The 70,199-nt window shown below is 51.0% G+C and overlaps 3 non-coding genes across 3 annotated transcripts; all 3 read left to right on the top strand.

Moving 5' to 3' along the window:
* The first annotated feature begins 28,078 nt into the window (after positions 1-28,078).
* Positions 28,079-28,160, top strand: TRNAL-UAG (transfer RNA leucine (anticodon UAG)). The gene has a single exon. It is a non-coding gene; the product is annotated as a tRNA-Leu (tRNA).
* Positions 28,161-49,835: 21,675 nt separating this feature from the next.
* Positions 49,836-49,917, top strand: TRNAL-UAG (transfer RNA leucine (anticodon UAG)). Its single transcript has one exon. It is a non-coding gene; the product is annotated as a tRNA-Leu (tRNA).
* A 360-nt stretch (positions 49,918-50,277) lies between these two features.
* On the top strand, positions 50,278-50,359 carry TRNAL-AAG (transfer RNA leucine (anticodon AAG)). Its single transcript has one exon. It is a non-coding gene; the product is annotated as a tRNA-Leu (tRNA).
* The last annotated feature ends 19,840 nt before the right edge of the window (positions 50,360-70,199 follow it).

Genomic DNA, 70,199 nt, shown 5'->3' with positions numbered 1-70,199 from the left:
ACCCCATTACTGCAACCTCTTGTATGGCTACATGCGAGCTATAAAAAAGTGAGTGCACACCTGCATGCAGATATGTACCCTATGTGTGCAGAGGTCGTGGCATTTTTCCAAACGGAACCAGAAGTACCTGGACCAGGATGTAGACCCCACTAACCTAACCCTCAATTTTCTGCATACTCAACCCACTCACAAAACCATTTATATCCCACCAATCCCCACGCACTTTACCACACCGCATCAACAACACATAGAGCGAACCTGCAACACACGAGGCCTCGCCCGATCCGATACTTGCACCAAAGCCCAGCACTCAGTGTATACCGAGCTGAAGCTGCCAACAGCACACCACTTCTCCCACTCTTCTACTCCCCTCCTCGACTAACCCTACCCACCATCATCCTGTTTACAGATCTGCCAGAGCACCTGGGGACCAATTCCGTTGGCAACGGTGCGCTATATATAAGTACCTTTAACATAACATAACATAACATTTCCAATGATATGGACATTTCAATATGTAAAGTACTGTTGTGACATGTTGCCAGAAAAGGTGAAAACAAAGCTCAACCTGTTGGCAAATCTCTAAGTTGAATATTGTTAGAGCTTATAGCCGTCAACAATCATGTCCTTGTATTGTGTCTTCGCAATACTAATTATCAAAATAGTAAAGCAGTGGTGGGGCATATAGAGGTTGCGCAAGCTGCCATCCTTAAAAATGCACTTTGAGGCAGTACGGTGACCCAAAAAGTTTCAATCCACTTGGGTTTGTCATCAAACTGAAAAAAGAGGAATTGTTTCCATAACCTCTTACTCCACTTACCCCACTATCCCGGAACACGGGCAAATGCCTGCTCTCGGTAGGATTTTCTGACGGGAAGGAAAAAATGGTTCCATGTGTTAATATCCACGCAAAAATATTGCGATACAAAAATATCGCCGTATTTTTGCAATGATATTTAGCCATGGACCCTGCGGGGGACACCCCCCGCAACCCCACCATTATTTTTAAATGCAATCCCCGCTCCCACAAATTATCCCCTCCAAAAATATTGCCTATGGCAAGACAAACAACCATATATACAGCGATATTTTTGGTGGGGATAATATGTAGGGATACCGAAAAAATGACGGTCAGGCTGTCAGATTTTCCTACCCCGTCACTTTTTCCTACCCCTGAGTGGGTTGGCCAATGCCTGCTCTTGGTAGGATTTTCTGATGGGTAGGAAAAAATGACAGGTCAGGCTGTCAGATTTTCCTACCCCGTCACTTTTTCCTACCCCTGGGTGGGTTGCCCAATGCCTGCTCTCGGTAGGATTTTCTGATGGGTAGGAAAAAATGACAGGTCAGGCTGTCAGATTTTCCTATCCTGTCACTTTTTCCTACCCGTGGGTGGGTTGCCCAATGCCTACTGTTGGTAGGATTTTCTGACGGGTAGGAGAAAATGACAGGTCAGGCTTAATGATGTTCCAACCCCGTCACTTTTTCCTACCCGTGGGTGGGTTGCCCAATACCTGCTCTCGGTAGGATTTTCTGACGGGTAGGAAAGAATGACAGGTGGGGCTGTCAGATTTTCCTACCCCGTCACTTTTTCCTACCCCTGGGTGGGTTGCCCAAGGCCTGCTCTCGGTAGGATTTTCTGACGGGTAGGAAAAAATGACAGGTCAGGCTGTCAGATTTTCCTACCCTGTCTCTTTTTCCTACCCCTGGGTGGGTTGCCCAATTTCTGCTCTCGGTAGGATTTTCTGATGGGTAGGAAAACATTACAGGTCATGCTGTCAGATGTTCCTACCTTGTCACTTTTTCCTACCCCTGAGTGGGTTGGCCAATGCCTGCTCTCGGTAGGATTTTCTGACTGGGAGGAAAAAATAACAGGTCAGGCTGTCAGATTTTCCTACCCCGTCACTTTTTCCTACCCCTGGGTGGGTTGCCCAATGCCTGCTGTTGGTAGGATTTTCTGATGGGTAGGAGAAAATGACAGGTCAGGCTTAAAGATTTTCCTACCCCGTCACTTTTTCCTACCCCTGGGTGGGTTGCCCAATGCCTGCTCTCGGTAGGATTTTCTGACGAGTAGGAAAAAATGACAGGTGGGGCTGTCAAATTTTCCTACCCCGTCACTTTTTCCTACCCCTTGGTGGGTTGCCCAATGCCTGCTCTCGGTAAGATTTTCTGATGGGTAGGAAAAAATGGCAGGTCAGGCTGTCAGATATTCCTACCCCGTGACTTTTTCCTACCCCTGGGTGGGTTGCCCAATGCCTGCTCTCGGTAGGATTTTCTGACGGGTAGGAAAAAATGACAGGCTAGGCTGTCAGATTTTCCTACCCCGTCACTTTTTCCTACCCCTGGGTGGGTTGCCCAATGCCTGCTCTCGGTAGGATTTTCTGACGGGTAGGAAAAAATAACAGGTCAGGCTGTCAGATTTTCCTACCATGTCACTTTTTCCTTCCCCTGGGTGGGCTGCCCAATGCCTGCTCTCGGTAGGATTTTCTGATGAGTAGGAAAAAATGACAGGTCAGGCTGTCAGATTTTCCTACCCTGTCACTTTTTCCTACCCCTGGGTGGGTTGCCCAATGCCTGCTCTCGGTAGGATTTTCTGACGGGTAGGAAAAAATGACAGGTCAGGCTGTCAGATTTTCCTACCCTGTCATTTTTTCCTACCCCTGGGTGGGTTGCCCAATGCCTGCTCTCGGTAGGATTTTCTGATGGGTAGGAAAAAATGACAGGTGGGGCTGTCAGATTTTCCTACCCCGTCACTTTTTCCTAACCCTGGGTGGGTTGCCCAATGCCTGCTCTCGATAAGATTTTCTGACGGGTAGGAAAAAATGACAGGTCAGGCTGTCAGATTTTCCTACCCTGTCACTTTTTCCTACCCCTGGGTGGGTTGCCCAATTTCTGCTCTCGGTAGGATTTTCTGACGGGTAGGAAAAAATTACAGGTCAGGCTGTCAGATTTTCCTACCCTATCACTTTTTCCTATCCCTGAGTGGGTTGGCCAATGCCTGCTCTCGGTAGGATTTTCTGACGGGTAGGAAAAAATGACAGGTCAGGCTGTCAGATTTTCCTACCCCGTCACTTTTTCCTTCACCTGGGTGGGCTGCCCAATGCCTGCTCTCGGTAGGATTTTCTGATGAGTAGGAAAAAATGACAGGTCAGGCTGTCAGATTTTCCTACCCTGTCACTTTTTCCTACCCCTGGGAGGGTTACCAAATGCCTGCTGTCGGTAGTATTTTCTGACGGGGAGGAAAAAATAACAGGTCAGGCTGTCAGATTTTCCTACCCCGTCACTTTTTCCTACCCCTGGGCGGGTTGCCCAATGCTTTCTGTTGGTAGGATTTTCTGACGGGTAGGAGAAAATGACAGGTCAGGCTTAAAGATTTTCCTACCCTGTCACTTTTTCCTACCTCTGGGTGGGTTGCCCAATGCCTGCTCTCGGTAAGATTTTCTGACGGGTAGGAAAAAATGGCAGGTCAGGCTGTCAGATTTTCCTACCCCGTCACTTTTTCCTACCCCTGGGTGGGTTGCCCAATACCTGCTCTCGGTAAGATTTTCTGACGGGTAGGAAAAAATGACAGGTCAGGCTGTCAGATTTTCCTACCCCGTCACTTTTTCCTATCCCTGGGTGGGTTGCCCAATGCCTGCTCTCGGTAGGATTTTCTGATGGGTAGGAAAAAATGACAGGCTAGGCTGTCAGATTTTCCTACCCCGTCACTTTTTCCTATCGGTAGGATTTTCTGATGGGTAGCAAAAAATGACATTACAATTCCTGTCAGATTTTCCTACCGAAAGGATTTTCTGACAGATAGCAAAAAGTGACGTTACAACTGCCATTTCAACACGGACGCCAGGGCCGAAAAAGCCTGTTGCATCTCGCGGTTAATGCAGAGAATGGTCTGTCAAGCTATATTATCTCCCGCTGTGCTTGCACTGATACCAAAACCCTTCACGCGAGCACAGCGCTGTTTGAACAAAGAACAAAAATGAAATATATACAGAAGTTAAAAGGTACATGACTTAATGCCCGAACGGCAAAGAAAGAGGATTTGGGCAGTGATATTACAGTGTTTATGGGACTCAAAGTGTATGGACTGGTTAATGAAGTCAAAACATGGACTACCAAAGACTCAAAGATCAATGGGATTTGTAGTTTAAAGCTTTGTTATGTATATATTATTGTTCATTTATTTTGCTGCTCGAGAAGTAAAGTTTAGAGAAAGCATAATCCGACCCTCTGGTTTTGACATATAATTCAGAGTTCATTTGATCCGGGGCGCGGTGGTTTGCCTACGCAGGTAATAGCACACCTTTAAAGCCATTCTATGAGCATGGGGTGTCTGAAACAAGGGTGCTGATGTTGTTTGTATTTCTTTGGCGTATTTTTCAGGAAATTGTAGTGTATTTCAGGAACGGCTCTCTTGATCTTGTGCACCAGCACACACTTGCATATTGGAGGACACGTTGATAGGAACTGGGTGAATATTGGCATTGGCCCATTTCAAATATTTTTTTACTGTTCTATGTACCGATAACATGCTATATAGCCAATGCGATATTAGTCCCTTATCATTGGGACCAGAGGAAGAAACACAGTTAATGCTGTAGCACACAATGCATTATGTGCTATTCAATTTGTATCAGGTCTTGCACTTCCCTCTCCGCCTGACTTCCCCCTCCAGTGCAAATGCATGTATCATTCAAAGCGTTTCTCCCGAAAAAAAGCAAAATACGCTTTTTATGCACATTCCGCTTCATAAAAATTATGAGTTCCAAAAATATCGAACAAGGGAAGCCGGGGTTGCTCGGGTGTCCCCCGCTCCTCTTATTTGACATTATGGGGCTGATTCATGGAATTATTTGCGCCGAAAAACGGGTATTTGTGTGCCATTCTGCCCGCAAATCCCTGTTTAACAAATGGGGATTTGCAGGCAGAATGGCGCACAAATCCCTGTTTTTCGGCGCAAATAATTCCATGAATCAGTCCCTATGTTTTTTCTCCTACTCAGAGGATACAGAAGAGGAGGAATGGGACGAGACGTCAGAGGAAAGCTCAGAAGAGCATAGTACATCCTCCCCGAGACCCCCTAAGCATAAGGCTGCCAAGAAAAGGAAAAGACAGAGAGAGGAAGAGGAGATAGGCGAGATATTCGATGCAGATTCTCTCATACATCCCAGGTCGGCAGAGGGGGATCCCCCCGCCAAGATTGCCAATTACATAAAAAAGAGAATCCGTAGCACTCTGTCTAAAGAAGCCAGGAGCACTCTTTGGACAGAATGCCCCAGGCCTCAGGTGCCGGAGTGCATGGCGGAAACGGCAAAAATTGATGAGAAGATGCTATCATTCATGGGTCGCTACGGCAGGGACATCAAGAAAGGGATAAATATATCCTGGATGTTCTGGGCCCTTTAGCAAAAATTTGGCAGATGGCAGAAGAGGCAAGACAGCCTGAACAAAAAGTAGGCCCGGAGATTCTAGCGGGCTGGGCACAGAAAGCGATATGCCTGCTCAGCAATGCTAACAACGCCTTAACAACTGAACGACAAGAGAATCATCCTCGTCAAGATAGACCCCAAGATGAGCTAACTAGCTACTGCAGAATCAACATCCACCAGTAGAGGAAAACTGTTCGGGAGGCATTTATTAAGGAAATGCCGAAGTTTGCAAATACTTGCGCCATGATAGATAAGGCACAGGCATCACTGAAGTGTATTAGGCCATAAGGTTTTCAAAAAGGGCTGGCAGAGGAAGGGGCCGCTCGGCTAGCCAATTCGCCTCGTACAGGCCCAACTTCAATACCAAAAATGACTGGAGAAATCAAGAAGAGCACGATCCACCCCCTTCTTCCTGTCGAGGGGATGGGGTAGAGGCAGAGGCTGGAGAGGCAACAACAGAGGCCAACAGGCAAACACAGGTGAGACTGGGCACAGATTTACACAAACACCAGGTGGTAGCAGGGACCCCAGCGGTAGGGGGAGAACAGCACAGTTATTAGAACGGTGGAGATAGTTATCAGGAGATGCGTGGACCGAAGAAACAGTACAGGGTTTCCACCTGGAATTCTGGCAAGAAACAATGCGAACAGAATGCCAGAGGGCCATAAAGTTCACCCTAGAAGACACAGAGTAATAAGGAAAAGAAATAGTGGAGCTAGAGAAGAAAGGTGGCATTGCTCTGGTGTCTGACTCCTCGAACGGGTTTGTGAGCAATATGTTCTTGGTCAAAGGCAAAAAGAAGCAGAGACCAGTGATAAACTTGAGAAGTTTGAACAAATTCATAGTATACAAGCATTTCAAGATGAAAGGCATCCATCTTCTAAGGAACCTGTTGCAGAGGGAAGACTGGTTAGTCAGGATAGACCTCAAGGAAGCATATCTGACGATCCCAGTAGCGAAGGAAGATCAGAGATTCCTACAGTTTTGGTGGGGAGGCCAGAAGTGGGAATTCACATGCCTCCCATTTGGTCTAGCATCAGCCCATTGGGCCTTTACGCAGATAATGCGGACAGTAGGGGGTCACCTAGGGGAACAAGGCATCAGACTGATAATATATTTAGACGATTTCTGTCTAATTGGACAAAATGGGAAGAGACTAGTAGAACAATCAGGAAAGACAATCCAAGTATTACAAGAGCTGGCCTTCTCAATATATTGGGAGAAATATGTGTTAGAACTGGTACAGACAATAAAGTTCGTAGGCTTTGTAATAGACACGAAGACAGCCACGCTCAGTCTACCGATGGACAAAGTGAATGCAATCAAGAAAGAGATCAGATCAATAATAGTGAAAGAAGAGTTACTGCTCAGGGAGCTAGCCACAATAGTAGGAAGACTAGCATCATCCATTCAGGCGATCTTCCCGCGACCACTGTATTACAGAGCTCTTCGACGCCTGAATATCCAACACCTGAGAAACAGGTTATCATTCAGACAGAGGGTGCCAATCTCCGCCGGGGCCAGGACGGAACTATGGTGGTGGTTCAGATCCATGGAGGCATGGAACGGGAGAGCAATATTTGGCTCTTTCCCGGACCTCATCATAGAATCAGACACCAGCCGCTGGGGCTGGAGGGCCCGTTGCGGAGAGATGACAATGGGAGGCATGTAGTCCGGGAAGGAGCTGTAGCTCCACATCAATTGCCTGGAGCTACTGGAAGGGTTCTTTACGGTGAGATCCTGGACCCAGGAAAAGGTGAACTGTTGTGTACTGCTAAAGATGGACAACGTCTCAGCAGTACGGTACATAAACAGACTATGCGGAACGAGACCAGGATGCTAGCAGAGCTGGCGAAGAATTTCTGGCACTTGTGCCTGGCGAACAAGATTAGCATCTATGGCAGAGTATCTCTCAGGTCTACAGATCTAAGTGACAGTCTGGAATTCAAGACACCTGAGAGATGCCAGCGATTGGCAACTGGACAGGACAGTATTTGCGTCCTTAATGGAAATGAGAGGACCATGCAGGACAGATCTGTTTGCATCCAAGCCGAGCGGTCTAAGGCGCTGGATTTAGGCTCCAGTCTCTCTGGAGGCGTGGGTTCGAATCCCACCGCTGCCAAGGTGTTTTTCTTGAATGCCCGTTTGGATTTTACACTTTCAACCAACGTACACAAGGCTTTTTTAAACCTCTTATTTTCAAATCTCCTCCTCATTTTGTTGCTTCCCTCAACCCAACCTAAAATTATTTCACATTGTTAAGGCATAGATGCCACCCCTCCTGATTTAGAAGGGAGACTCCCGATTGTACTATTAAAAATCTTGATATTTTCCCCTTCTCCCACCTAAAACAATTTTAACCCCAATACAAGCCTGTGGGAAAATTCATTTTTCCCGATTTCCTTGACAAAATCTACCTCCGAGGTGCTTCAAAATGTTGGCTTGTATGTTAAGGCACCACTTGCTTTTACTTTCGTTCTGGTGCTCACGTATATGTAGATGTTTGGCCAAATCAATGATACCTTGTAGGGCCTCAGCAGACGGAGAGACGGAATCAAAAGGTCTATAACTACTAATCAGTTTCTCCCATGGCTTCCCTGGGATATCTGTGAGGTTCATTGGCTTTTGAGCATCCCCACAAACACACGTTGTCACTGTTTTTACAAAGGACACAATTCCCCACTGTTCTTTCTATCTATATATCAACAACAGCCCCCCAGCAGTCGTTCATTATCCTCCTCTTCGTCTTCACTATCCCTTGATAACCTTTGTGTCCCATCTCAATCAAACGTTGTCTTATAACTTCAGGAGGTATGACATTGTCACCTCTTTTCAGTACATTGTTCTAAAAATACACTTTGGGGGTAATTCATAGAATTCGGTGCACAAGTGGCAGACGCGGCTGGCGCACAGAGTGCGCGTGCGGCAGTCTGCGCCAGCCGCATGTGCCAAAACCCATTTAGGCGTACAACGTATTCATAAATTTATACATCGATAAGCAGCCGTGGCACAGAGTGGCGCAGCGACCCTGCAGCAGCGCCAGTTACGCCCCCAACCCCGCCCTGTGCGCTAAAAACTTTGCACAAATTCAGTACATGGCGCTAAGGTCAGTGGACCAGCATAGAGCCCCCAACCACAAAAACGCGTGTAAAACTCCCCGCTCACCCCTCGGAATACACGTACCCCGGTTGTGCCAGCGAAATCGCATGTAAAACTCCCCGCGCACCCCTCCGAATACAATCCAATTTCTTACGCTCTGCTTTCACCTCATCCGTCATGGAAACTGGGATATTGCGCATCTTTTGTGTAACTGCTTTGGATCCCTCCTGCATCCTTATTCGATGTGTGAATCCACTTAAGCAACCTACATCCTCCTTGAACACCTGCTCATGCATTTGTAGTAGATCCGGTGAGCCCATTTCTGTCGTCAATATGGCTTTTTCCGCATTGGAGTCTAGTTTTTTTTCTAATTTCTTTTGGTGAGCCCAACTCTGGAGTGGCAACGATCCTTTCTTCGAAATATATACCTTCACTGTTGCTTCTGTCACACAGTTGAATCAAATAATTGTATTTAATGCAATCAACTGTTAAAAATATAATAGTTAATGTGCAATCCAGTATAAGTTTATGGGCTTTTTTATGTTTGGATACTGCTGGGATCAGTATGATGTCAAAGTAAAAAATAATGGCTGAAACATTATACACGTACCCCGCTTGCGCCAGCGAAAACGTGTGGAAAAGTTCACGTGCATCCCCGGAATACACGTACCGCATCCCACGAAGAGCACGTACAGAGCGATGGAAACACACATGGGACCTTCAACCTGTGGCGAGGGAAAAGCCCGCGCGTGTTACGTCACAGACGCGCTTACACGCTAAGGGCCTTTCCTCGCATTACACGCTGACGTGCTGTTTTTTCACGTGCCAAATCACTCCGTATCAAGCTGGCCACGTGACAACACATGGAAGACCACGCTCCTGCCCAGAAGGCCGAATTACTGCCCCCCAGACCACGAGCAGCCTCCCACGATCCATCTGCTGCTGCCTGCCTGCTGCCACCGTGCCCTGCCATTTGGTGCCTGCACATCTGCCATCAGCAGTGGTCCAGTTGCAGTGACTACCCCTGCTGGAACAGAAGATACCTGACTGAAGTACCCTCACTGCACAGCCCAGCCCCAGGACCCAGTTGCCCACCCACACCTGCCTCAGGGGTTGCCATGTCCGACACAACACCTTCCGGCACCAGTGGCAACCCCCAGCCAGAGAGGCAGAGGGCTACCAGATTCAGTCAAAAGGAAGTTGGTATCCTGGTGGAGAAAGTTCTGGGGCATTATGATGCCCTCTTCGGAAGACCACGCACCGACAATGATGGACGGAAGAGGATCTGGAAGGACATTGTGGCTGCCATCAACGTGGAGGGGGTGGCAGCCCGTGACATATGACACGTCCGGAAGCGCTGGGAGGACTTCAGGTCCAGGACCCTCAGGAAGGCCCGGAGCCTCTTGGAGGCAGCGGATGCAGAGGGGTGCCGGGTCCACCTTACCAACGACCAGCTGAGGGTCCTGGAACATATACGCCCAGCGCTTCACCTCCAGGTCCTTGAGAGGCATACCCGTCCGGAGTCGAACGGTAAGTGTCCATGTGTACTGATTGGACGCAGTGCATGCTGAGGTGTGCCAGGTGTGTGCAGCTTGGACATATGTCTTGAAAGGCCCATGTATGGATGTGTATGTGCAGGGACATGAGCCTGCAGCATGTGAGTCCAGTCATGTGTGAGGCACATCAATGGTGTATGTGTTACAATGCATCATGCGGAGCAGCATGCGGAACGCACACATGTATGCATGCCTGTGTCTGTACTTTGACATGTTTGTGGTGTGAGATATGTGTGCTGCTGTCATGGACATGCATGATGTACATGTCCGTGTGTCTGAGTAGTGTGTGCACCATGGATGCATGACACATGTCCGTGACGATGTGTCCATTCACTGATACAGCCTAGTCATCCTTATATCCACTGTGTCTGGGGGTATACCGTGCCAAATGCATGACCCATGGTGCATGTGAGAATTAGCCCACCATTGGATGCAACTATGGTGCCTTGGACATGGATGGCAATGTATGTTGCATGTGCCATGCCTGTTCCTGCATGTGTGTTGCCTGCACTGACCCATGTGTTCTGGAGGGACATGATGGAAGTGACGTTTGACAGTGCCACTCATGTGCTATTGCTTTGTGTCTAGGGGACTATAGTTCAGTACCCTGATGCTTGTGTTCAATGTCTCCCTTTACACAGCGTCGAGTGAAGAAGAGGGCGGAGACGGCGCTTTGGAGGAAAGCGGCAGGGATGCCTCCACCGGTGACGCAAGGCCCAGTCACCCTGCCAGGAAATACCATCACCCGGGAGCGAGGGGACTGGTGCCGCATCTACCACTACGGCTGCAGCGGAAGGGGTGGATGAGCTCCCACAGGGGCTTGCAATGGCCGAAGACAGTGCAGAACCATCCAGGTTTGTGGTGGGTATAGAGGAGGAGGAGGCCGCTACAGAGCTGCACATGGGGCCCGGTGGGGGTGGTACCACTGGTGCAAGTGGTGCAGTCCAGGGGCAGGGGCAGGAGACAGCACAGGTCGCCGCGGAGGTGCCCATGCGTGTCTCTGTCACTGACACTGTAACTGCATCACCATGCACCAGCAGGAATGCCCCGTCCCAGGCCTGTCCGCAGGTAGGGGGGAGGTCCACGTCATCTGGTACTCCTCTACCTGCGGACGAGGGGACCCGTGAGCGGATGGAGTCCACCCTGATTGGTGTCACGTTGCGCACATGTGACATTCGTGATGACTTGCGTGCTTCCTGGGGGGACCACGCACGTCATCACGAAGTGGTGTATGCCAACATGGCCCAGTTGGGAGGGTCCATGGTCGGGGGTTTCCTCCATGTGTTGGCCAGTCTTGCGGCCCTCTCCTCCTCTGTGCACACTATACGTCAGTCGTTCTCCGTGCCGTATTCCGGGCCAGATGCCACCAGGGCCCCCTGTGGATCTGCCCCAATCAACGCATCCAGCCTGGTGGAGATCCCATCCCTGCTACAGTCTGGAGTCGGAGGTCCAACAGGGGTGGACACCCCACCAACTGGACCCCAGAGGATGGACGATGTGCCGGCATCATCGGGCAGGGCACGTGCACGATGGCGCTGGTGGATTCCATCATCCCGTATGTCGTTGTGGTGGCAGAGGCAGTTGCGTCGGAGGCAGCGGCAGGCTCAGCGTGGGAGGCATTATGGCTCAGGGCCATCTACATCACAGGGGCTGGCATCGGCCAGAGGGCAGGAGGACCCTGGGTTGGGAGTGTCATTTAGTGTGGCTGCGGTTGGGCTAGCGGATAGATGCAGAGCGGCGGCGGGCGGAAGAGACACGGCTTACTATGGTCAGGGCGCAGAACTCCATACTCAGGGCATTGATGCGGACTGAGTGCCTCGAGTCAGGGCGCAGAACTCCATACTCAGGGCATTGATGCGGGCTGAGTGCCTCATGTGTTGCCACTGTGTGGCTCCGTTGTGCATTTATGCAGCCCCGACTCATGTCCCCCGCCCACCCACCAGTGACGGGCATCTGCCAGCAGGCCCCAACGCATGGCCGACCAGACAACATGTCTTGAGTAAACAGACCCATGTCCCTAATGCCAACCAAAATCCCCTCCTGCCCCCCAGTCCAAGCACGCAAACATCCACTGTGCCCACTCCCAAATAACCCATGCCATGACAGTCTCAAAAGAACCACCATGCCCATGCATAAATGCACAACGGAGCCACACAGTGGCAACACATGACTGAGGCAATGTTCATTGAGACATGCACAAAACCAATGATAGAATACCAATCATGAAGTTAGAATTGATTAAAAACATAATGAAGTAACATAGAATAAATCAAACTTAAAAATCAATATACAATGACAGATATAAGCAAAATATGGTAATCCAATGGAAAACAAATAAACGTCATGTTGAATGAAAAAAGTGGTCCATTGCCAATGTCAATAAGAAATAAATAATTTTAATAAAAGTAAACCATTGATCCATGGGAAAATTGAAAAAGAACGTCTGTACAAGTCTACAACCATCTACAATCCAAGTCCTAAGGGTCCATGATCCACAAAGCAAATGAAACCCACAAAAATGTCCTATGAAGAAAAAACTATATACATGAAGTGGAGCAATGTCCATTTATTCCAAAATAAAATATAAAACAAAGGAAACCTAACACTAATGAACTATGTACAATGGCGGCGGGCAAGTCCTATGGCTCACTCTTTGATGTTCCAGGGCATCACCGAACTCCTCTTCAACGTCCTGGAGGCGGGCCTCTTCCCTGGCCTCGAGGTCTCGCAGGGATACAGCCATGGCGTCCTCAAACTTCCTGCGAGTTGCCTCGAGGCACTCAGCCCGCCTCAATGCCCTGCGCATGGAGTTCTCCACCCTGACCATAGTGAGCCGTGCCTCTTCCGCCCGCCGCCGCTGCCCATCTATCCGCTGGCCCAACCTCTTCCACACGGAAGACACTCCCAATCCAGGGTCCTCCTGCCCTCCGGCCGATGCCTGCCCCTGTGAAGTTGATGGCCCCGAGCCATCTTCGCTCCCACCATGAGCCTGCTGCTGCTGTGCATGTGCCCTGCCTGTCGATGCCTGCACGTCCTCCTCCTGCTGGGGCCCAGTTGTTGGGGTGGCCACCCCTGCTGGACCTCCGACTCCCGACTGTGGCAGGGATGTGTCCTCCAACAGCCTGGCTGCTGGGTCAGGGACAGCTCCACAGGGTGCCCAGGTGATACTTGGGCAGGAAGATGGCACGGAGGATGACTGGCGCATAGGGGGTGCAGTTGAGGAGGGGGTCGCTAGAAGTTCCAGCACACGGATGAACCCAGGCTTGCTGACCTGTCCTAGTAGGTCGACGCAGCCAATGAGGTATTCGAAATGACTTGCATTGTCCTCACGAGAACCCTGCACGTCATCCCGAATACCACGTTGACGCAACACCACCCCAGCAAGGACAGGCTCAACACAGTCCCGGATTGCCACGTCCGCAGGGAGAGGAAGGCCAGTAGTTGTGTACGCAACCCCTCCCTGAAAATGGGTCTGGACGAAGGCATCCCTGCTGGTGCCAGGTGATGCAGTCACAGGATCAGGGACAGGATTACACACAGGCACCTCCACGGCGGCCTGTGCTGCCTCCTGTCCCTGCCCCTGGACTGCACCACGAGCACCAGTGGAATCCCCCCTCCAGGCCCCGTGCATGGGCCTTCCATGGCCTCCTCCTCAAACGAAACCCCCCACCAACCTGGATGACTCTGTGCCATCTTCCTCCATAGGCCCCTGTGCGGGCTCAGCTGCCCCTTCTGCTGCTGAGGAGTCCACCTCCAACCTCTGCCTCTTGGACCTTCCTTGGACGCAGCACCAGACTCCTCACTCCCCGAAGAGATGACAACCTGGGAGGGGAGCTGGGCCTTGCCTCCCCGGCTGGCGGTGGGATCCCTGCCTCTGTGCTCCATCAGTCAACGCTGCAGACAGGGAGAGACAGAACACAGGCATCAGGGCACTGTACAATGGTCTGATACACACATGACAGTTGCACATGAGTGGCAGTCTCAAACTTCACGGATGGCATCACACTCCCCAACACATATATCATTTGAACCCACACACATGCGCAAATTAACAGGAATGTTGCAGCAGGCAGCACCATCCATACACATACAACAGCATGAAAATCCGATGGTTAGGCTGACGTCTCATGCAACACGGGTATGCCACCATACATACATGCATCTCTACATCTCCACCACCTGTCATAGTGCAATCATCGGCAACTATGTCACGTCTGCCAATGGGGTTCCTACATGTCTGTGTCACATGCATCCATGGTGTATCACATTTGCACACATGTCAAACACACACACACACACACATGTATGCCATGCACGTACATGAAGGTGGAATAAGCATCCATGTGTCACACTCCAACCATGCCATAGTACATACACATAAATGCTGACATGTGTGCATCCCCACATGCATTCGTGCATCATGCATTTGAACACATACACCATTGATGTGCCTCACACATGACTGGACTCACATGCGGCAGGCTCATGTCCCTGCACATGCACATCCATACATGGGCCTTTCAAGTCATATGTCCAAGCTGCACACACCTGGCACACCTCAACATGCACTGCGTCCAATCAGTACACATGGACACTTACCACTCGACTCCGGACGGGTATGCCTCTCAAGGGCCTGGTGGTGAAGCGCTGGGCGTATACATTCCAGGACCCTCGTCTGGTCATCGGTAAGGCGGACCCGGCACCCCTCTGCATCCGCTGTCTCCAAGAGGCACCGGGACTTCTTGAGGGTCCTGGACATGAAGTCCTCCCAGCGCTTCCGGACGTGTCGTATGTCGCGGGCTGCCACCCCCTCCACGTTGATGGCAGCCATGATGTGCTTCCAGATCCTCTTCCGTCCATCATTTTCGGCACGTGGTCTTCTGAAGAGGGCACCATAATGCACCAGGACTTGCTCCACCAGGATACCAACTTCTGCCGCACTGAAGCTGGTAGCCCTCTGCCTTTCTGGCTGGGGGTTGCCAGTGGTGTCCGATGGTGTTTGCCCTGACATGGCAACCCCCGAGGCAGGTGTGGGGGGGCAACTGGGTCCTGGTGCTGGGCTGTGGAGTGATGGAACTGTAGTCGGGAGTCTGCTGTTCCAGCAGGGGTGCTCACTGCAACTGGACCCCTGCAGATGGCTGACATGCAGGCACCAGATAGCAGGGCACTTGGCCAGCAGGCAGGCAGGCAGCAGCAGATGGCTGGTGGGAGTTGGCTCAGGGCTCTGGGGGGCAGGAAAATGGCCTTCTGGGCAGGAGCGTGGTCTTCCGTGTGTTGTCGTGTGGCCAGCTTGATACGGAGTGATTTGGCACGTGAAAAAACTGCACGTCAGCGTGTAATTCGAGGAAAGGCCCTTAGCGTGTAAGCACATCTGTGACATAACACGTGTGGGCGGTCCCCTCATCACGAGTGCATAGTGATTCAGCACGTGAAAAAACAGCACGTCCGCGTGTTAATGCGTGTAATTCGAGGAAAGGGCCAAAGCGCGTAAGTGACGTGATGCGGTCAGGCTTTTCCCTCAGTACGGGTTAAAGGGGAGTGGGGCCAGCAGTTCGCTGTACGTGCCTTTTGTGGAGACCGACTTGTGTTGGTACTTCTGGTTGTTTCGCGCGCCATCACAACTTCACAGTGGATCGAGGACATATCTCTTCTATTGGCAGGGTTATTGGCTACGCGTGTTTTTCCTTATCACGCTAGTCTGACAGTGAGTCGCGCATGCTATTTTTCCCACTGCGGGTGCCCCTGTGTATCGCGTACCCGTTTTCGAGGTCATAGTAGCCTGCGTTTCCCACGTGTATGGGTTTTTCGTGTCCCTGGGTGCCACCGCGTACTGCGGGAGGTTAATTCCACACAGGTGGGCTACCAGGGGTTGCCTGCACGGTTTTACTACAGTTTTGGGGTGCCTGAGCATTGTGTGACCCGTCACTTTATCACTGGGGTCACATACAGCCTTGCAGGTGCACAAGGGTGCTGTTAACATCTTGTATCCCACCCCCTTCACCCCAATTGCCCAGGACAATTGTCATGTACACCTCCCATTGGCACTACTCGATCTGTGCCGGCACTACTCCATCTGTGCCATGGTTGGGAGGCCACGAAAGGTGAGGAGCGCCTCAGCTGGGCATACTCCATGTGGCGGGCGTGGTCAGGGACATGGCCGGGATGACCAGGGAGTAGGGGGACTCCAGGGTGTCCACGGTGGCTGCAGAGGGGGAAAAGGCAGGGATGAGCCACTTCGGCACGATGTTGTGCCACATGTTGGTGTAGTCATGCCCCCACCCCCTGTGGTTACGGGAGATGCAGCTCTTGCATCTGCCACTGGCGCCCATGTGATCCGACAGTCCGTTTCATCGACTGCCACGGGCCCAAGGGTAGTGGTAGCTGTAGGTGCAGCTGTGGACACCATCACCCAGGCTCAGGGTGGGCCTGCGCATGCTGTGTTGCACCTGAAGAGTCCCTGGATGATTTCCAGGAGTTCAGGAGGCACAGGGTAAGTGCACACAGGGCTGCCCTGACTGAGGCACATGTCCCTGGGGCAGTATTGTCATCTGCTGCCCGAGCAGCCGGGTGTTGGCAAGTGCATGGGCAGATGCAGCCAACACCACCCCAGCTGTGAGTATAGCATCCAGGACAGTCCCGGTCAGTGACCTTAGCACAGCAGATGTTGCTGCGCAGGGTCAAGTCAGGGGCACCCAGCAGCCACCAAGGCAAGTCAGGGCTTCCATCCTTGTTCCACCTGCCACTCCCTTGGTTCAATCCACCAGCGCCACTGCCCATACTGATCAGGGTGGCATTTGCCAGTCAGGGTCCGGACCACTGTCCAAGAGGAGGAAGGTTGCACCTGCAGTAGAGGCTGGGACCCCAGACACAGCTCCGGCCTCCAGCACGTTGAGGAAGAAGCCTTTCTGCATGCAAGAATTGGACTTCCTTGTGGACTACTTGCGGGAACACAACCGTGATATGCTAGTTGGGCCGAATTGTCACACTACGGCTGCCCATCGTATGTCCCACTGGAAGCATGTTACGGATTGTGTGAGTGCATTTGGACATGAGGTGCGCACAGCTCAAGAGTGCAAAAAGCGTTGGGATGACCTCCGACGCTGTGCTAAGGTGAAGCGTGCCTCCAATTATGCCATGACTGGGTTGACTGGCGGTGGGTCACCAGCTCAGGAGGAAGATCTTACTCCGCACGAGTCGATCGTAGCGGAGTTAATACTGGCAGAATTGTACGAGTGGGAGAGATGCTGGACTTTGATGCCCGGTCCAGTGAGTGTTGTCACGTGTTTGTCCAGACCATGGGCCTCATTACGACCCAGGCTGTAAGTTACCGCCTGGGTCGTACCCTTACCACCATGGTGTAAACTATGTTTACACCATGGTGGATGGCGGATTTACCGCCCCATTCCAAGGTGAGTGGGGCGGTAAATCCCCATTTCCCATTTTACCCTTCCCCATTCCCATTTGTGCCCCATAGGGCATAATGGGAGTGGGTAAGGCGCTAATTACGCCATCGTAAATTACGGTGGCGTAATTAGCACCATGGTCCCTTAGCGCCATGGATTTTAACGCCTGCAAAAAGCAGGCGTTAAAATCCCCATGGCGCTAAGGGACCTTGTAATCAGGCGTTAAGGGTCGGCACCGTTTACGGCGCCGTTAACCCCTCAACGCCTGACTTGTAATGAGGCCCCATGTGTGGTTTGCTTGTGTGATGTGTTGTGCTTGACTGCCACTACATGTTATGTGTACATGGTTTTCATGTGCGAGTCATGCAATGCTTCACTGATGTGTGCCGGCTGTGCAGCATGCTGGACATGTAGAGCAGACCGGGACTGTCCTCATCACCACACTTGCAACCTACTCCCATGCTAGTCACCCGGCTGCCCCTCCGGTGCATGTTCCAGCTCATTGGCCCTTCTGCATGTAGCCTGGGGTGTCTTTCCACTCAGCACTGGGACTACGTCATCGCATAACTGACGTACATGTGTGTTCTGCCTGCATGCGGGTACTCCACATAGGCATGCACCCTTGCCCCTCCATCCTCCTGCACCCCAATTTCACCATGACACTGGTGGGTATCATGATGGAGTACTGCAATGGCCTGTTCAATGCTCCTGTGTACATGCACACTTCCCCCTGTCAACCTGCCAGACACATACAGTGGGGTACATTCTTTGTCCTTGATGCAGGGTGTCTCACTCGGACTGTGCAGATGGCAGATGCTCCGCAGGGACATTAGTGCCCATTCATGCTCCATGTGCATTCCATGCATGCCCCTATGTGCCCTTGCCCAGATGATCATTGTAGTACGTGTCCAGGATGACCTACATTTAATGGCATTTGATCATCCATTCCATGCCCACTCTGGCTCAGTCCTGCATCACGCACATGTTTAGGGTGTCACAGTCTGTGTGGGGCACAGGCCTCCCCCTGTTTAAGGCCCCCTGCCTCTGTTCAACTGGTGTAGTGGCTTCTGCACACATGGGTGCACTACTGAGGGTTCATCATGTGTCCTGCTTACTGTCCCATTCTCATCTGCTGTGTTGTCAGTTGACTCAGATGATGCAATTGACGCTAGTCAACACTGTCTGCCAATACACAGGTCTCTGGTCACCATTTCGCTGACATGCAATGCCTCCCTGCATTTTCACTTAGGGGGGGGCTTGCTTGTAGCCATGCAACCCATTGCATGCACATTGCATGTGATACCTGAACTTGCCCTTACACTGCCTTCATGTTTATTGATAGACATCATAATGTGCTTGTTCATGTAGATAGTGGGTAACTTACACATGTTCTGCACTGCATCAACCCACTTCTGAGCCATATTACACAGTTCTACATGCCTACTCACTGCTGCAATGTGAAAGTGACCTGGCATGTATGGTCAGATTTTCATCCCTTCTCTGTCATGAATGCCACGGGCACAGGTGCATCCTGTGACACATGTACTCAGCATTGGAACTCCCTAGGGGTTGTTTAGCAAAGTTGATTGGTCAATCTGCGGTCTATAACAACTGGCATAGGGCGCAGATTGCATGTAGCCTGCCAATCGGGTTGTAATGACTGTGGAGCTGCCTTCACGTGTGTATGTGTACACATTCACATGCATCAAAGCAAGCAGAGTTGTAGCTGCTTGCTTTGCTGTATTGGATGCTGTTCATGTTCACAATACAGGTGTATGGGCAAAGGGGTGTTTTTTAACGCTTTCACATGTACATATGCAAGCAGCTTCAACGTTGGGTAGTGCAACATTGCGGCTACTCACATATGTGTGTGTGAAAGTGTTCATTTACACATGTGTCTGCCGCAGCTTTTTAGTTGACTGACTAACATGTAGTTGATTGATGTTAATGCTGGTGAGATTTCAGCATTGCGCACGTTATGTTCAACTGGCATAATCCTGAAGGTGCACTGTGGTGCAGTATGTGTGCGCCCAGGCCCACTTTGCTAATATGGTGGGGCCTGGCCATGAAGATTTTACACAAGGAATGATGGAATAGGGCACATTCATAGCACAATGTGCTCAATCAGGCCCTGAGGGGTGTTGTGGAGGCTTCATGTCCTGCAGCTCGGACCGTACTGGGCGTTATGGTCCCTAATTCCTGGTTGCAGGCACTTACTTTGCTTGGGACATTCACTATATCTACATGGCCCATGACACCCAGTACGGGCTGAGCTGCAGATGGATGAAGCTATATTGGTGATGATGGTTTAGTGATGCATGTGTACATGCATATTACGTGTGTCATTGTGTGTTTGGATTCACTTGCAGCACTGGTCAATTTGTAGTTCAGACATGCTTATGGTATGTGCCATCTCTTTGTTGCCATCTGTTTTTTCTGCCTGTGACATTGTTACCTGACCGAGGTGGTGTCTGATGGAGGTGATATACTACATTTTGTACTTGTGTAGGCTTTGCTATTTAGACACATCCATTTCTGCTTTTGGGATGTGCTTGCCTACCAATGCCACTGGATGCATGCCAGGTTCTCATTTGTGTGTGACATGTCTGCTTCATGTGTTGGCTGTCGATGTGATGTCTGTGTGTGTGGGTTATGTGCTTCTGACTTGTGTACTCATGTTTGTTTTTTTCCCCTTTTCAGATGATGACGCAATGGAGCCAGAGGATGGTGTTGTCATGCCAGGCACAGGGTTGCTATCACACCAGCAACCCGGCACAAGTGTGGGTCGTGGGGTGGTAGACCACGAGAACCCACTTTTGTTACAGACCATCGTTCTAGGGCTGGCAATGAGTCTAGTCCGGATGATCACTCTGACGATAATGTCGAGTTGGATGTGCGTCATGTCCATTCATCAATGGTATGTGATTCTGATGTAGACGCTCCTCTGTCCGCGACACCTGCACCGAGGGGCCAGACGGTGGTGGGACCTCTGCCTGTGGTGGATCGGGGCGCACGGTCACACTCCACACCAGTTGCTGATGTACCTGGGGTATCACGTCAACGAAGGAATGTAGTCCTGCAGCCGCGGGCGATGCCAACCCAACAAGGACCGCGGCTCCTTGGGCCCCGTGGGTGTCAAGCCCAGCAACGCGGTGGCCGTGCGCCACCGGGGTATACTGAGTGGGAGCAAGCCATGGTTGCCAATTCCGAAGAACAGGGGGCAACAATTGATAATATCACTCAGAGCTTGGAACATGTGGCCCAATCCGTGCTCCCCCTGCTAGGCAGGTGGATCTCCAGCAGCGGGCGGCACAGTCCAGGGCCCGCTCGCTCAGGCTGGGCATGGCGGCCTCAGACAGGGCACGCCGGGCTGAAATGGTGTCTCTGCGTCAAGCAATTGCTGCTCACGCAGAGGCACACAGGGAGGCCCTGAGGGATGACCATCAATCCCTCCGATCTACTCTGGGTGTGCTCTTGATGTCAAGGCACCTTTTGAGTCAGAGGGTGAGGAGGATGACGATTTATTTCCCACACGGGTCGGGCTGTGCAGGCATTGAGCCCATGGAGATTTTTTTTTATCTCAACTTCATCGCATGTGGGTGTTGAGGTGCACCCTGTACCTCCGCCCTCCTGGGTGCCTTCCTCCCCCCCCGGGTCGTATGTGGCCATTTTTGATTGTTATAGTCAGTTTAATTTGTTAATATAGTTTAAAATTGCTTGTCTATTGTCCATTCATGTGACGGTGTGGTGCTTTGTGACTTTTGAAAGCATCCACTGTCTGTTCCAGCTGAGCCATTTAAGCTTGTCTCGTGTATGTGTTTGCAGCTTGGGGTCCTGACTAACATATCCCACTCCTGCTTCCCCTATCCATGGGCTCACAAGGATGGTTCGGTGCTACAACCATTTAACAAGGGCATTGGACTTTCGTCATATCTGTGGCCTATCTGCTGCTGTACTACCTGTGTTAAAACCCCTAGTGGGGAAAATGTCTGCTTTCTCCACGGCATGTCTGCAATCAATTTTGGTGAGTACATCATTGATATGTCCATTTATTGATGTTGATTGTGATGCATGTTCTTTTCTTGCCTGTATATGTGCTTGATGCACTTCATGCTGTAGACAGTAGCCTGCACACTTTGGCTGTCAAAGTCACACTGATGGTGGGAGGAGGTCGGATGTAGGTCTCAGACATGGCCCAGTGACAACCAACATGAAGAAACACACACAGGAAACTTGCCAGCCTTTTATGCCCTTTCTGCAGGAAAATGAGCCTACAGACTACCTTTCCCAGCAGACACGGGGCCAAGAACTACAGAAACCTGGCCACGTTGGGTGGTGCCCACGTGCGCATGAGTGCGCAAGCAGAAGCACAGGGCTTGTGCTCAGATGTCCGACAGAAGCAGATGTGTTTCCAGGAGCTCCAAGCAAGGTGAGCAGCACGAGGGGCCACACCCCAGCCGAACTTCCTCCAGGCCCCTCACACATGCATGCTAAGTAGCGCCAGTGCTGGGGAGCTTGGCCAGGCATTGAGGAAGAAGCGCGCAGTACAGCTAAGCTGCATTGAGGACCAAATGCCAAGTGGCTTTACAAGTTGTCAGGGTACACGCAGGAGGCGGCACCCATATCCTCGACTCCCCCCTGCTCCATAGAGGCTGAGTTATTAGCGCAGTAGCGTTCCTATCCAGAAACTAATACAACTCCCGGGGGCACCCAGCGACGCACAGACTTGAGTGCAGTGCATATCATTTGCATATGCAAATTGCCACATGCGCTACCTATTGAAATCCGCGGCTGGCAGAACACGACTTGTACTGAAGTCGCACCTCGCCACATGCGTCTAGCAGCTCACCCAAGGACCATTCTATCATCTGTGATTCTTAACACATTGTTCTTCCATTTACCGCGGGGCCACGTGCGGCTGCCTTATCGCATTGACAGTGTATGAACCACCACGGGGGCAAGGAAAAGTATACGAACAAAGCAGCAGACAAGAGTGTTTGTTTGGGCAGGAGTCACTTAGTTTGAGGCTCGAATGATGTTGTGTGTGTGGTGAAAACCCACACAGAATAGTAACTCACGCTCTCTTTGCAGCATTGAACTGCTCCTGTTACCGGACCTGAGAGTGCGCAGGCAGAAGGCCAGCACTCACCCCAGAGATAAGTCTCTCTTTGGCTTGCATTTGTCCCATTTTGTACAATGTGCATAAAGAACATGGTTTCTCTGATTGAGTATGTGTTATTGTCAATAGTTGTATTTTGTATTTTGCCTACTTTCCCTTTGCCCATCCACCTCCCCTCTCCTGCCCCTCTTTCTGGTTATCCTGAATAGCGATGCCTATCCAAACAATGCATCCCTGACCCTCTTTCCCCACCGAGGTCTCGGAGGCCTGTGTAAGTTTTACCTTGCAGGCGCCCAGACCGCAGAGGGGGTGGTTGGTTCGTGCCACTCCTGCGCCTGGAGACCAGAGCTGTGACACTACCCATCAGTTGTTGCATTCCTCATTGATTATTGTGTACTGAAAATGCTGTTGAACCATTGTTGAACTGTGGTACCTTGGTTGTTCTCTCATTCTGCTTGGACATGTGCTTGGCCATTTTCAGCAACTTCAAGTCATCTACTGGAGACTCCTCCAGGGTTTTTCGGTGGCTACAGGCTTTTTTCCCTGGTTTGGGGGTTTGGCTCTTTGGAGTTCTCTGCGATTTGGTATTTTTACCAGTCAAGGTGGCCTCTGAGGGGGCCGGACCCTATTTACACCCAAGGTAGAACATGGAAAACAAGGGGCAGGGGGATCCTGAAGCCAGGTAGACTAGAACGAAGAAGGCTACAGACCCCAGACACAGTTCTTCAGAAGGTCATGGTGATGTGTAAATGAGGGAGGGCCTTTTGTTGTTGGACAGTATGCTTGGGCTACAGTGTTTGGGCACTCTCTGACAGTGTCATTGTGGGGTGCTATGTACATGTGTTCTGCTGGTCAATGGCTGTTCCTGTGTTGTTTATTTTTCAGGTGTCAGGGGATTGTTGTGGTTTGACATGCTGGGGAGTACACATGGGCAATGTTCACATGTGATGCGTACAGGACACTGAGGGTCACTTGATTTCACATGCATGTATTGAGTGCATGTCCCTACTGACACACACACTTACACAATGCTTCACCACACATACAATCACCCTTCCATGCCCACATGTGCACACAGATTGCCTTCTCTGTCATGCTGTGGCCCTGCAGCGCATGATCACTTACCATTTGGGGATTGCGTACATGCGTCAATAGGTTATTTTTGTTGCTTGTCCTTTTTATGTGATGCTCAAGGTGTATCCCCAACACAATGGCTGCTCACTGTGCTGTGTGCTGAGCAGTGTGTTGCAGGAGACACACACAGCACACGGGTTAGGGATTAGCGGATTTGGCTTGGCCAATGTGCATGAGAACAGGCATTCAGTCTTTTGTTGATGGTACCACTGGTGGCATGCATTTGTGTATGACTTTGTATGTGTGGGAGGTTGTTGGTCAGTCATTTCATCTGATTCCATGTCAGGTGTGATTGTCTCAGGCCTCTTTTCATTTATCACTTGTCACATCGTATGTAATTGGTCATGTGTTGGCCTTTTGATGTTGCGTGCCATGTCATGGTGTGGCAGACAAGGGTGATGTGGGTTGGGAGGGTTTGGGTGACATACCAGTGATTGTCATGGCCTGGTTTGCAGGGGGGTGGTGTGATACACACCTTGCATGTGTTCCTTTTGGTCACACAGGATTGGTTTTGTTTAAGTAGCTAGGGATGCACACAATGTAGCACTTCCGTGGCAACATTCTCAGGGTGGTATGGTTGTGACAGTTGACTGTCTGTTTGTCATCATCGGTTGTCACCTGGTATCTGCCAGGCCTGCGTGCACTCCGCAGGGGTGGGAGTTTAGGTGAAAAATGTGGACACAAGCTGGGTCCGGGCCGCCTCGCCACGTGCCCATTCCCCTCCCATGGGCAGCGCCTGTGCCTGTGGTTGGGGATGTGGGGGCACCACCATGTCCACCGGTACATCCCGCCGTGTTGCAACATTGTGCAGGACACATGCTGCCACAATGATCCTGCACACTACTGGGGGTGCGCATATAGTAGCTGGCCGCCAGAGCGGTCAAGGGAGCGGAAGCGTGACTTGAGCACTCCGAATGTGTGCTCCACTATGCCCCTGGTTGCAATATGGGCAGCGTTGTATCTTACCTGGGGTGGTGTGGTGGGGTTCCGTATTGGCGTCATCATGTGGTTGCTCAGAGGGTAGGCACTGTCCCCTGGGGAGGTTAGGATGGTTGTCATTAGTTGGGTTTGTGTATTTGTCTGTGTGTGACATGCATGCATGTACGCAGACATTTGTACTCACCAATGAGCCATGTGTCGCTGTGCTTCCCAACTTCCAGGTCCCGGCTCAGGGCAGACATTCTGTAAATGAAACTGTCATGGGTAGACCCAGGATAGTTTGCATAGACAGAGGTGATGATTCCATGGGCATCGCATACAACCTGTACGTTGATGGAATGCCAGTGCTTTCAGTTTTGATAGATGTGCTCAGTGGCCCTACGTGGATTTAGGGCCACATGGGTGCAATCTATGGCACCAAGCACTTTGGGGAAGTGTTCCACCCTGTAAAAGTCCTGGACCACGGCCTGCGTTTCTGCGGGTGTTCTGGGCATGTATATGTGCCTGCAGACTGAGGGGGGCGCAGTCATGTTTGCCAACACCTGGTGTAGGCAGCGTGACTGCGTGGCCTGTGAAACACCCCCGACTATGGCAGTTGTCCGCTGAAATGACCCAGTGGCCAAAAAATGCAGGACATTGAGCACCTTCTCCAAGGGGCTCAATGCTTGGGAGCACAGGGTGGGTAATGTTAGGTCATCTTCCCATTCCCTGACCAGGTCTAGGATGATACGAGGTGGAAACCTATACCTGCCATTGACCTGGTCATCAGGCATCCCAAAAAGGCTGGTCTGGGGCAATAAAATGCGGGGCATGGCTATTCTCCTCCTCCTGCGGTGTCCCACGATCAGTACTGCGATGAATGGGGCATTCATCGTAGCTGTATATACGTGTTTGTTGTTTGCGCATACTTTTATACCGCACGCGGGGACGCTTCCGTATGCCTTCGTGTGGCAGACGTGTTGACGTCTGTGCGCGTCTTTTGGCATGCGCAGGTTTCTTGTATTCGATTCCATGAATACGTGCTGTTCGCGTGCGTGTGGGCGTTCTGTGTATTTCCCTGCTGTACTTCCCCAGTTACGCTTTCTTTTTCACACGTTGTTCCCCATTCCGCATGTTCCGCCCCGTGTTCTGGTGATAGAGAAGTGCCTAGGTAGTCCCAGCACGGCTCTGACGGCGTCATTTTGAGTGATCTGCAAGGCAGCGATATTGCCAGCAGAGGTGCCTGCTAGAAGACTGTTGCAATAGTCTAACCTGGAGTTTACGAGGGCAGATGCGAGAAGAGACATATTGCTAACAGATAAAAATGGACGCATTACGCACAGTTGCCTATTAATCCAGCTGCATGATGCTCGGGTTTTGGCCACATGTGGGCGCATGGAGAGGTCAGCGTCAATAGTAATGCTGAGGGTCTTAACGCTTTGGGCCACTGGAATGGAGACATCGGCAATCATAAATGATGTGACTAGATCCGGCAATGAGGATCTCTGTTTTATCGGCATTCAATGCCATAAAGTTCTGACTCATCCAGGAGTGGGTGATGGAGTAGATGGCAGCAATGGCTTTAGAATCAGTGGAGTAAGAGCCTGAAAGTTCGAGGATGACCTGGGTGTCATCAGCGTAGTTGGTATATAAGACACCCAGGTCATCGAGCAACAGGAGCATAGGGAGAATGTAAATGTTGAAGAGAGTATGGGACAGAGAGCATCCCTGAGGAACACCGCGGGTGAGCAGGGAAGGTATAGAAGATGAATTTTGGATCACCCGGGGACCGAGAAAAGAGGCTAGCCATTGCGTCATCAGGTTTATGCAGCCGACAATTGTTTGTAATCTTGTTGCCAGTAATGCGTGGTCTACTAAGTCAAACGCTGTGAAAAGATCTAGCAACATCAAAAGGGCAGGATGGCCACGGTCAATGATGGATCTGAGATTTGATTTTAAATCTAACATGGCAGTTTCTGTGCCAAGACAGTATTATGTACTCTCTATTCCGTCTGTCTGTGTCAAAATTGCCCCGAGGCTCATGTTGTCCGCATCAGTAGTGATGACTGTGTATTTTCCCTGCTTGTAGTTGTGCAATGCAGGCACATTCATTAGCATTTAATTTATGTATTCAAACTCTTCCTCACAATGTTCATCCCGTACAAATGTTACGTACATTCTTACTAAGTTCTACATTACAGCTGTGTGCTTAGCAAAATCCTTTCAAACTTTGAATAGTATTCACCATTCCCAGAAATGCCTGTACTTGATCTTTGCTCTTGGTGAGGCTTTATTCTTAATTGTCTCACTAAATGTCTCTTGGGCGATATGCCCCTTTCCAATATGACATGTCCCAGGTATTAAAACTCCCCCCTGTTTATCTTGAACTTTTAATTGCTTAAGGTCATGCCTGCCGCATGTTGCTTCTTCAGTACCCCATTGACCCTCCTGTTATGTTCCTCGATAGTCTCTACATATACCAGAAGGTCATCCTGGAAGAGCACAATACCTTCATCGCCATCAAAAATCCTGTACATAATGTTCTGGAAGACTGACGTGGCAGAATTAAGTCAGAAAGGCATTCTCTGTACTGAAATAATCCTTCTGGTATTATAAATGCAGTCAGACCCCTCAATTATCTCTGGAGTGTTACCTGGTGCTAGACAGAGGTTAGATCAAGGATTGAAAACACCCTTGCTGGGCCTATGGTTGATAGTAACTCCTAAATGTTTGGCAAAGGGTTTCTATCTGGGATGATGCATTTATTAAGTTCTCTCATGTCAAGATACATTCTTACGTTTCCTGAAGTTTTCCACACCACCACCAATGATGACACCCATTCTGATGCATCTGTGCTTTCTATCATTCCTTTCTCTTGCAATTTCTTACGCTCTGCTTTCACCTCATCCGTCATGGAAACTGGGATATTGCGCATCTTTTGTGTAACTGCTTTGGATCCCTCCTGCATCCTTATTCGATGTGTGAATCCACTTAAGCAACCTACATCCTCCTTGAACACCTGCTCATGCATTTGCAGTAGATCCGGTGAGCCCATTTCTGTCGTCAATATGGCTTTTTCCGCATTGGAGTCTAGTTTTTTTTCTAATTTCTTTTGGTGAGCCCAACTCTGGAGTGGCAACGATCCTTTCTTCGAAATATATACCTTCACTGTTGCTTCTGTCACACAGTTGAATCAAATAATTGTATTTAATGCAATCAACTGTTACAAATATAATAGTTAAATGTGCAATCCAGTATAAGTTTATGGGCTTTTTTATGTTTGGATACTGCAGGGATCAGTATGATGATGTCAAAGTAAAAAATAATGGCTGTAACATTCTGCTTTGATCAAACTCTAAATCTCCACTCAGTTCCCCTCATGATTGTCAGGTACTACTATAACATGTGATACTAATTTAGACAGCTGGTAGCGTGGCCGAGCGGTCTAAGGCGCTGGATTTAGGCTCCAGTCTCTCTGGAGGCGTGGGTTCGAATCCCACCGCTGCCAAGGTTTTTTTTTTTTTTGAATGCCCGTTTGGATTTTAAACTTTCAACCAACGTACCGTTTCCGAACTTTCAATTTTTTTTCACACTCTTCCACTGACCGATTTCCCTACAGTGACCCCCCCTTACGAATTTCCTATACAATGCCAGCACACCAGCAAAAAAGTGTATTCGACCCAACCGATTCGTTTTTAAAATCCTGACATTTTTTTCTTTGCTAACGGGGCACAACGTCTAGTTGGCTTACTAGAATGTGATAGATTCTGGGTAATTATTTGCATGAAAGAAACACCAAAAGCAACAAGTCGGCAGACGTTTTTTCTATGATTTTCTATAGAGGATTTAGACTGGGGGAGACAGCAGCCGGTAGCGTGGCCGAGCGGTCTAAGGCGCTGGATTAAGGCTCCAGTCTCTTTCCAGTCTCTTCGGAGGCGTGGGTTCGAATCCCACCGCTGCCAAGTAGTTTTTTTTTCTCCAATCTTCTACCCTTATTGTCAATGAACATTTTCATAGCTTTTATCTCAAGGTAGATGAATGGATGTTGGGGGGAGTACTAGGGCATGTTTTTTGAGCGCAGGGCAGGTGTGCCCTGGTCTCTGGTACTTCAATAATATGTTATAAAGACGTCCCCTTGTAATACGTAACCCTATTTATCCAACAGAGTCCCCCCCCACCCAAGCCTTTCCTTTTTATTATTATTTACATTTTATAATAAAGCAACCCCCGCTGCACGTGCAGCAATTAAGGCCTTAAAGTGAGTTGATTTCACAATGTGAACACATCTCGCTCCTGTCCTTGAGCCAGCCATTGTCCAGATTCCCCACATACTTTTTATCGCTGTGCTATCAATCTCGTTTAGTCGGCAAGGTATCTTTTACTGAATCTTAAAATTGTGCCAAGAGATTTTAACAAAATGGTGAGACACTGCCCTCTTGAGGGCGGCTGAAACACACTTCAATCCTCCTTATCGATGAACTAAAGGAGACCAGAACTGCCCCAAATACATTAGAAGAGTGTTAAGGCCTTTTGTCAGAGGTGTTGCTCCCTGTACATCTCTCGGGTTTTGGCCAAAATCTAAAACTGGCAATTATGAGTGGTGACAGTGCATTCAGATTCTGTTCCAAAACACAGTGGACAGTAGGTGTTGCCACGAGAGACCTAATACACTAAAATAAAATGTTATTGTCTTCAGTTCATAATGTATCATTCATATTTTTTAAATCTCTTATTTTCAAATCTCCTCCTCATTTTGTTGCTTCCCCCAACCCAACCTAAAACTATTTCACATTGTTAAGGCATACATGCCACCCCTCCTGATTTAGAAGGGAGACTCCCGATTTTACTATTAAAAATCTTGATATTTTCCCCTTCTCCCACCTAAAACAATTTTAACCCCAATACAAGCCTGTGGGAAAATTCATTTTTCCCGATTTCCTTGACAAAATCTACCTCCGAGGTGCTTCAAAATGTTGGCTTGTATGTTAAGGCACCACTTGCTTTTACTTTCGTTCTGGTGCTCACGTATATGTAGATGTTTGGCCAAATCAATGATACCTTGTAGGGCCTCAGCAGACGGAGAGACGGAATCAAAAGGTCTATAACTACTAATCAGTTTCTCCCATGGCTTCCCTGGGATATCTGTGAGGTTCATTGGCTTTTGAGCATCCCCACAAACACACGTTGTCACTGTTTTTACAAAGGACACAATTCCCCACTGTTCTTTCTATCTATATATCAACAACAGCCCCCCAGCAGTCGTTCATTATCCTCCTCTTCGTCTTCACTATCCCTTGATAACCTTTGTGTCCCATCTCAATCAAACGTTGTCTTATAACTTCAGGAGGTATGACATTGTCACCTCTTTTCAGTACATTGTTCTAAAAATACACTTTGGGGGTAATTCATAGAATTCGGTGCACAAGTGGCAGACGCGGCTGGCGCACAGAGTGCGCGTGCGGCAGTCTGCGCCAGCCGCATGTGCCAAAACCCATTTAGGCGTACAACGTATTCATAAATTTATACATCGATAAGCAGCCGTGGCACAGAGTGGCGCAGCGACCCTGCAGCAGCGCCAGTTACGCCCCCAACCCCGCCCTGTGCGCTAAAAACTTTGCACAAATTCAGTACATGGCGCAAAGGTCAGTGGACCAGCATAGAGCCCCCAACCACAAAAACGCGTGTAAAACTCCCCGCTCACCCCTCGGAATACACGTACCCCGGTTGTGCCAGCGAAATCGCATGTAAAACTCCCCGCGCACCCCTCCGAATACAATCCAATTTCTTACGCTCTGCTTTCACCTCATCCGTCATGGAAACTGGGATATTGCGCATCTTTTGTGTAACTGCTTTGGATCCCTCCTGCATCCTTATTCGATGTGTGAATCCACTTAAGCAACCTACATCCTCCTTGAACACCTGCTCATGCATTTGTAGTAGATCCGGTGAGCCCATTTCTGTCGTCAATATGGCTTTTTCCGCATTGGAGTCTAGTTTTTTTTCTAATTTCTTTTGGTGAGCCCAACTCTGGAGTGGCAACGATCCTTTCTTCGAAATATATACCTTCACTGTTGCTTCTGTCACACAGTTGAATCAAATAAGTGTATTTAATGCAATCAACTGTTAAAAATATAATAGTTAATGTGCAATCCAGTATAAGTTTATGGGCTTTTTTATGTTTGGATACTGCTGGGATCAGTATGATGTCAAAGTAAAAAATAATGGCTGAAACATTATACACGTACCCCGCTTGCGCCAGCGAAAACGTGTGGAAAAGTTCATGTGCATCCCCGGAATACACGTACCGCATCCCACGAAGAGCACGTACAGAGCGATGGAAACACACATGGGACCTTCAACCTGTGGCGAGGGAAAAGCCCGCGCGTGTTACGTCACAGACGCGCTTACACGCTAAGGGCCTTTCCTCGCATTACACGCTGACGTGCTGTTTTTTCACGTGCCAAATCACTCCGTATCAAGCTGGCCACGTGACAACACATGGAAGACCACGCTCCTGCCCAGAAGGCCGAATTACTGCCCCCCAGACCACGAGCAGCCTCCCACGATCCATCTGCTGCTGCCTGCCTGCTGCCACCGTGCCCTGCCATTTGGTGCCTGCACATCTGCCATCAGCAGTGGTCCAGTTGCAGTGACTACCCCTGCTGGAACAGAAGATACCTGACTGAAGTACCCTCACTACACAGCCCAGCCCCAGGACCCAGTTGCCCACCCACACCTGCCTCAGGGGTTGCCATGTCCGACACAACACCTTCCGGCACCAGTGGCAACCCCCAGCCAGAGAGGCAGAGGGCTACCAGATTCAGTCAAAAGGAAGTTGGTATCCTGGTGGAGAAAGTTCTGGGGCATTATGATGCCCTCTTCGGAAGACCACGCACCGACAATGATGGACGGAAGAGGATCTGGAAGGACATTGTGGCTGCCATCAACGTGGAGGGGGTGGCAGCCCGTGACATATGACACGTCCGGAAGCGCTGGGAGGACTTCAGGTCCAGGACCCTCAGGAAGGCCCGGTGCCTCTTGGAGGCAGCGGATGCAGAGGGGTGCCGGGTCCACCTTACCAACGACCAGCTGAGGGTCCTGGAACATATACGCCCAGCGCTTCACCTCCAGGTCCTTGAGAGGCATACCCGTCCGGAGTCGAACGGTAAGTGTCCATGTGTACTGATTGGACGCAGTGCATGCTGAGGTGTGCCAGGTGTGTGCAGCTTGGACATATGTCTTGAAAGGCCCATGTATGGATGTGTATGTGCAGGGACATGAGCCTGCAGCATGTGAGTCCAGTCATGTGTGAGGCACATCAATGGTGTATGTGTTACAATGCATCATGCGGAGCAGCATGCGGAACGCACACATGTATGCATGCCTGTGTCTGTACTTTGACATGTTTGTGGTGTGAGATATGTGTGCTGCTGTCATGGACATGCATGATGTACATGTCCGTGTGTCTGAGTAGTGTGTGCGCCATGGATGCATGACACATGTCCGTGACGATGTGTCCATTCACTGATACAGCCTAGTCATCCTTATATCCACTGTGTCTGGGGGTATACCGTGCCAAATGCATGACCCATGGTGCATGTGAGAATTAGCCCACCATTGGATGCAACTATGGTGCCTTGGACATGGATGGCAATGTATGTTGCATGTGCCATGCCTGTTCCTGCATGTGTGTTGCCTGCACTGACCCATGTGTTCTGGAGGGACATGATGGAAGTGACGTTTGACAGTGCCACTCATGTGCTATTGCTTTGTGTCTAGGGGACTATAGTTCAGTACCCTGATGCTTGTGTTCAATGTCTCCCTTTACACAGCGTCGAGTGAAGAAGAGGGCGGAGACGGCGCTTTGGAGGAAAGCGGCAGGGATGCCTCCACCGGTGACGCAAGGCCCAGTCACCCTGCCAGGAAATACCATCACCCGGGAGCGAGGGGACTGGTGCCGCATCTACCACTACGGCTGCAGCGGAAGGGGTGGATGAGCTCCCACAGGGGCTTGCAATGGCCGAAGACAGTGCAGAACCATCCAGGTTTGTGGTGGGTATAGAGGAGGAGGAGGCCGCTACAGAGCTGCACATGGGGCCCGGTGGGGGTGGTACCACTGGTGCAAGTGGTGCAGTCCAGGGGCAGGGGCAGGAGACAGCACAGGTCGCCGCGGAGGTGCCCATGCGTGTCTCTGTCACTGACACTGTAACTGCATCACCATGCACCAGCAGGAATGCCCCGTCCCAGGCCTGTCCGCAGGTAGGGGGGAGGTCCACGTCATCTGGTACTCCTCTACCTGCGGACGAGGGGACCCGTGAGCGGATGGAGTCCACCCTGATTGGTGTCACGTTGCGCACATGTGACATTCGTGATGACTTGCGTGCTTCCTGGGGGGACCACGCACGTCATCACGAAGTGGTGTATGCCAACATGGCCCAGTTGGGAGGGTCCATGGTCGGGGGTTTCCTCCATGTGTTGGCCAGTCTTGCGGCCCTCTCCTCCTCTGTGCACACTATACGCCAGTCGTTCTCCGTGCCGTATTCCGGGTCAGATGCCACCAGGGCCCCCTGTGGATCTGCCCCAATCAACGCATCCAGCCTGGTGGAGATCCCATCCCTGCTACAGTCTGGAGTCGGAGGTCCAACAGGGGTGGACACCCCACCAACTGGACCCCAGAGGATGGACGATGTGCCGGCATCATCGGGCAGGGCACGTGCACGATGGCGCTGGTGGATTCCATCATCCCGTATGTCGTTGTGGTGGCAGAGGCAGTTGCGTCGGAGGCAGCGGCAGGCTCAGCGTGGGAGGCATTATGGCTCAGGGCCATCTACATCACAGGGGCAGGCATCGGCCAGAGGGCAGGAGGACCCTGGGTTGGGAGTGTCATTTAGTGTGGCTGCGGTTGGGCTAGCGGATAGATGCAGAGCGGCGGCGGGCGGAAGAGACACGGCTTACTATGGTCAGGGCGCAGAACTCCATACTCAGGGCATTGATGCGGGCTGAGTGCCTCGAGTCAGGGCGCAGAACTCCATACTCAGGGCATTGATGCGGGCTGAGTGCCTCATGTGTTGCCACTGTGTGGCTCCGTTGTGCATTGATGCAGCCCCGACTCATGTCCCCCGCCCACCCACCAGTGACGGGCATCTGCCAGCAGGCCCCAACGCATGGCCGACCAGACAACATGTCATGAGTAAACAGACCCATGTCCCTAATGCCAACCAAAATCCCCTCCTGCCCCCCAGTCCAAGCACGCAAACATCCACTGTGCCCACTCCCAAATAACCCATGCCATGACAGTCTCAAAAGAACCACCATGCCCATGCATAAATGCACAACGGAGCCACACAGTGGCAACACATGACTGAGGCAATGTTCATTGAGACATGCACAAAACCAATGATAGAATACCAATCATGAAGTTAGAATTGATTAAAAACATAATGAAGTAACATAGAAGAAATCAAACTTAAAAATCAATATACAATGACAGATATAAGCAAAATATGGTAATCCAATGGAAAACAAATAAACGTCATGTTGAATGAAAAAAGTGGTCCATTGCCAATGTCAATAAGAAATAAATAATTTTAATAAAAGTAAACCATTGATCCATGGGAAAATTGAAAAAGAACGTCTGTACAAGTCTACAACCATCTACAATCCAAGTCCTAAGGGTCCATGATCCACAAAGCAAATGAAACCCACAAAAATGTCCTATGAAGAAAAAACTATATACATGAAGTGGAGCAATGTCCATTTATTCCAAAATAAAATATAAAACAAAGGAAACCTAACACTAATGAACTATGTACAATGGCGGCGGGCAAGTCCTATGGCTCACTCTTTGATGTTCCAGGCCAGGGCATCACCGAACTCCTCTTCAACGTCCTGGAGGCGGGCCTCTTCCCTGGCCTCGAGGTCTCGCAGGGATACAGCCATGGCGTCCTCAAACTTCCTGCGAGTTGCCTCGAGGCACTCAGCCCGCCTCAATGCCCTGCGCATGGAGTTCTCCACCCTGACCATAGTGAGCCGTGCCTCTTCCGCCCGCCGCCGCTGCCCATCTATCCGCTGGCCCAACCTCTTCCACACGGAAGACACTCCCAATCCAGGGTCCTCCTGCCCTCCGGCCGATGCCTGCCCCTGTGAAGTTGATGGCCCCGAGCCATCTTCGCTCCCACCATGAGCCTGCTGCTGCTGTGCATGTGCCCTGCCTGTCGATGCCTGCACGTCCTCCTCCTGCTGGGGCCCAGTTGTTGGGGTGGCCACCCCTGCTGGACCTCCGACTCCCGACTGTGGCAGGGATGTGTCCTCCACCAGCCTGGCTGCTGGGTCAGGGACAGCTCCACAGGGTGCCCAGGTGATACTTGGGCAGGAAGATGGCACGGAGGATGACTGGCGCATAGGGGGTGCAGTTGAGGAGGGGGTCGCTAGAAGTTCCAGCACACGGATGAACCCAGGCTTGCTGACCCGTCCTAGTAGGTCGACGCAGCCAATGAGGTATTCGAAATGACTTGCATTGTCCTCACGAGAACCCTGCACGTCATCCCGAATACCACGTTGACGCAACACCACCCCAGCAAGGACAGGCTCAACACAGTCCCGGATTGCCACGTCCGCAGGGAGAGGAAGGCCAGTAGTTGTGTACGCAACCCCTCCCTGAAAATGGGTCTGGACGAAGGCATCCCTGCTGGTGCCAGGTGATGCAGTCACAGGATCAGGGACAGGATTACACACAGGCACCTCCACGGCGGCCTGTGCTGCCTCCTGTCCCTGCCCCTGGACTGCACCACGAGCACCAGTGGAATCCCCCCTCCAGGCCCCGTGCATGGGCCTTCCATGGCCTCCTCCTCAAACGAAACCCCCCACCAACCTGGATGACTCTGTGCCATCTTCCTCCATAGGCCCCTGTGCGGGCTCAGCTGCCCCTTCTGCTGCTGAGGAGTCCACCTCCAACCTCTGCCTCTTGGACCTTCCTTGGACGCAGCACCAGACTCCTCACTCCCCGAAGAGATGACAACCTGGGAGGGGAGCTGGGCCTTGCCTCCCCGGCTGGCGGTGGGATCCCTGCCTCTGTGCTCCATCAGTCGACGCTGCAGACAGGGAGAGACAGAACACAGGCATCAGGGCACTGTACAATGGTCTGATACACACATGACAGTTGCACATGAGTGGCAGTCTCAAACTTCACGGATGGCATCACACTCCCCAACACACATATCATTTGAACCCACACACATGCGCAAATTAACAGGAATGTTGCAGCAGGCAGCACCATCCATACACATACAACAGCATGAAAATCCGATGGTTAGGCTGACGTCTCATGCAACACGGGTATGCCACCATACATACATGCATCTCTACATCTCCACCACCTGTCATAGTGCAATCATTGGCAACTATGTCACGTCTGCCAATGGGGTTCCTACATGTCTGTGTCACATGCATCCATGGCGTATCACATTTGCACACATGTCAAACACACACACACACACACATGTATGCCATGCACGTACATGAAGGTGGAATAAGCATCCATGTGTCACACTCCAACCATGCCATAGTACATACACATAAATGCTGACATGTGTGCATCCCCACATGCATTCGTGCATCATGCATTTGAACACATACACCATTGATGTGCCTCACACATGACTGGACTCACATGCGGCAGGCTCATGTCCCTGCACATGCACATCCATACATGGGCCTTTCAAGTCATATGTCCAAGCTGCACACACCTGGCACACCTCAACATGCACTGCGTCCAATCAGTACACATGGACACTTACCACTCGACTCCGGACGGGTATGCCTCTCAAGGGCCTGGTGGTGAAGCGCTGGGCGTATACATTCCAGGACCCTCGTCTGGTCATCGGTAAGGCGGACCCGGCACCCCTCTGCATCCGCTGTCTCCAAGAGGCACCGGGACTTCTTGAGGGTCCTGGACATGAAGTCCTCCCAGCGCTTCCGGACGTGTCGTATGTCGCGGGCTGCCACCCCCTCCACGTTGATGGCAGCCATGATGTGCTTCCAGATCCTCTTCCGTCCATCATTTTCGGCACGTGGTCTTCTGAAGAGGGCACCATAATGCACCAGGACTTGCTCCACCAGGATACCAACTTCTGCCGCACTGAAGCTGGTAGCCCTCTGCCTTTCTGGCTGGGGGTTGCCAGTGGTGTCCGATGGTGTTTGCCCTGACATGGCAACCCCCGAGGCAGGTGTGGGGGGGCAACTGGGTCCTGGTGCTGGGCTGTGGAGTGATGGAACTGTAGTCGGGAGTCTGCTGTTCCAGCAGGGGTGCTCACTGCAACTGGACCCCTGCAGATGGCTGACATGCAGGCACCAGATAGCAGGGCACTTGGCCAGCAGGCAGGCAGGCAGCAGCAGATGGCTGGTGGGAGTTGGCTCAGGGCTCTGGGGGGCAGGAAAATGGCCTTCTGGGCAGGAGCGTGGTCTTCCGTGTGTTGTCGTGTGGCCAGCTTGATACGGAGTGATTTGGCACGTGAAAAAACTGCACGTCAGCGTGTAATTCGAGGAAAGGCCCTCAGCGTGTAAGCACATCTGTGACATAACACGTGTGGGCGGTCCCCTCATCACGAGTGCATAGTGATTCAGCACGTGAAAAAACAGCACGTCCGCGTGTTAATGCGTGTAATTCGAGGAAAGGGCCAAAGCGCGTAAGTGACGTGATGCGGTCAGGCTTTTCCCTCAGTACGGGTTAAAGGGGAGTGGGGCCAGCAGTTCGCTGTACGTGCCTTTTGTGGAGACCGACTTGTGTTGGTACTTCTGGTTGTTTCGCGCGCCATCACAACTTCACAGTGGATCGAGGACATATCTCTTCTATTGGCAGGGTTATTGGCTACGCGTGTTTTTCCTTATCACGCTAGTCTGACAGTGAGTCGCGCATGCTATTCTTCCCACTGCGGGTGCCCCTGTGTATCGCGTACCCGTTTTCGAGGTCATAGTAGCCTGCGTTTCCCACGTGTATGGGTTTTTCGTGTCCCTGGGTGCCACCGCGTACTGCGGGAGGTTAATTCCACACAGGTGGGCTACCAGGGGTTGCCTGCACGGTTTTACTACAGTTTTGGGGTGCCTGAGCATTGTGTGACCCGTCACTTTATCACTGGGGTCACATACAGCCTTGCAGGTGCACAAGGGTGCTGTTAACATCTTGTATCCCACCCCCTTCACCCCAATTGCCCAGGACAATTGTCATGTACACCTCCCATTGGCACTACTCGATCTGTGCCGGCACTACTCCATCTGTGCCATGGTTGGGAGGCCACGAAAGGTGAGGAGCGCCTCAGCTGGGCATACTCCATGTGGCGGGCGTGGTCAGGGACATGGCCGGGATGACCAGGGAGTAGGGGGACTCCAGGGTGTCCACGGTGGCTGCAGAGGGGGAAAAGGCAGGGATGAGCCACTTCGGCACGATGTTGTGCCACATGTTGGTGTAGTCATGCCCCCACCCCCTGTGGTTACGGGAGATGCAGCTCTTGCATCTGGCACTGGCGCCCATGTGATCCGACAGTCCGTTTCATCGACTGCCACGGGCCCAAGGGTAGTGGTAGCTGTAGGTGCAGCTGTGGACACCATCAACCAGGCTCAGGGTGGGCCTGCGCATGCTGTGTTGCACCTGAAGAGTCCCTGGATGATTTCCAGGAGTTCAGGAGGCACAGGGTAAGTGCACACAGGGCTGCCCTGACTGAGGCACATGTCCCTGGGGCAGTATTGTCATCTGCTGCCCGAGCAGCCGGGTGTTGGCAAGTGCATGGGCAGATGCAGCCAACACCACCCCAGCTGTGAGTATAGCATCCAGGACAGTCCCGGTCAGTGACCTTAGCACAGCAGATGTTGCTGCGCAGGGTCAAGTCAGGGGTACCCAGCAGCCACCGAGGCAAGTCAGGGCTTCCATCCTTGTTCCACCTGCCACTCCCTTGGTTCAATCCACCAGTGCCACTGCCCATACTGATCAGGGTGGCATTTGCCAGTCAGGGTCCGGACCACTGTCCAAGAGGAGGAAGGTTGCACCTGCAGTAGAGGCTGGGACCCCAGACACAGCTCCGGCCTCCAGCACGTTGAGGAAGAAGCCTTTCTGCATGCAAGAATTGGACTTCCTTGTGGACTACTTGCGGGAACACAACCGTGATATGCTAGTTGGGCCGAATTGTCACACTACGGCTGCCCATCGTATGTCCCACTGGAAGCATGTTACGGATTGTGTGAGTGCATTTGGACATGAGGTGCGCACAGCTCAAGAGTGCAAAAGCGTTGGGCTGTGCTAAGGTGAAGCGTGCCTCCAATTATGCCATGACTGGGTTGACTGGCGGTGGGTCACCAGCTCAGGAGGAAGATCTTACTCCGCACGAGTCGATCGTAGCGGAGTTAATACTGGCAGAATTGTACGAGTGGGAGAGATGCTGGACTTTGATGCCCGGTCCAGTGAGTGTTGTCACGTGTTTGTCCAGACCATGGGCCTCATTACGACCCAGGCTGTAAGTTACCGCCTGGGTCGTACCCTTACCACCATGGTGTAAACTATGTTTACACCATGGTGGATGGCGGATTTACCGCCCCATTCCAAGGTGAGTGGGGCGGTAAATCCCCATTTCCCATTTTACCCTTCCCCATTCCCATTTGTGCCCCATAGGGCATAATGGGAGTGGGTAAGGCGCTAATTACGCCATCGTAAATTACGGTGGCGTAATTAGCACCATGGTCCCTTAGCGCCATGGATTTTAACGCCTGCAAAAAGCAGGCGTTAAAATCCCCATGGCGCTAAGGGACCTTGTAATCAGGCGTTAAGGGTCGGCACCGTTTACGGCGCCGTTAACCCCTCAACGCCTGACTTGTAATGAGGCCCCATGTGTGGTTTGCTTGTGTGATGTGTTGTGCTTGACTGCCACTACATGTTATGTGTACATGGTTTTCATGTGCGAGTCATGCAATGCTTCACTGATGTGTGCCGGCTGTGCAGCATGCTGGACATGTAGAGCAGACCGGGACTGTCCTCATCACCACACTTGCAACCTACTCCCATGCTAGTCACCCGGCTGCCCCTCCGGTGCATGTTCCAGCTCATTGGCCCTTCTGCATGTAGCCTGGGGTGTCTTTCCACTCAGCACTGGGACTACGTCATCGCATAACTGACGTACATGTGTGTTCTGCCTGCATGCGGGTACTCCACGTAGGCATGCACCCTTGCCCCTCCATCCTCCTGCACCCCAATTTCACCATGACACTGGTGGGTATCATGATGGAGTACTGCAATGGCCTGTTCAATGCTCCTGTGTACATGCACACTTCCCCCTGTCAACCTGCCAGACACATACAGTGGGGTACATTCTTTGTCCTTGATGCAGGGTGTCTCACTCGGACTGTGCAGATGGCAGATGCTCCGCAGGGACATTAGTGCCCATTCATGCTCCATGTGCATTCCATGCATGCCCCTATGTGCCCTTGCCCAGATGATCATTGTAGTACGTGTCCAGGATGACCTACATTTAATGGCATTTGATCATCCATTCCATGCCCACTCTGGCTCAGTCCTGCATCACGCACATGTTTAGGGTGTCACAGTCTGTGTGGGGCACAGGCCTCCCCCTGTTTAAGGCCCCCTGCCTCTGTTCAACTGGTGTAGTGGCTTCTGCACACATGGGTGCACTACTGAGGGTTCATCATGTGTCCTGCTTACTGTCCCATTCTCATCTGCTGTGTTGTCAGTTGACTCAGATGATGCAATTGACGCTAGTCAACACTGTCTGCCAATACACAGGTCTCTGGTCACCCTTTCGCTGACATGCAATGCCTCCCTGCATTTTCACTTAGGGGGGGGGCTTGCTTGTAGCCATGCAACCCATTGCATGCACATTGCATGTGATACCTGAACTTGCCCTTACACTGCCTTCATGTTTATTGATAGACATCATAATGTGCTTGTTCATGTAGATAGTGGGTAACTTACACATGTTCTGCACTGCATCAACCCACTTCTGAGCCATATTACACCGTTCTACATGCCTACTCACTGCTGCAATGTGAAAGTGACCTGGCATGTATGGTCAGATTTTCATCCCTTCTCTGTCATGAATGCCACGGGCACAGGTGCATCCTGTGACACATGTACTCAGCATTGGAACTCCCTAGGGGTTGTTTAGCAAAGTTGATTGGTCAATCTGCGGTCTATAACAACTGGCATAGGGCGCAGATTGCATGTAGCCTGCCAATCGGGTTGTAATGACTGTGGAGCTGCCTTCACGTGTGTATGTGTACACATTCACATGCATCAAAGCAAGCAGAGTTGTAGCTGCTTGCTTTGCTGTATTGGATGCTGTTCATGTTCACAATACAGGTGAATGGGCAAAGGGGTGTTTTTTAACGCTTTCACATGTACATATGCAAGCAGCTTCAACGTTGGGTAGTGCAACATTGCGGCTACTCACATATGTGTGTGTGAAAGTGTTCATTTACACATGTGTCTGCCGCAGCTTTTTAGTTGACTGACTAACATGTAGTTGATTGATGTTAATGCTGGTGAGATTTCAGCATTGCGCACGTTATGTTCAACTGGCATAATCCTGAAGGTGCACTGTGGTGCAGTATGTGTGCGCCCAGGCCCACTTTGCTAATATGGTGGGGCCTGGCCATGAAGATTTTACACAAGGAATGATGGAATAGGGCACATTCATAGCACAATGTGCTCAATCAGGCCCTGAGGGGTGTTGTGGAGGCTTCATGTCCTGCAGCTCGGACCGTACTGGGCGTTATGGTCCCTAATTCCTGGTTGCAGGCACTTACTTTGCTTGGGACATTCACTATATCTACATGGCCCATGACACCCAGTACGGGCTGAGCTGCAGATGGATGAAGCTATATTGGTGATGATGGTTTAGTGATGCATGTGTACATGCATATTACGTGTGTCATTGTGTGTTTGGATTCACTTGCAGCACTGGTGTATTTGTAGTTCAGACATGCTTATGGTATGTGCCATCTCTTTGTTGCCATCTGTTTTTTCTGCCTGTGACATTGTTACCTGACCGAGGTGGTGTCTGATGGAGGTGATATACTACATTTTGTACTTGTGTAGGCTTTGCTATTTAGACACATCCATTTCTGCTTTTGGGATGTGCTTGCCTACCAATGCCACTGGATGCATGCCAGGTTCTCATTTGTGTGTGACATGTCTGCTTCATGTGTTGGCTGTCGATGTGATGTCTGTGTGTGTGGGTTATGTGCTTCTGACTTGTGTACTCATGTTTGTTTTTTTCCCCTTTTCAGATGATGACGCAATGGAGCCAGAGGATGGTGTTGTCATGCCAGGCACAGGGTTGCTATCACACCAGCAACCCGGCACAAGTGTGGGTCGTGGGGTGGTAGACCACGAGAACCCACTTTTGTTACAGACCATCGTTCTAGGGCTGGCAATGAGTCTAGTCCGGATGATCACTCTGACGATAATGTCGAGTTGGATGTGCGTCATGTCCATTCATCAATGGTATGTGATTCTGATGTAGACGCTCCTCTGTCCGCGACACCTGCACCGAGGGGCCAGACGGTGGTGGGACCTCTGCCTGTGGTGGATCGGGGCGCACGGTCACACTCCACACCAGTTGCTGATGTACCTGGGGTATCACGTCAACGGAGGAATGTAGTCCTGCAGCCGCGGGCGATGCCAACCCAACAAGGACCGCGGCTCCTTGGGCCCCGTGGGTGTCAAGCCCAGCAACGCGGTGGCCGTGCGCCACCGGGGTATACTGAGTGGGAGCAAGCCATGGTTGCCAATTCCGAAGAACAGGGGGCAACAATTGATAATATCACTCAGAGCTTGGAACATGTGGCCCAATCCGTGCTCCCCCTGCTAGGCAGGTGGATCTCCAGCAGTGGGCGGCACAGTCCAGGGCCCCCTCGCTCAGGCTGGGCATGGCGGCCTCAGACAGGGCACGCCGGGCTGAAATGGTGTCTCTGCGTCAAGCAATTGCTGCTCACGCAGAGGCACAAAGGGAGGCCCTGAGGGATGACCATCAATCCCTCCGATCTACTCTGGGTGTGCTCTTGATGTCAAGGCACCTTTTGAGTCAGAGGGTGAGGAGGATGACGATTTATTTCCCACACGGGTCGGGCTGTGCAGGCATTGAGCCCATGGAGATTTTTTTTTATCTCAACTTCATCGCATGTGGGTGTTGAGGTGCACCCTGTACCTCCGCCCTCCTGGGTGCCTTCCTCCCCCCCCGGGTCGTATGTGGCCATTTTTGATTGTTATAGTCAGTTTAATTTGTTAATATAGTTTAAAATTGCTTGTCTATTGTCCATTCATGTGACGGTGTGGTGCTTTGTGACTTTTGAAAGCATCCACTGTCTGTTCCAGCTGAGCCATTTAAGCTTGTCTCGTGTATGTGTTTGCAGCTTGGGGTCCTGACTAACATATCCCACTCCTGCTTCCCCTATCCATGGGCTCACAAGGATGGTTCGGTGCTACAACCATTTAACAAGGGCATTGGACTTTCGTCATATCTGTGGCCTATCTGCTGCTGTACTACCTGTGTTAAAACCCCTAGTGGGGAAAATGTCTGCTTTCTCCACGGCATGTCTGCAATCAATTTTGGTGAGTACATCATTGATATGTCCATTTATTGATGTTGATTGTGATGCATGTTCTTTTCTTGCCTGTATATGTGCTTGATGCACTTCATGCTGTAGACAGTAGCCTGCACACTTTGGCTGTCAAAGTCACACTGATGGTGGGAGGAGGTCGGATGTAGGTCTCAGACATGGCCCAGTGACAACCAACATGAAGAAACACACACAGGAAACTTGCCAGCCTTTTATGCCCTTTCTGCAGGAAAATGAGCCTACAGACTACCTTTCCCAGCAGACACGGGGCCAAGAACTACAGAAACCTGGCCACGTTGGGTGGTTCCCACGTGCGCATGAGTGCGCAAGCAGAAGCACAGGGCTTGTGCTCAGATGTCCGACAGAAGCAGATGTGTTTCCAGGAGCTCCAAGCAAGGTGAGCAGCACGAGGGGCCACACCCCAGCCGAACTTCCTCCAGGCCCCTCACACATGCATGCTAAGTAGCGCCAGTGCTGGGGAGCTTGGCCAGGCATTGAGGAAGAAGCGCACAGTACAGCTAAGCTGCATTGAGGACCAAATGCCAAGTGGCTTTACAAGTTGTCAGGGTACACGCAGGAGGCGGCACCCATATCCTCGACTCCCCCCTGCTCCATAGAGGCTGAGTTATTAGCGCAGTAGCGTTCCTATCCAGAAACTAATACAACTCCCGGGGGCACCCAGCGACGCACAGACTTGAGTGCAGTGCATATCATTTGCATATGCAAATTGCCACATGCGCTACCTATTGAAATCCGCGGCTGGCAGAACACGACTTGTACTGAAGTCGCACCTCGCCACATGCGTCTAGCAGCTCACCCAAGGACCATTCTATCATCTGTGATTCTTAACACATTGTTCTTCCATTTACCGCGGGGCCACGTGCGGCTGCCTTATCGCATTGACAGTGTATGAACCACCACGGGGGCAAGGAAAAGTATACGAACAAAGCAGCAGACAAGAGTGTTTGTTTGGGCAGGAGTCACTTAGTTTGAGGCTCGAATGATGTTGTGTGTGTGGTGAAAACCCACACAGAATAGTAACTCACGCTCTCTTTGCAGCATTGAACTGCTCCTGTTACCGGACCTGAGAGTGCGCAGGCAGAAGGCCAGCACTCACCCCAGAGATAAGTCTCTCTTTGGCTTGCATTTGTCCCATTTTGTACAATGTGCATAAAGAACATGGTTTCTCTGATTGAGTATGTGTTATTGTCAATAGTTGTATTTTGTATTTTGCCTACTTTCCCTTTGCCCATCCACCTCCCCTCTCCTGCCCCTCTTTCTGGTTATCCTGAATAGCGATGCCTATCCAAACAATGGATCCCTGACCCTCTTTCCCCACCGAGGTCTCGGAGGCCTGTGTAAGTTTTACCTTGCAGGCGCCCAGACCGCAGAGGGGGTGGTTGGTTCGTGCCACTCCTGCGCCTGGAGACCAGAGCTGTGACACTACCCATCAGTTGTTGCATTCCTCATTGATTATTGTGTACTGAAAATGCTGTTGAACCATTGTTGAACTGTGGTACCTTGGTTGTTCTCTCATTCTGCTTGGACATGTGCTTGGCCATTTTCAGCAACTTCAAGTCATCTACTGGAGACTCCTCCAGGGTTTTTCGGTGGCAACAGGCTTTTTTCCCTGGTTTGGGGGTTTGGCTCTTTGGAGTTCTCTGCGATTTGGTATTTTTACCAGTCAAGGTGGCCTCTGAGGGGGCCGGACCCTATTTACACCCAAGGTAGAACATGGAAAACAAGGGGCAGGGGGATCCTGAAGCCAGGTAGACTAGAACGAAGAAGGCTACAGACCCCAGACACAGTTCTTCAGAAGGTCATGGTGATGTGTAAATGAGGGAGGGCCTTTTGTTGTTGGACAGTATGCTTGGGCTACAGTGTTTGGGCACTCTCTGACAGTGTCATTGTGGGGTGCTATGTACATGTGTTCTGCTGGTCAATGGCTGTTCCTGTGTTGTTTATTTTTCAGGTGTCAGGGGATTGTTGTGGTTTGACATGCTGGGGAGTACACATGGGCAATGTTCACATGTGATGCGTACAGGACACTGAGGCTCACTTGATTTCACATGCATGTATTGAGTGCATGTCCCTACTGACACACACACTTACACAATGCTTCACCACACATACAATCACCCTTCCATGCCCACATGTGAACACAGATTGCCTTCTCTGTCATGCTGTGGCCCTGCAGCGCATGATCACTTACCATTTGGGGATTGCGTACATGCGTCAATAGGTTATTTTTGTTGCTTGTCCTTTTTATGTGATGCTCAAGGTGTATCCCCAACACAATGGCTGCTCACTGTGCTGTGTGCTGAGCAGTGTGTTGCAGGAGACACACACAGCACACGGGTTAGGGATTAGCGGATTTGGCTTGGCCAATGTGCATGAGAACAGGCATTCAGTCTTTTGTTGATGTACCACTGGTGGCATGCATTTGTGTATGACTTTGTATGTGTGGGAGGTTGTTGGTCAGTCATTTCATCTGATTCCATGTCAGGTGTGATTGTCTCAGGCCTCTTTTCATTTATCACTTGTCACATCGTATGTAATTGGTCATGTGTTGGCCTTTTGATGTTGCGTGCCATGTCATGGTGTGGCAGACAAGGGTGATGTGGGTTGGGAGGGTTTGGGTGACATACCAGTGATTGTCATGGCCTGGTTTGCAGGGGGGTGGTGTGATACACACCTTGCATGTGTTCCTTTTGGTCACACAGGATTGGTTTTGTTTAAGTAGCTAGGGATGCACACAATGTAGCACTTCCGTGGCAACATTCTCAGGGTGGTATGGTTGTGACAGTTGACTGTCTGTTTGTCATCATCGGTTGTCACCTGGTATCTGCCAGGCCTGCGTGCACTCCGCAGGGGTGGGAGTTTAGGTGAAAAATGTGGACACAAGCTGGGTCCGGGCCGCCTCGCCACGTGCCCATTCCCCTCCCATGGGCAGCGCCTGTGCCTGTGGTTGGGGATGTGGGGGCACCACCATGTCCACCGGTACATCCCGCCGTGTTGCAACATTGTGCAGGACACATGCTGCCACAATGATCCTGCACACTACTGGGGGTGCGCATATAGTAGCTGGCCGCCAGAGCGGTCAAGGGAGCGGAAGCGTGACTTGAGCACTCCGCATGTGTGCTCCACTATGCCCCTGGTTGCAATATGGGCAGCGTTGTATCTTACCTGGGGTGGTGTGGTGGGGTTCCGTATTGGCGTCATCATGTGGTTGCTCAGAGGGTAGGCACTGTCCCCTGGGGAGGTTAGGATGGTTGTCATTAGTTGGGTTTGTGTATTTGTCTGTGTGTGACATGCATGCATGTACGCAGACATTTGTACTCACCAATGAGCCATGTGTCGCTGTGCTTCCCAACTTCCAGGTCCCGGCTCAGGGCAGACATTCTGTAAATGAAACTGTCATGGGTAGACCCAGGATAGTTTGCATAGACAGAGGTGATGATTCCATGGGCATCGCATACAACCTGTACGTTGATGGAATGCCAGTGCTTTCAGTTTCGATAGATGTGCTCAGTGGCCCTACGTGGATTTAGGGCCACATGGGTGCAATCTATGGCACCAAGCACTTTGGGGAAGTGTTCCACCCTGTAAAAGTCCTGGACCACGGCCTGCGTTTCTGCGGGTGTTCTGGGCATGTATATGTGCCTGCAGACTGAGGGGGGCGCAGTCATGTTTGCCAACACCTGGTGTAGGCAGCGTGACTGCGTGGCCTGTGAAACACCCCCGACTATGGCAGTTGTCCGCTGAAATGACCCAGTGGCCAAAAAATGCAGGACATTGAGCACCTTCTCCAAGGGGCTCAATGCTTGGGAGCACAGGGTGGGTAATGTTAGGTCATCTTCCCATTCCCTGACCAGGTCTAGGATGATACGAGGTGGAAACCTATAACTGCCATTGACCTGGTCATCAGGCATCCCAAAAAGGCTGGTCTGGGGCAATAAAATGCGGGGCATGGCTATTCTCCTCCTCCTGCGGTGTCCCACGATCAGTACTGCGATGAATGGGGCATTCATCGTAGCTGTATATACGTGTTTGTTGTTTGCGCATACTTTTATACCGCACGCGGGGACGCTTCCGTATGCCTTCGTGTGGCAGACGTGTTGACGTCTGTGCGCGTCTTTTGGCATGCGCAGGTTTCTTGTATTCGATTCCATGAATACGTGCTGTTCGCGTGCGTGTGGGCGTTCTGTGTATTTCCCTGCTGTACTTCCCCAGTTACGCTTTCTTTTTCACACGTTGTTCCCCATTCCGCATGTTCCGCCCCGTGTTCTGGTGATAGAGAAGTGCATAGGTAGTCCCAGCACGGCTCTGACGGCGCCATTTTGAGTGATCTGCAAGGCAGCGATATTGCCAGCAGAGGTGCCTGCTAGAAGACTGTTGCAATAGTCTAACCTGGAGTTTACGAGGGCAGATGCGAGAAGAGACATATTGCTAACAGATAAAAATGGACGCATTACGCACAGTTGCCTATTAATCCAGCTGCATGATGCTCGGGTTTTGGCCACATGTGGGCGCATGGAGAGGTCAGCGTCAATAGTAATGCTGAGGGTCTTAACGCTTTGGGCCACTGGAATGGAGACATCGGCAATCATAAATGATGTGACTAGATCCGGCAATGAGGATCTCTGTTTTATCGGCATTCAATGCCATAAAGTTCTGACTCATCCAGGAGTGGGTGATGGAGTAGATGGCAGCAATGGCTTTAGAATCAGTGGAGTAAGAGCCTGAAAGTTCGAGGATGACCTGGGTGTCATCAGCGTAGTTGGTATATAAGACACCCAGGTCATCGAGCAACAGGAGCATAGGGAGAATGTAAATGTTGAAGAGAGTATGGGACAGAGAGCATCCCTGAGGAACACCGCGGGTGAGCAGGGAAGGTATAGAAGATGAATTTTGGATCACCCGGGGACCGAGAAAAGAGGCTAGCCATTGCGTCATCAGGTTTATGCAGCCGACAATTGTTTGTAATCTTGTTGCCAGTAATGCGTGGTCTACTAAGTCAAACGCTGTGAAAAGATCTAGCAACATCAAAAGGGCAGGATGGCCACGGTCAATGATGGATCTGAGATTTGATTTTAAATCTAACATGGCAGTTTCTGTGCCAAGACAGTATTATGTACTCTCTATTCCGTCTGTCTGTGTCAAAATTGCCCCGAGGCTCATGTTGTCCGCATCAGTAGTGATGACTGTGTATTTTCCCTGCTTGTAGTTGTGCAATGCAGGCACATTCATTAGCATTTAATTTATGTATTCAAACTCTTCCTCACAATGTTCATCCCGTACAAATGTTACGTACATTCTTACTAAGTTCTACATTACAGCTGTGTGCTTAGCAAAATCCTTTCAAACTTTGAATAGTATTCACCATTCCCAGAAATGCCTGTACTTGATCTTTGCTCTTGGTGAGGCTTTATTCTTAATTGTCTCACTAAATGTCTCTTGGGCGATATGCCCCTTTCCAATATGACATGTCCCAGGTATTAAAACTCCCCCCTGTTTATCTTGAACTTTTAATTGCTTAAGGTCATGCCTGCCGCATGTTGCTTCTTCAGTACCCCATTGACCCTCCTGTTATGTTCCTCGATAGTCTCTACATATACCAGAAGGTCATCCTGGAAGAGCACAATACCTTCATCGCCATCAAAAATCCTGTACATAATGTTCTGGAAGACTGACGTGGCAGAATTAAGTCAGAAAGGCATTCTCTGTTACTGAAATAATCCTTCTGGTATTATAAATGCAGTCAGACCCCTCAATTATCTCTGGAGTGTTACCTGGTGCTAGACAGAGGTTAGATCAAGGATTGAAAACACCCTTGCTGGGCCTATGGTTGATAGTAACTCCTAAATGTTTGGCAAAGGGTTTCTATCTGGGATGATGCATTTATTAAGTTCTCTCATGTCAAGATACATTCTTACGTTTCCTGAAGTTTTCCACACCACCACCAATGATGACACCCATTCTGATGCATCTGTGCTTTCTATCATTCCTTTCTCTTGCAATTTCTTACGCTCTGCTTTCACCTCATCCGTCATGGAAACTGGGATATTGCGCATCTTTTGTGTAACTGCTTTGGATCCCTCCTGCATCCTTATTCGATGTGTGAATCCACTTAAGCAACCTACATCCTCCTTGAACACCTGCTCATGCATTTGCAGTAGATCCGGTGAGCCCATTTCTGTCGTCAATATGGCTTTTTCCGCATTGGAGTCTAGTTTTTTTTCTAATTTCTTTTGGTGAGCCCAACTCTGGAGTGGCAACGATCCTTTCTTCGAAATATATACCTTCACTGTTGCTTCTGTCACACAGTTGAATCAAATAATTGTATTTAATGCAATCAACTGTTACAAATATAATAGTTAAATGTGCAATCCAGTATAAGTTTATGGGCTTTTTTATGTTTGGATACTGCAGGGATCAGTATGATGATGTCAAAGTAAAAAATAATGGCTGAAACATTCTGCTTTGATCAAACTCTAAATCTCCACTCAGTTCCCCTCATGATTGTCAGGTACTACTATAACATGTGATACTAATTTAGACAGCTGGTAGCGTGGCCGAGCGGTCTAAGGCGCTGGATTTAGGCTCCAGTCTCTCTGGAGGCGTGGGTTCGAATCCCACCGCTGCCAAGGTTTTTTTTTTTTTTGAATGCCCGTTTGGATTTTAAACTTTCAACCAACGTACCGTTTCCGAACTTTCAATTTTTTTTCACACTCTTCCACTGACCGATTTCCCTACAGTGACCCCCCCTTACGAATTTCCTATACAATGCCAGCACACCAGCAAAAAAGTGTATTGACCCAACCGATTCGTTTTTAAAATCGTGACATTTTTTTCTTTGCTAACGGGGCACAACGTCTAGTTGGCTTACTAGAATGTGATAGATTCTGGGTAATTATTTGCATGAAAGAAACACCAAAAGCAACAAGTCGGCAGACGTTTTTTCTATGATTTTCTATAGAGGATTTAGACTGGGGGAGACAGCAGCCGGTAGCGTGGCCGAGCGGTCTAAGGCGCTGGATTAAGGCTCCAGTCTCTTCGGAGGCGTGGGTTCGAATCCCACCGCTGCCAAGTAGTTTTTTTTTCTCCAATCTTCTACCCTTATTGTCAATGAACATTTTCATAGCTTTTATCTCAAGGTAGATGAATGGATGTTGGGGGCAGTACTAGGGCATGTTTTTTGAGCGCAGGGCAGGTGTGCCCTGGTCTCTGGTACTTCAATAATATGTTATAAAGACGTCCCCTTGTAATACGTAACCCTATTTATCCAACAGAGTCCCCCCCCACCCAAGCCTTTCCTTTTTATTATTATTTACATTTTATAATAAAGCAACCCCCGCTGCACGTGCAGCAATTAAGGCCTTAAAGTGAGTTGATTTCACAATGTGAACACATCTCGCTCCTGTCCTTGAGCCAGCCATTGTCCAGATTCCCCACATACTTTTTATCGCTGTGCTATCAATCTCGTTTAGTCGGCAAGGTATCTTTTACTGAATCTTAAAATTGTGCCAAGAGATTTTAACAAAATGGTGAGACACTGCCCTCTTGAGGGCGGCTGAAACACACTTCAATCCTCCTTATCGATGAACGTGGCCGAGCGGTCTAAGGCGCTGGATTAAGGCTCCAGTCTCTTCGGAGGCGTGGGTTCGAATCCCACCGCTGCCAAGTAGTTTTTTTTTCTCCAATCTTCTACCCTTATTGTCAATGAACATTTTCATAGCTTTTATCTCAAGGTAGATGAATGGATGTTGGGGGCAGTACTAGGGCATGTTTTTTGAGCGCAGGGCAGGTGTGCCCTGGTCTCTGGTACTTCAATAATATGTTATAAAGACGTCCCCTTGTAATACGTAACCCTATTTATCCAACAGAGTCCCCCCCCACCCAAGCCTTTCCTTTTTATTATTATTTACATTTTATAATAAAGCAACCCCCGCTGCACGTGGAGCAATTAAGGCCTTAAAGTGAGTTGATTTCACAATGTGAACACATCTCGCTCCTGTCCTTGAGCCAGCCATTGTCCAGATTCCCCACATACTTTTTATCGCTGTGCTATCAATCTCGTTTAGTCGGCAAGGTATCTTTTACTGAATCTTAAAATTGTGCCAAGAGATTTTAACAAAATGGTGAGACACTGCCCTCTTGAGGGCGGCTGAAACACACTTCAATCCTCCTTATCGATGAACTAAAGGAGACCAGAACTGCCCCAAATACATTAGAAGAGTGTTAAGGCCTTTTGTCAGAGGTGTTGCTCCCTGTACATCTCTCGGGTTTTGGCCAAAATCTAAAACTGGCAATTATGAGTGGTGACAGTGCATTCAGATTCTGTTCCAAAACACAGTGGACAGTAGGTGTTGCCACGAGAGACCTAATACACTAAAATAAAATGTTATTGTCTTCAGTTCATAATGTATCATTCATATTTTTTAAATCTCTTATTTTCAAATCTCCTCCTCATTTTGTTGCTTCCCCCAACCCAACCTAAAACTATTTCACATTGTTAAGGCATACATGCCACCCCTCCTGATTTAGAAGGGAGACTCCCGATTTTACTATTAAAAATCTTGATATTTTCCCCTTCTCCCACCTAAAACAATTTTAACCCCAATACAAGCCTGTGGGAAAATTCATTTTTCCCGATTTCCTTGACAAAATCTACCTCCGAGGTGCTTCAAAATGTTGGCTTGTATGTTAAGGCACCACTTGCTTTTACTTTCGTTCTGGTGCTCACGTATATGTAGATGTTTGGCCAAATCAATGATACCTTGTAGGGCCTCAGCAGACGGAGAGACGGAATCAAAAGGTCTATAACTACTAATCAGTTTCTCCCATGGCTTCCCTGGGATATCTGTGAGGTTCATTGGCTTTTGAGCATCCCCACAAACACACGTTGTCACTGTTTTTACAAAGGACACAATTCCCCACTGTTCTTTCTATCTATATATCAACAACAGCCCCCCAGCAGTCGTTCATTATCCTCCTCTTCGTCTTCACTATCCCTTGATAACCTTTGTGTCCCATCTCAATCAAACGTTGTCTTATAACTTCAGGAGGTATGACATTGTCACCTCTTTTCAGTACATTGTTCTAAAAATACACTTTGGGGGTAATTCATAGAATTCGGTGCACAAGTGGCAGACGCGGCTGGCGCACAGAGTGCGCGTGCGGCAGTCTGCGCCAGCCGCATGTGCCAAAACCCATTTAGGCGTACAACGTATTCATAAATTTATACATCGATAAGCAGCCGTGGCACAGAGTGGCGCAGCGACCCTGCAGCAGCGCCAGTTACGCCCCCAACCCCGCCCTGTGCGCTAAAAACTTTGCACAAATTCAGTACATGGCGCAAAGGTCAGTGGACCAGCATAGAGCCCCCAACCACAAAAACGCGTGTAAAACTCCCCGCTCACCCCTCGGAATACACGTACCCCGGTTGTGCCAGCGAAATCGCATGTAAAACTCCCCGCGCACCCCTCCGAATACAATCCAATTTCTTACGCTCTGCTTTCACCTCATCCGTCATGGAAACTGGGATATTGCGCATCTTTTGTGTAACTGCTTTGGATCCCTCCTGCATCCTTATTCGATGTGTGAATCCACTTAAGCAACCTACATCCTCCTTGAACACCTGCTCATGCATTTGTAGTAGATCCGGTGAGCCCATTTCTGTCGTCAATATGGCTTTTTCCGCATTGGAGTCTAGTTTTTTTTCTAATTTCTTTTGGTGAGCCCAACTCTGGAGTGGCAACGATCCTTTCTTCGAAATATATACCTTCACTGTTGCTTCTGTCACACAGTTGAATCAAATAAGTGTATTTAATGCAATCAACTGTTAAAAATATAATAGTTAATGTGCAATCCAGTATAAGTTTATGGGCTTTTTTATGTTTGGATACTGCTGGGATCAGTATGATGTCAAAGTAAAAAATAATGGCTGAAACATTATACACGTACCCCGCTTGCGCCAGCGAAAACGTGTGGAAAAGTTCATGTGCATCCCCGGAATACACGTACCGCATCCCACGAAGAGCACGTACAGAGCGATGGAAACACACATGGGACCTTCAACCTGTGGCGAGGGAAAAGCCCGCGCGTGTTACGTCACAGACGCGCTTACACGCTAAGGGCCTTTCCTCGCATTACACGCTGACGTGCTGTTTTTTCACGTGCCAAATCACTCCGTATCAAGCTGGCCACGTGACAACACATGGAAGACCACGCTCCTGCCCAGAAGGCCGAATTACTGCCCCCCAGACCACGAGCAGCCTCCCACGATCCATCTGCTGCTGCCTGCCTGCTGCCACCGTGCCCTGCCATTTGGTGCCTGCACATCTGCCATCAGCAGTGGTCCAGTTGCAGTGACTACCCCTGCTGGAACAGAAGATACCTGACTGAAGTACCCTCACTACACAGCCCAGCCCCAGGACCCAGTTGCCCACCCACACCTGCCTCAGGGGTTGCCATGTCCGACACAACACCTTCCGGCACCAGTGGCAACCCCCAGCCAGAGAGGCAGAGGGCTACCAGATTCAGTCAAAAGGAAGTTGGTATCCTGGTGGAGAAAGTTCTGGGGCATTATGATGCCCTCTTCGGAAGACCACGCACCGACAATGATGGACGGAAGAGGATCTGGAAGGACATTGTGGCTGCCATCAACGTGGAGGGGGTGGCAGCCCGTGACATATGACACGTCCGGAAGCGCTGGGAGGACTTCAGGTCCAGGACCCTCAGGAAGGCCCGGTGCCTCTTGGAGGCAGCGGATGCAGAGGGGTGCCGGGTCCACCTTACCAACGACCAGCTGAGGGTCCTGGAACATATACGCCCAGCGCTTCACCTCCAGGTCCTTGAGAGGCATACCCGTCCGGAGTCGAACGGTAAGTGTCCATGTGTACTGATTGGACGCAGTGCATGCTGAGGTGTGCCAGGTGTGTGCAGCTTGGACATATGTCTTGAAAGGCCCATGTATGGATGTGTATGTGCAGGGACATGAGCCTGCAGCATGTGAGTCCAGTCATGTGTGAGGCACATCAATGGTGTATGTGTTACAATGCATCATGCGGAGCAGCATGCGGAACGCACACATGTATGCATGCCTGTGTCTGTACTTTGACATGTTTGTGGTGTGAGATATGTGTGCTGCTGTCATGGACATGCATGATGTACATGTCCGTGTGTCTGAGTAGTGTGTGCGCCATGGATGCATGACACATGTCCGTGACGATGTGTCCATTCACTGATACAGCCTAGTCATCCTTATATCCACTGTGTCTGGGGGTATACCGTGCCAAATGCATGACCCATGGTGCATGTGAGAATTAGCCCACCATTGGATGCAACTATGGTGCCTTGGACATGGATGGCAATGTATGTTGCATGTGCCATGCCTGTTCCTGCATGTGTGTTGCCTGCACTGACCCATGTGTTCTGGAGGGACATGATGGAAGTGACGTTTGACAGTGCCACTCATGTGCTATTGCTTTGTGTCTAGGGGACTATAGTTCAGTACCCTGATGCTTGTGTTCAATGTCTCCCTTTACACAGCGTCGAGTGAAGAAGAGGGCGGAGACGGCGCTTTGGAGGAAAGCGGCAGGGATGCCTCCACCGGTGACGCAAGGCCCAGTCACCCTGCCAGGAAATACCATCACCCGGGAGCGAGGGGACTGGTGCCGCATCTACCACTACGGCTGCAGCGGAAGGGGTGGATGAGCTCCCACAGGGGCTTGCAATGGCCGAAGACAGTGCAGAACCATCCAGGTTTGTGGTGGGTATAGAGGAGGAGGAGGCCGCTACAGAGCTGCACATGGGGCCCGGAGGGGGTGGTACCACTGGTGCAAGTGGTGCAGTCCAGGGGCAGGGGCAGGAGACAGCACAGGTCGCCGCGGAGGTGCCCATGCGTGTCTCTGTCACTGACACTGTAACTGCATCACCATGCACCAGCAGGAATGCCCCGTCCCAGGCCTGTCCGCAGGTAGGGGGGAGGTCCACGTCATCTGGTACTCCTCTACCTGCGGACGAGGGGACCCGTGAGCGGATGGAGTCCACCCTGATTGGTGTCACGTTGCGCACATGTGACATTCGTGATGACTTGCGTGCTTCCTGGGGGGACCACGCACGTCATCACGAAGTGGTGTATGCCAACATGGCCCAGTTGGGAGGGTCCATGGTCGGGGGTTTCCTCCATGTGTTGGCCAGTCTTGCGGCCCTCTCCTCCTCTGTGCACACTATACGCCAGTCGTTCTCCGTGCCGTATTCCGGGTCAGATGCCACCAGGGCCCCCTGTGGATCTGCCCCAATCAACGCATCCAGCCTGGTGGAGATCCCATCCCTGCTACAGTCTGGAGTCGGAGGTCCAACAGGGGTGGACACCCCACCAACTGGACCCCAGAGGATGGACGATGTGCCGGCATCATCGGGCAGGGCACGTGCACGATGGCGCTGGTGGATTCCATCATCCCGTATGTCGTTGTGGTGGCAGAGGCAGTTGCGTCGGAGGCAGCGGCAGGCTCAGCGTGGGAGGCATTATGGCTCAGGGCCATCTACATCACAGGGGCAGGCATCGGCCAGAGGGCAGGAGGACCCTGGGTTGGGAGTGTCATTTAGTGTGGCTGCGGTTGGGCTAGCGGATAGATGCAGAGCGGCGGCGGGCGGAAGAGACACGGCTTACTATGGTCAGGGCGCAGAACTCCATACTCAGGGCATTGATGCGGGCTGAGTGCCTCGAGTCAGGGCGCAGAACTCCATACTCAGGGCATTGATGCGGGCTGAGTGCCTCATGTGTTGCCACTGTGTGGCTCCGTTGTGCATTGATGCAGCCCCGACTCATGTCCCCCGCCCACCCACCAGTGACGGGCATCTGCCAGCAGGCCCCAACGCATGGCCGACCAGACAACATGTCATGAGTAAACAGACCCATGTCCCTAATGCCAACCAAAATCCCCTCCTGCCCCCCAGTCCAAGCACGCAAACATCCACTGTGCCCACTCCCAAATAACCCATGCCATGACAGTCTCAAAAGAACCACCATGCCCATGCATAAATGCACAACGGAGCCACACAGTGGCAACACATGACTGAGGCAATGTTCATTGAGACATGCACAAAACCAATGATAGAATACCAATCATGAAGTTAGAATTGATTAAAAACATAATGAAGTAACATAGAAGAAATCAAACTTAAAAATCAATATACAATGACAGATATAAGCAAAATATGGTAATCCAATGGAAAACAAATAAACGTCATGTTGAATGAAAAAAGTGGTCCATTGCCAATGTCAATAAGAAATAAATAATTTTAATAAAAGTAAACCATTGATCCATGGGAAAATTGAAAAAGAACGTCTGTACAAGTCTACAACCATCTACAATCCAAGTCCTAAGGGTCCATGATCCACAAAGCAAATGAAACCCACAAAAATGTCCTATGAAGAAAAAACTATATACATGAAGTGGAGCAATGTCCATTTATTCCAAAATAAAATATAAAACAAAGGAAACCTAACACTAATGAACTATGTACAATGGCGGCGGGCAAGTCCTATGGCTCACTCTTTGATGTTCCAGGCCAGGGCATCACCGAACTCCTCTTCAACGTCCTGGAGGCGGGCCTCTTCCCTGGCCTCGAGGTCTCGCAGGGATACAGCCATGGCGTCCTCAAACTTCCTGCGAGTTGCCTCGAGGCACTCAGCCCGCCTCAATGCCCTGCGCATGGAGTTCTCCACCCTGACCATAGTGAGCCGTGCCTCTTCCGCCCGCCGCCGCTGCCCATCTATCCGCTGGCCCAACCTCTTCCACACGGAAGACACTCCCAATCCAGGGTCCTCCTGCCCTCCGGCCGATGCCTGCCCCTGTGAAGTTGATGGCCCCGAGCCATCTTCGCTCCCACCATGAGCCTGCTGCTGCTGTGCATGTGCCCTGCCTGTCGATGCCTGCACGTCCTCCTCCTGCTGGGGCCCAGTTGTTGGGGTGGCCACCCCTGCTGGACCTCCGACTCCCGACTGTGGCAGGGATGTGTCCTCCACCAGCCTGGCTGCTGGGTCAGGGACAGCTCCACAGGGTGCCCAGGTGATACTTGGGCAGGAAGATGGCACGGAGGATGACTGGCGCATAGGGGGTGCAGTTGAGGAGGGGGTCGCTAGAAGTTCCAGCACACGGATGAACCCAGGCTTGCTGACCCGTCCTAGTAGGTCGACGCAGCCAATGAGGTATTCGAAATGACTTGCATTGTCCTCACGAGAACCCTGCACGTCATCCCGAATACCACGTTGACGCAACACCACCCCAGCAAGGACAGGCTCAACACAGTCCCGGATTGCCACGTCCGCAGGGAGAGGAAGGCCAGTAGTTGTGTACGCAACCCCTCCCTGAAAATGGGTCTGGACGAAGGCATCCCTGCTGGTGCCAGGTGATGCAGTCACAGGATCAGGGACAGGATTACACACAGGCACCTCCACGGCGGCCTGTGCTGCCTCCTGTCCCTGCCCCTGGACTGCACCACGAGCACCAGTGGAATCCCCCCTCCAGGCCCCGTGCATGGGCCTTCCATGGCCTCCTCCTCAAACGAAACCCCCCACCAACCTGGATGACTCTGTGCCATCTTCCTCCATAGGCCCCTGTGCGGGCTCAGCTGCCCCTTCTGCTGCTGAGGAGTCCACCTCCAACCTCTGCCTCTTGGACCTTCCTTGGACGCAGCACCAGACTCCTCACTCCCCGAAGAGATGACAACCTGGGAGGGGAGCTGGGCCTTGCCTCCCCGGCTGGCGGTGGGATCCCTGCCTCTGTGCTCCATCAGTCGACGCTGCAGACAGGGAGAGACAGAACACAGGCATCAGGGCACTGTACAATGGTCTGATACACACATGACAGTTGCACATGAGTGGCAGTCTCAAACTTCACGGATGGCATCACACTCCCCAACACACATATCATTTGAACCCACACACATGCGCAAATTAACAGGAATGTTGCAGCAGGCAGCACCATCCATACACATACAACAGCATGAAAATCCGATGGTTAGGCTGACGTCTCATGCAACACGGGTATGCCACCATACATACATGCATCTCTACATCTCCACCACCTGTCATAGTGCAATCATTGGCAACTATGTCACGTCTGCCAATGGGGTTCCTACATGTCTGTGTCACATGCATCCATGGCGTATCACATTTGCACACATGTCAAACACACACACACACACACATGTATGCCATGCACGTACATGAAGGTGGAATAAGCATCCATGTGTCACACTCCAACCATGCCATAGTACATACACATAAATGCTGACATGTGTGCATCCCCACATGCATTCGTGCATCATGCATTTGAACACATACACCATTGATGTGCCTCACACATGACTGGACTCACATGCGGCAGGCTCATGTCCCTGCACATGCACATCCATACATGGGCCTTTCAAGTCATATGTCCAAGCTGCACACACCTGGCACACCTCAACATGCACTGCGTCCAATCAGTACACATGGACACTTACCACTCGACTCCGGACGGGTATGCCTCTCAAGGGCCTGGTGGTGAAGCGCTGGGCGTATACATTCCAGGACCCTCGTCTGGTCATCGGTAAGGCGGACCCGGCACCCCTCTGCATCCGCTGTCTCCAAGAGGCACCGGGACTTCTTGAGGGTCCTGGACATGAAGTCCTCCCAGCGCTTCCGGACGTGTCGTATGTCGCGGGCTGCCACCCCCTCCACGTTGATGGCAGCCATGATGTGCTTCCAGATCCTCTTCCGTCCATCATTTTCGGCACGTGGTCTTCTGAAGAGGGCACCATAATGCACCAGGACTTGCTCCACCAGGATACCAACTTCTGCCGCACTGAAGCTGGTAGCCCTCTGCCTTTCTGGCTGGGGGTTGCCAGTGGTGTCCGATGGTGTTTGCCCTGACATGGCAACCCCCGAGGCAGGTGTGGGGGGGCAACTGGGTCCTGGTGCTGGGCTGTGGAGTGATGGAACTGTAGTCGGGAGTCTGCTGTTCCAGCAGGGGTGCTCACTGCAACTGGACCCCTGCAGATGGCTGACATGCAGGCACCAGATAGCAGGGCACTTGGCCAGCAGGCAGGCAGGCAGCAGCAGATGGCTGGTGGGAGTTGGCTCAGGGCTCTGGGGGGCAGGAAAATGGCCTTCTGGGCAGGAGCGTGGTCTTCCGTGTGTTGTCGTGTGGCCAGCTTGATACGGAGTGATTTGGCACGTGAAAAAACTGCACGTCAGCGTGTAATTCGAGGAAAGGCCCTTAGCGTGTAAGCACATCTGTGACATAACACGTGTGGGCGGTCCCCTCATCACGAGTGCATAGTGATTCAGCACGTGAAAAAACAGCACGTCCGCGTGTTAATGCGTGTAATTCGAGGAAAGGGCCAAAGCGCGTAAGTGACGTGATGCGGTCAGGCTTTTCCCTCAGTACGGGTTAAAGGGGAGTGGGGCCAGCAGTTCGCTGTACGTGCCTTTTGTGGAGACCGACTTGTGTTGGTACTTCTGGTTGTTTCGCGCGCCATCACAACTTCACAGTGGATCGAGGACATATCTCTTCTATTGGCAGGGTTATTGGCTACGCGTGTTTTTCCTTATCACGCTAGTCTGACAGTGAGTCGCGCATGCTATTCTTCCCACTGCGGGTGCCCCTGTGTATCGCGTACCCGTTTTCGAGGTCATAGTAGCCTGCGTTTCCCACGTGTATGGGTTTTTCGTGTCCCTGGGTGCCACCGCGTACTGCGGGAGGTTAATTCCACACAGGTGGGCTACCAGGGGTTGCCTGCACGGTTTTACTACAGTTTTGGGGTGCCTGAGCATTGTGTGACCCGTCACTTTATCACTGGGGTCACATACAGCCTTGCAGGTGCACAAGGGTGCTGTTAACATCTTGTATCCCACCCCCTTCACCCCAATTGCCCAGGACAATTGTCATGTACACCTCCCATTGGCACTACTCGATCTGTGCCGGCACTACTCCATCTGTGCCATGGTTGGGAGGCCACGAAAGGTGAGGAGCGCCTCAGCTGGGCATACTCCATGTGGCGGGCGTGGTCAGGGACATGGCCGGGATGACCAGGGAGTAGGGGGACTCCAGGGTGTCCACGGTGGCTGCAGAGGGGGAAAAGGCAGGGATGAGCCACTTCGGCACGATGTTGTGCCACATGTTGGTGTAGTCATGCCCCCACCCCCTGTGGTTACGGGAGATGCAGCTCTTGCATCTGGCACTGGCGCCCATGTGATCCGACAGTCCGTTTCATCGACTGCCACGGGCCCAAGGGTAGTGGTAGCTGTAGGTGCAGCTGTGGACACCATCAACCAGGCTCAGGGTGGGCCTGCGCATGCTGTGTTGCACCTGAAGAGTCCCTGGATGATTTCCAGGAGTACAGGAGGCACAGGGTAAGTGCACACAGGGCTGCCCTGACTGAGGCACATGTCCCTGGGGCAGTATTGTCATCTGCTGCCCGAGCAGCCGGGTGTTGGCAAGTGCATGGGCAGATGCAGCCAACACCACCCCAGCTGTGAGTATAGCATCCAGGACAGTCCCGGTCAGTGACCTTAGCACAGCAGATGTTGCTGCGCAGGGTCAAGTCAGGGGTACCCAGCAGCCACCGAGGCAAGTCAGGGCTTCCATCCTTGTTCCACCTGCCACTCCCTTGGTTCAATCCACCAGTGCCACTGCCCATACTGATCAGGGTGGCATTTGCCAGTCAGGGTCCGGACCACTGTCCAAGAGGAGGAAGGTTGCACCTGCAGTAGAGGCTGGGACCCCAGACACAGCTCCGGCCTCCAGCACGTTGAGGAAGAAGCCTTTCTGCATGCAAGAATTGGACTTCCTTGTGGACTACTTGCGGGAACACAACCGTGATATGCTAGTTGGGCCGAATTGTCACACTACGGCTGCCCATCGTATGTCCCACTGGAAGCATGTTACGGATTGTGTGAGTGCATTTGGACATGAGGTGCGCACAGCTCAAGAGTGCAAAAGCGTTGGGCTGTGCTAAGGTGAAGCGTGCCTCCAATTATGCCATGACTGGGTTGACTGGCGGTGGGTCACCAGCTCAGGAGGAAGATCTTACTCCGCACGAGTCGATCGTAGCGGAGTTAATACTGGCAGAATTGTACGAGTGGGAGAGATGCTGGACTTTGATGCCCGGTCCAGTGAGTGTTGTCACGTGTTTGTCCAGACCATGGGCCTCATTACGACCCAGGCTGTAAGTTACCGCCTGGGTCGTACCCTTACCACCATGGTGTAAACTATGTTTACACCATGGTGGATGGCGGATTTACCGCCCCATTCCAAGGTGAGTGGGGCGGTAAATCCCCATTTCCCATTTTACCCTTCCCCATTCCCATTTGTGCCCCATAGGGCATAATGGGAGTGGGTAAGGCGCTAATTACGCCATCGTAAATTACGGTGGCGTAATTAGCACCATGGTCCCTTAGCGCCATGGATTTTAACGCCTGCAAAAAGCAGGCGTTAAAATCCCCATGGCGCTAAGGGACCTTGTAATCAGGCGTTAAGGGTCGGCACCGTTTACGGCGCCGTTAACCCCTCAACGCCTGACTTGTAATGAGGCCCCATGTGTGGTTTGCTTGTGTGATGTGTTGTGCTTGACTGCCACTACATGTTATGTGTACATGGTTTTCATGTGCGAGTCATGCAATGCTTCACTGATGTGTGCCGGCTGTGCAGCATGCTGGACATGTAGAGCAGACCGGGACTGTCCTCATCACCACACTTGCAACCTACTCCCATGCTAGTCACCCGGCTGCCCCTCCGGTGCATGTTCCAGCTCATTGGCCCTTCTGCATGTAGCCTGGGGTGTCTTTCCACTCAGCACTGGGACTACGTCATCGCATAACTGACGTACATGTGTGTTCTGCCTGCATGCGGGTACTCCACGTAGGCATGCACCCTTGCCCCTCCATCCTCCTGCACCCCAATTTCACCATGACACTGGTGGGTATCATGATGGAGTACTGCAATGGCCTGTTCAATGCTCCTGTGTACATGCACACTTCCCCCTGTCAACCTGCCAGACACATACAGTGGGGTACATTCTTTGTCCTTGATGCAGGGTGTCTCACTCGGACTGTGCAGATGGCAGATGCTCCGCAGGGACATTAGTGCCCATTCATGCTCCATGTGCATTCCATGCATGCCCCTATGTGCCCTTGCCCAGATGATCATTGTAGTACGTGTCCAGGATGACCTACATTTAATGGCATTTGATCATCCATTCCATGCCCACTCTGGCTCAGTCCTGCATCACGCACATGTTTAGGGTGTCACAGTCTGTGTGGGGCACAGGCCTCCCCCTGTTTAAGGCCCCCTGCCTCTGTTCAACTGGTGTAGTGGCTTCTGCACACATGGGTGCACTACTGAGGGTTCATCATGTGTCCTGCTTACTGTCCCATTCTCATCTGCTGTGTTGTCAGTTGACTCAGATGATGCAATTGACGCTAGTCAACACTGTCTGCCAATACACAGGTCTCTGGTCACCCTTTCGCTGACATGCAATGCCTCCCTGCATTTTCACTTAGGGGGGGGGCTTGCTTGTAGCCATGCAACCCATTGCATGCACATTGCATGTGATACCTGAACTTGCCCTTACACTGCCTTCATGTTTATTGATAGACATCATAATGTGCTTGTTCATGTAGATAGTGGGTAACTTACACATGTTCTGCACTGCATCAACCCACTTCTGAGCCATATTACACCGTTCTACATGCCTACTCACTGCTGCAATGTGAAAGTGACCTGGCATGTATGGTCAGATTTTCATCCCTTCTCTGTCATGAATGCCACGGGCACAGGTGCATCCTGTGACACATGTACTCAGCATTGGAACTCCCTAGGGGTTGTTTAGCAAAGTTGATTGGTCAATCTGCGGTCTATAACAACTGGCATAGGGCGCAGATTGCATGTAGCCTGCCAATCGGGTTGTAATGACTGTGGAGCTGCCTTCACGTGTGTATGTGTACACATTCACATGCATCAAAGCAAGCAGAGTTGTAGCTGCTTGCTTTGCTGTATTGGATGCTGTTCATGTTCACAATACAGGTGTATGGGCAAAGGGGTGTTTTTTAACGCTTTCACATGTACATATGCAAGCAGCTTCAACGTTGGGTAGTGCAACATTGCGGCTACTCACATATGTGTGTGTGAAAGTGTTCATTTACACATGTGTCTGCCGCAGCTTTTTAGTTGACTGACTAACATGTAGTTGATTGATGTTAATGCTGGTGAGATTTCAGCATTGCGCACGTTATGTTCAACTGGCATAATCCTGAAGGTGCACTATGGTGCAGTATGTGTGCGCCCAGGCCCACTTTGCTAATATGGTGGGGCCTGGCCATGAAGATTTTACACAAGGAATGATGGAATAGGGCACATTCATAGCACAATGTGCTCAATCAGGCCCTGAGGGGTGTTGTGGAGGCTTCATGTCCTGCAGCTCGGACCGTACTGGGCGTTATGGTCCCTAATTCCTGGTTGCAGGCACTTACTTTGCTTGGGACATTCACTATATCTACATGGCCCATGACACCCAGTACGGGCTGAGCTGCAGATGGATGAAGCTATATTGGTGATGATGGTTTAGTGATGCATGTGTACATGCATATTACGTGTGTCATTGTGTGTTTGGATTCACTTGCAGCACTGGTCAATTTGTAGTTCAGACATGCTTATGGTATGTGCCATCTCTTTGTTGCCATCTGTTTTTTCTGCCTGTGACATTGTTACCTGACCGAGGTGGTGTCTGATGGAGGTGATATACTACATTTTGTACTTGTGTAGGCTTTGCTATTTAGACACATCCATTTCTGCTTTTGGGATGTGCTTGCCTACCAATGCCACTGGATGCATGCCAGGTTCTCATTTGTGTGTGACATGTCTGCTTCATGTGTTGGCTGTCGATGTGATGTCTGTGTGTGTGGGTTATGTGCTTCTGACTTGTGTACTCATGTTTGTTTTTTTCCCCTTTTCAGATGATGACGCAATGGAGCCAGAGGATGGTGTTGTCATGCCAGGCACAGGGTTGCTATCACACCAGCAACCCGGCACAAGTGTGGGTCGTGGGGTGGTAGACCACGAGAACCCACTTTTGTTACAGACCATCGTTCTAGGGCTGGCAATGAGTCTAGTCCGGATGATCACTCTGACGATAATGTCGAGTTGGATGTGCGTCATGTCCATTCATCAATGGTATGTGATTCTGATGTAGACGCTCCTCTGTCCGCGACACCTGCACCGAGGGGCCAGACGGTGGTGGGACCTCTGCCTGTGGTGGATCGGGGCGCACGGTCACACTCCACACCAGTTGCTGATGTACCTGGGGTATCACGTCAACGGAGGAATGTAGTCCTGCAGCCGCGGGCGATGCCAACCCAACAAGGACCGCGGCTCCTTGGGCCCCGTGGGTGTCAAGCCCAGCAACGCGGTGGCCGTGCGCCACCGGGGTATACTGAGTGGGAGCAAGCCATGGTTGCCAATTCCGAAGAACAGGGGGCAACAATTGATAATATCACTCAGAGCTTGGAACATGTGGCCCAATCCGTGCTCCCCCTGCTAGGCAGGTGGATCTCCAGCAGCGGGCGGCACAGTCCAGGGCCCGCTCGCTCAGGCTGGGCATGGCGGCCTCAGACAGGGCACGCCGGGCTGAAATGGTGTCTCTGCGTCAAGCAATTGCTGCTCACGCAGAGGCACAAAGGGAGGCCCTGAGGGATGACCATCAATCCCTCCGATCTACTCTGGGTGTGCTCTTGATGTCAAGGCACCTTTTGAGTCAGAGGGTGAGGAGGATGACGATTTATTTCCCACACGGGTCGGGCTGTGCAGGCATTGAGCCCATGGAGATTTTTTTTTATCTCAACTTCATCGCATGTGGGTGTTGAGGTGCACCCTGTACCTCCGCCCTCCTGGGTGCCTTCCTCCCCCCCCGGGTCGTATGTGGCCATTTTTGATTGTTATAGTCAGTTTAATTTGTTAATATAGTTTAAAATTGCTTGTCTATTGTCCATTCATGTGACGGTGTGGTGCTTTGTGACTTTTGAAAGCATCCACTGTCTGTTCCAGCTGAGCCATTTAAGCTTGTCTCGTGTATGTGTTTGCAGCTTGGGGTCCTGACTAACATATCCCACTCCTGCTTCCCCTATCCATGGGCTCACAAGGATGGTTCGGTGCTACAACCATTTAACAAGGGCATTGGACTTTCGTCATATCTGTGGCCTATCTGGGGCCAGACGGTGGTGGGACCTCTGCCTGTGGTGGATCGGGGCGCACGGTCACACTCCACACCAGTTGCTGATGTACCTGGGGTATCACGTCAACGGAGGAATGTAGTCCTGCAGCCGCGGGCGATGCCAACCCAACAAGGACCGCGGCTCCTTGGGCCCCGTGGGTGTCAAGCCCAGCAACGCGGTGGCCGTGCGCCACCGGGGTATACTGAGTGGGAGCAAGCCATGGTTGCCAATTCCGAAGAACAGGGGGCAACAATTGATAATATCACTCAGAGCTTGGAACATGTGGCCCAATCCGTGCTCCCCCTGCTAGGCAGGTGGATCTCCAGCAGCGGGCGGCACAGTCCAGGGCCCGCTCGCTCAGGCTGGGCATGGCGGCCTCAGACAGGGCACGCCGGGCTGAAATGGTGTCTCTGCGTCAAGCAATTGCTGCTCACGCAGAGGCACAAAGGGAGGCCCTGAGGGATGACCATCAATCCCTCCGATCTACTCTGGGTGTGCTCTTGATGTCAAGGCACCTTTTGAGTCAGAGGGTGAGGAGGATGACGATTTATTTCCCACACGGGTCGGGCTGTGCAGGCATTGAGCCCATGGAGATTTTTTTTTATCTCAACTTCATCGCATGTGGGTGTTGAGGTGCACCCTGTACCTCCGCCCTCCTGGGTGCCTTCCTCCCCCCCCGGGTCGTATGTGGCCATTTTTGATTGTTATAGTCAGTTTAATTTGTTAATATAGTTTAAAATTGCTTGTCTATTGTCCATTCATGTGACGGTGTGGTGCTTTGTGACTTTTGAAAGCATCCACTGTCTGTTCCAGCTGAGCCATTTAAGCTTGTCTCGTGTATGTGTTTGCAGCTTGGGGTCCTGACTAACATATCCCACTCCTGCTTCCCCTATCCATGGGCTCACAAGGATGGTTCGGTGCTACAACCATTTAACAAGGGCATTGGACTTTCGTCATATCTGTGGCCTATCTGCTGCTGTACTACCTGTGTTAAAACCCCTAGTGGGGAAAATGTCTGCTTTCTCCACGGCATGTCTGCAATCAATTTTGGTGAGTACATCATTGATATGTCCATTTATTGATGTTGATTGTGATGCATGTTCTTTTCTTGCCTGTATATGTGCTTGATGCACTTCATGCTGTAGACAGTAGCCTGCACACTTTGGCTGTCAAAGTCACACTGATGGTGGGAGGAGGTCGGATGTAGGTCTCAGACATGGCCCAGTGACAACCAACATGAAGAAACACACACAGGAAACTTGCCAGCCTTTTATGCCCTTTCTGCAGGAAAATGAGCCTACAGACTACCTTTCCCAGCAGACACGGGGCCAAGAACTACAGAAACCTGGCCACGTTGGGTGGTTCCCACGTGTGCATGAGTGCGCAAGCAGAAGCACAGGGCTTGTGCTCAGATGTCCGACAGAAGCAGATGTGTTTCCAGGAGCTCCAAGCAAGGTGAGCAGCACGAGGGGCCACACCCCAGCCGAACTTCCTCCAGGCCCCTCACACATGCATGCTAAGTAGCGCCAGTGCTGGGGAGCTTGGCCAGGCATTGAGGAAGAAGCGCACAGTACAGCTAAGCTGCATTGAGGACCAAATGCCAAGTGGCTTTACAAGTTGTCAGGGTACACGCAGGAGGCGGCACCCATATCCTCGACTCCCCCCTGCTCCATAGAGGCTGAGTTATTAGCGCAGTAGCGTTCCTATCCAGAAACTAATACAACTCCCGGGGGCACCCAGCGACGCACAGACTTGAGTGCAGTGCATATCATTTGCATATGCAAATTGCCACATGCGCTACCTATTGAAATCCGCGGCTGGCAGAACACGACTTGTACTGAAGTCGCACCTCGCCACATGCGTCTAGCAGCTCACCCAAGGACCATTCTATCATCTGTGATTCTTAACACATTGTTCTTCCATTTACCGCGGGGCCACGTGCGGCTGCCTTATCGCATTGACAGTGTATGAACCACCACGGGGGCAAGGAAAAGTATACGAACAAAGCAGCAGACAAGAGTGTTTGTTTGGGCAGGAGTCACTTAGTTTGAGGCTCGAATGATGTTGTGTGTGTGGTGAAAACCCACACAGAATAGTAACTCACGCTCTCTTTGCAGCATTGAACTGCTCCTGTTACCGGACCTGAGAGTGCGCAGGCAGAAGGCCAGCACTCACCCCAGAGATAAGTCTCTCTTTGGCTTGCATTTGTCCCATTTTGTACAATGTGCATAAAGAACATGGTTTCTCTGATTGAGTATGTGTTATTGTCAATAGTTGTATTTTGTATTTTGCCTACTTTCCCTTTGCCCATCCACCTCCCCTCTCCTGCCCCTCTTTCTGGTTATCCTGAATAGCGATGCCTATCCAAACAATGGATCCCTGACCCTCTTTCCCCACCGAGGTCTCGGAGGCCTGTGTAAGTTTTACCTTGCAGGCGCCCAGACCGCAGAGGGGGTGGTTGGTTCGTGCCACTCCTGCGCCTGGAGACCAGAGCTGTGACACTACCCATCAGTTGTTGCATTCCTCATTGATTATTGTGTACTGAAAATGCTGTTGAACCATTGTTGAACTGTGGTACCTTGGTTGTTCTCTCATTCTGCTTGGACATGTGCTTGGCCATTTTCAGCAACTTCAAGTCATCTACTGGAGACTCCTCCAGGGTTTTTCGGTGGCTACAGGCTTTTTTCCCTGGTTTGGGGGTTTGGCTCTTTGGAGTTCTCTGCGATTTGGTATTTTTACCAGTCAAGGTGGCCTCTGAGGGGGCCGGACCCTATTTACACCCAAGGTAGAACATGGAAAACAAGGGGCAGGGGGATCCTGAAGCCAGGTAGACTAGAACGAAGAAGGCTACAGACCCCAGACACAGTTCTTCAGAAGGTCATGGTGATGTGTAAATGAGGGAGGGCCTTTTGTTGTTGGACAGTATGCTTGGGCTACAGTGTTTGGGCACTCTCTGACAGTGTCATTGTGGGGTGCTATGTACATGTGTTCTGCTGGTCAATGGCTGTTCCTGTGTTGTTTATTTTTCAGGTGTCAGGGGATTGTTGTGGTTTGACATGCTGGGGAGTACACATGGGCAATGTTCACATGTGATGCGTACAGGACACTGAGGGTCACTTGATTTCACATGCATGTATTGAGTGCATGTCCCTACTGACACACACACTTACACAATGCTTCACCACACATACAATCACCCTTCCATGCCCACATGTGAACACAGATTGCCTTCTCTGTCATGCTGTGGCCCTGCAGCGCATGATCACTTACCATTTGGGGATTGCGTACATGCGTCAATAGGTTATTTTTGTTGCTTGTCCTTTTTATGTGATGCTCAAGGTGTATCCCCAACACAATGGCTGCTCACTGTGCTGTGTGCTGAGCAGTGTGTTGCAGGAGACACACACAGCACACGGGTTAGGGATTAGCGGATTTGGCTTGGCCAATGTGCATGAGAACAGGCATTCAGTCTTTTGTTGATGGTACCACTGGTGGCATGCATTTGTGTATGACTTTGTATGTGTGGGAGGTTGTTGGTCAGTCATTTCATCTGATTCCATGTCAGGTGTGATTGTCTCAGGCCTCTTTTCATTTATCACTTGTCACATCGTATGTAATTGGTCATGTGTTGGCCTTTTGATGTTGCGTGCCATGTCATGGTGTGGCAGACAAGGGTGATGTGGGTTGGGAGGGTTTGGGTGACATACCAGTGATTGTCATGGCCTGGTCTGCAGGGGGGTGGTGTGATACACACCTTGCATGTGTTCCTTTTGGTCACACAGGATTGGTTTTGTTTAAGTAGCTAGGGATGCACACAATGTAGCACTTCCGTGGCAACATTCTCAGGGTGGTATGGTTGTGACAGTTGACTGTCTGTTTGTCATCATCGGTTGTCACCTGGTATCTGCCAGGCCTGCGTGCACTCCGCAGGGGTGGGAGTTTAGGTGAAAAATGTGGACACAAGCTGGGTCCGGGCCGCCTCGCCACGTGCCCATTCCCCTCCCATGGGCAGCGCCTGTGCCTGTGGTTGGGGATGTGGGGGCACCACCATGTCCACCGGTACATCCCGCCGTGTTGCAACATTGTGCAGGACACATGCTGCCACAATGATCCTGCACACTACTGGGGGTGCGCATATAGTAGCTGGCCGCCAGAGCGGTCAAGGGAGCGGAAGCGTGACTTGAGCACTCCGCATGTGTGCTCCACTATGCCCCTGGTTGCAATATGGGCAGCGTTGTATCTTACCTGGGGTGGTGTGGTGGGGTTCCGTATTGGCGTCATCATGTGGTTGCTCAGAGGGTAGGCACTGTCCCCTGGGGAGGTTAGGATGGTTGTCATTAGTTGGGTTTGTGTATTTGTCTGTGTGCGACATGCATGCATGTACGCAGACATTTGTACTCACCAATGAGCCATGTGTCGCTGTGCTTCCCAACTTCCAGGTCCCGGCTCAGGGCAGACATTCTGTAAATGAAACTGTCATGGGTAGACCCAGGATAGTTTGCATAGACAGAGGTGATGATTCCATGGGCATCGCATACAACCTGTACGTTGATGGAATGCCAGTGCTTTCAGTTTCGATAGATGTGCTCAGTGGCCCTACGTGGATTTAGGGCCACATGGGTGCAATCTATGGCACCAAGCACTTTGGGGAAGTGTTCCACCCTGTAA

The sequence above is a fragment of the Ambystoma mexicanum genome, chromosome 1p, assembly GCF_040938575.1.
Source record: "Ambystoma mexicanum isolate Mex_15411 chromosome 1p, UKY_AmexF1_1, whole genome shotgun sequence".
Lineage (NCBI taxonomy): Eukaryota > Metazoa > Chordata > Amphibia > Caudata > Ambystomatidae > Ambystoma > Ambystoma mexicanum.
The sequence above is the reverse complement of the archived record's forward strand: the minus strand, read 5'-3'. Positions and strand labels throughout refer to the sequence as shown.